The sequence below is a fragment of the Nomascus leucogenys genome, chromosome 4 (assembly GCF_006542625.1).
Source record: "Nomascus leucogenys isolate Asia chromosome 4, Asia_NLE_v1, whole genome shotgun sequence".
Lineage (NCBI taxonomy): Eukaryota > Metazoa > Chordata > Mammalia > Primates > Hylobatidae > Nomascus > Nomascus leucogenys.
Window position 1 is genome coordinate 5,786,432 of NC_044384.1, and position 71,738 is coordinate 5,858,169.

The following is a 71,738-nucleotide window of genomic DNA, read 5'->3' on the forward strand; positions in this document are numbered from 1 at the left end:
TCGCTCTCTTGCACGCTTAACCCGCAGGGACGCCCCCGACCTCCCACCTCCGCCCTAGCCACAGTGCGTCCCGCCCTTCTGCGCAGACTCCGTGGAGTCCTGTCCAGCCCTCCCCGCGCTGCCGCAGCCGAGAGATTGTGAAGGGCACCTCCAACAGCCAATTAACACCCGCACACTGGGCGGGACCACGCTTGGTCACGCGGTGGGGGTCGACCGAAGGCGGGGACTTTTGAGTGACAAGGATGATGGCCAACCGTCGGAGGTCCTTCTACTGCGTCCCGCCCCTGAGCCGGCGCCCAGCCCCCAGTGGGGTGTCCGGAGTGGGGAATGTCCCGGGTGGAGCTGACTGAGTCGCGCGCTCTGCTCCACCCGACGGGGCTGTGTGTGCTGGGCCTGGCTCGCGGCGAACCGAGATGGCAGAGCAGTCGGACGAGGCCGTGAAGTACTACACCCTAGAGGAGATTCAGAAGCACAACCACAGCAAGAGCACCTGGCTGATCCTGCACCACAAGGTGTACGATTTGACCAAATTTCTGGAAGAGGTGAGTTGGGGATAAGCGGGTTGGGGCGCAGGGAGCGTGGGCCGGGTTTGGGGGTTCACTGGGATGACCTGTCTTTCGCGGCCTCGAGTCCGCATACATACGCCTGGGCGCGCCCCCACCGAGTTCGCTCACTTGCGCGTGTACGCCTGGGCGCGCTTCCGAGTCCGCACACCTGCGCGTGCACGCCTGGGCGCCCCCCGACCGCCCGAAGCCCGCACACCTGCGCGCGCACACCTGGGAGCGCTCCCCGAGTCCGCACGCCTGCTAGTGTACACCTGGGAGCTCTCCTCGAGTCCGCACACCTGCGCGTGCTCACCTGCGCGTGCATACCTGGGAGCGCTCCCTGAGTCCGCACACCTGCGCGTGTACACCTGGGGGCGCTCCCCGAATCCGCACACCTGCGCGTGCACACCTGGGAGCGCCCGGGCGCGGCGGCATCCTCGCTACGTGGGCCGGGGGCGCACTAGGCAGGAGCTGGCAGTCGGGCCCTGCGGCGGTGCTGGAGCAGCCTTCCGGGGAGAGCGCGCGGCTATGCGGGGGATTTAAATGATCCCTTTCTCCCTTGAGTGTGAATAGAAGGGTGTCCTTCCAGGACCGGCGGCATCCCCGGAGTGGCAGGCTGGAGACCACCCACCCCGAGAGCCGCGGATCCCGCCGGAGGGACCCCGAGTGCGGAGGTCGGGTGTGGTCCGGGCCTGCGCTTCCCGTGGCATCCACTGGCCGACTTTGCGGTCCACACCCACTCGCGTTCGCGTTCACCTGGCAGAGGCCTGGTGTTAATTAACCTTTTGCAGTCACGCCTTGGCAACCAGGTGCCGTGCTTGACTCCTGAGACCGCGGTGTGTGGCTCGAGCAAGAATACAGAAAGAGGCCAGGCAGAGCAGCGGACGTTTTGCTGTGGGACTCGCCCCTAACAGCTTTGGAAGGTGTAATAGGAAACGTTGGTTAACTTGAAGACATTCCTTTGATAAGATTCTTTGCATTCGATTATAATTTTGGCCGCACACGCTAAGGGGCGCTTTTGGTGATTGTCTTAGATCCTCTGGAAGTGTTTTACCACTTTTGGGGAGTCTCAATCATAAATCGTAACGCACGCTCACGCCCCTCTCCCAATAATGAGGAGGTTTAGTGATGGGAATTTTTTACATAGTCGGGGAGCAGGGAGACAAAAATAGATGCCTGGTCTGGGCCGGATCACAGTTTACATCAGAGGACTTTGGTTTTGCAGAAAATGTTAAAATCAAAAGGCCTGTTTTAAAAAATGAGGCTGGGCCAAGCACGGTAGCTAACATATGTAATCCCAGCACTTTGGGAGGCTGAGGCGGGTGGATCACTTGAGTCTAGGAGTTCGAGACCAGCTTGACCAACATGGCGAAACCCCATCTCTAACCAAAATACCAAAATTAGCCATGCCTGGCGGCGCACGCCTTTAGTCCCAGCTACTTGGGAAGCTGAGACAGGAGAATCCCTTGAACCTGGGAGGCAGAGGTTGCAGTGAGCCGAAATCACACCACTTTACTCCAGCCTGGGGGACAGAGTGAGACTCTGTCTCTAAATGAATAAATAAAATTAAATAATAAGGCTGGAGTTGATGTTTATTGGTAAGGTATTTCACTCTGGAGCAGTGTCCGAAGATAAAGTCGTGTTACCATTTAGTAAGGAGGGGTTTATATTAGGGAATCAGAGCTGACCTGCCCTCTCCCTCCTGCCCGGCTGCAGATCTTGTCATATAACATCAATTCTCATTAACTCTAAATGTGGAATTTTAAGATACAGTGTGTGCTTTGTCTGTTTGTGTTTATAAAAAAAAGTAGCATAAGAAAATATTAGGATATTTTATATTATGAAGCATTTTCTTCTTTTCTTTTGTTTTCTCCTAAAGTGAGTTTTTTCAACCCTGACACTGTTGACATTTTGGGCCAGCCGATCTTTGTTGTGGCGTCTGTCCTGGGCATTGTAGGATGTTGAGCCACCTCCCTGAGTTCTACCCACTAGATGACCTATACCACCACCTCCCCTATTTTTTTTTTTTTTTTTTTGAGACAGAGTTTTGCTCTTGTGGCCCAGGCTGGAGTGCAATGGTGTGATCTCGGCTCACTGCAGCCTCTGCCTCCTGGGTTCAACCAATTCTCCTGCCTCAGCCTCCCAAGTAGCTGGGATTACAGGTGTACACCACCACGCCCAGCTAATTTTTGTATTTTTAGTAGAGACAGGGTTTCACCGTGTTGGCCAAGTTGGTCTTGAACTGCTGACCTCAGGTGATCCACCCACCTTGGCCTCCCAAAGTGCTGGGATTACAGGCGTGAGCCACTGCTCCCAGCCCTACCTCCCCTATTTATAGCAACCCAAAGTGTCTCCAGATATTGCCAGAGGTCCCCTAGGGCACATAATCTCTCCAACTTGAGAATTACTAAGGTTACTGTGCATGACTTTAGGGGTAGATTTTCAGAGACGATAATAAGGAAGTGAAGATTATTGTTAAAATGTACTGAAAACTATTTACTTTCACATTTCATTCCTGTGAGTCAGGAAAGGAGGGATTGTGCAAAAATTTTCTGAGAAAAACTGAGAGATGAGAGCAAGCTCTTGAGTGGGTAAATTAGCTGAAAACAAATTTCTTTATTTTTTCTCACTCAAAGTTTTTGTGGAGAATGCATCTCAAATAAAATGAACAAGAGGGTGGCTGACCCCGGGAAGGGCTAGGAGGATGGTGTGAGTGAGGAGGCTGGGGTCTGGGAGAAACACAAGGAGTTTGGTTTTGGTCCTGTTGACTTTAAGGGGTTGGAGGGATCTTCAGGCATCGGGAGAACTGCATGCGTTTCTGCCTCCACTGTCTGCCAACATGTGGTTCTGGGAACAAGCAAGGCCACTTAGCCTTTCACTGGATTGTGTCTGCCCTCTGGGCGCCTCCCGATTCGACCTTTTATGGACGTGTTTTTCCATTTGCCGTCTTTATTATTTGCTTTGACTTTCTGTGACCATCTCTCGCTTATTGCATGTCCTGGTCATTGGCTTCCCAGCCTCCGGTAAAGCCTTTGGGAGCCTCTCTCTGGGTTCTATCTGAGATTCTAGCCAGGATTCCTTGCAGGTGACATCCTGTCCTCCTGGGGTTACATCTCAAATAAGCTCGCTCGCTCAGAGCTCTTCAGCACACTGCCCTGCCAGGTAGTTTTTTATGAGGCTAGTCTGTTTGTCTCAAACCTACTTTTAAAACAGGAATCAGTGCAGAATGTCTCTCTCTCTTCCCCGCTTGCCCGGTCCTCTTTCCTGTCTTCTATTGTTGAAAGGCTCCAGAATTTCATGAAGCCTTTGTGTGTTAACTAAAAAATATTTTATCTCACCTAAGTTACCTAAATATGAAAGATTTATCTTCCCCTTCTAACTCTCAAATGAACTTTCAGTCATTATGGGCTAGACCTTTGTTTACTGTGAGATCCCCCATCCGTATGGACAAAATTTCTCATGGCTGAGTATTTCCCCTTCTTTCAGAATGTCCTAGATTTATGTGCATGTCCGTGTTCATGTTGAGAAGGTGTGTGGTGAGATGGTGGAGGGATCCTGCTCTGCTGGCAGGTACGAGCCAAGAACGCAGGTTGAAGCTCACAGGTGCAGCGTGTGCTCCGACCTCCTGAACTAATGGCCTCTAAAGCTGTTTTTGTTGTTTAGGAGGAGGGGTAGAAACCTAAGAGGGAAGACTGGCTTATTATTAATGGCAGTCTACATAGCAGCAGGTGCTTAGTTACTGTCTGAAACTTAAAAGATTTTGAGCTTTATTGCCTACATATTTTGAACTAGATTTTTTTTTCAATCCTGAGTTCTAGTTTTTGAGTTTATATTTGTGAAATTGAGTCTTTGCTTGATCATAGAACTTTAAGGGACAGTTCTTTGAAATGAAAACTTAGGCATTTAGGGCCAGGGGGAGAAATGTTTGCATTTCCCTTTCTGTGATTTGGGCAGCAGCTATTCAGTTTTTAAAAGATATGCAGAAGGGAGAGAGAAAGGTATCCTGTAATTAACAACAGTTCCATTGGCTGTTGCTTTTGATTCAAGTTAGTGGGTGTTTGATTTGTGAAATAGATATTGTCCCGGAAAATTTTATAAAGCAGAATGTCTTTTTGTGAAGTTGTCTCTTCTCCCTTTACATCATAAAAATGGAAACTTGTTTCTGTAGAACATTTTCTAGTGTTCCTGGGATTCTGATAGTCTTGGACCTGAGCCTTAAATGTTCTTTACAGCATTCTGCCTCATAGAAGCTATTGGCTCCTGACTCACTTTGATTTTTGGAGTCTTAAGAGTGTCCTTTCTAGCAGGTTTTGTTGTAGGGACTTGCTCTTTGTTATTTTCTGTTGAACATGGCTGCCTATGTTGCGTAGACCAGTGGTTCCAAGGCTTGGGGATCGAGGAAGAGAGTATGGGGGTTGAAATTCATTGCCCTTAATTTTGAAAAACATAGAACACATATCTTTACCCTTGTTAAAGCTACCATATTTAGGGCTAAAATACTAAATGCCTTTGCTTTTTGCAAGAAAATTTGATAGTATTCTGAATCTCATGCTACTAAAAGGCTGCAGTTGGCAAATATGCCTTTGATGCATGTAAAATGGGAACATTATTATTATTTAATATATACCGTTAGGTAAATAACCCTTAGAAATTACAGAGTCTGTAGAAGGGAAATATAAAGTTACTGTTGGTAGTGTTGGCGGCTTAGGCATCTTGGGTAAAGTGGTAGCAAAACCACATCTTAGAAGGCCACCTGGGGAATGTGAACCCGTGAGTCTTTTGTATATTTCTACATATATCTCTATATTTTTTGGTAACCTGTTGCTACTTTCGAAAAGACATTCCAAGAGGCAACTTTGTTTTGAAACAGTAAAGAAAACAGTAAAGAAACAGCAAATTAACTTTTGCTTTTGGATTATCTTAAAGGTTGATGAAAATTGTAAATAAGGAAGGGAAAACACATGCAAGCCAGCTTTGGTCAATCAATAAATAACATGCACAATTCTACTGAATGTGAATGTCTGGTATTCTGAAAAGTCCTCCTGGTGAAGATGGCTGATAAGTGCCTTTGTAGTTGAGTGGAGTCTGAACAACCCTGTCCCGCTGGGCATTCATGGGAAAGCATTGGGCTGGGGTTAGGAAAACTAGACCTGGTCTTAGACCTATCATGGAGGTGACCTTGGGCAAGTCAGGTATTTCTTTCAGTCACTTTCCTTGTTCTGAAGTGGGGAATATTCTGTCACTGGCATCTGCATTGGGAGAAATGATATGTGTGAGAACACTGGAAAAAATATGTAAAGAGAAGGCATTTAAGTGACTATATTTTGATTGAATTAAAATTTTAAAATAAATTGTTTTTATGTGGAAGGTCTATTTAGGAGGAACATGTCTCAGGAATTATAGTGTTAACTAGTAAACAAAATGACTCAAAATACAAATATTCACTTGAAATATAATTGTTCAGGAATGTGTGCTTTGCATGATTGGAAATCATCCCATTTCGGGAGGTTTTAAACGTACGACTTTATTGTGTAAGGGGAAAATAATACATGATCATGTTAAGGAAGTGGACAGTGTGGAAGACTGCAAAGAAGAAACTCAAAGCTACCTGGAGCTCTGCTCCCCGAAGGTGGCCAGCTTGAGCAGTTTGCACACTCGCTACTACAACACGTTGCTCGTGGATGTGCTTTACATCCATGGAAATGTGCTCTGCGTGCTGCTCTGTAATCTCCCTTTTTCTCCACTAAACTAGGTGTTGAGGGACCAGTCCTGAATTTCAGTAACTCCTGTTTCCAGGCTGCCTCCTTATCGTATAGAGGGATCCTAATGTACGGAATCCTCTTTCCTTCCATGTTTTTAGGTTCCCACCTGCAATTACCTCCTTATGGTAGATCTTTGTAAGTGGGATTCTTGGGTGAAAGGATGTACACTTCTACTTTTTGTTGTTGTTGAGATGGGGTCTTGCTCTGTTGCCCAGGCCGTGGTGTGATCTCAGCTCACTGCAGCCTCGACCTCCTGGGCTCAGGTGATCCTCCCTCTGGAATAGCTGGGACCACAGACATGAGCCACCATGCCCAGCTAATTTTTGTATTTTTTGTAGAGATGGAGTCTCTTGTTGCCCAGGCTGGTCTCGAACTCCTAGGCTCAAGTGATCTGCCCCCTTTGGCCTCCCAAAGTGCTGGGATTACAGGCGTGAGCCACTCTAAATTTTGATGGATGTTACCAGAGCCCTGGGGTGGCACACCAGTGTGTGCATTTCTCGGTTCTTAGGAGTGGAGGAACTTGGTTGCGCCTCATTCACCTCCCTTCCTGAATTATTTGGCTGTGTACTTCTGTTAAAAAGGGAAATGTATGGAATAATTTTTTATCCCCTTTAGCTCATAAATTCTCTTAAAAGTGCAGCTGTGGCAAGTAATACCTTGTCTATTCTATGAAAGAATTTCATTGTCTGAAGGCTCAAAGCATCAGAAAGGTGACCGGAGGCAGCAGCTGACTACATGGGAGGCTGAGTAGCGGGCTCAGAGCCATTTTTGGAGTCTCAAGAGTGTCCTGTCTAGCAGGTTTTGTTGTAGGGACTTGCTCTTTGTTATTTTGCATTGAACATGGCTGCCTACATTGCATAGACTAGTGCTTTCCAAGGCTTGGGGATAGAGAAAGAGAGTATGGATGTTGAAATTCATTGCCCTTAATTCTGAAAAACAGAACAGTTTAATCAAGTGTGCTTTCTTCCCTATTACCCTTGGACCTAGTTTTCTTGGGAACATAGTCTTGAGTGTATATAGTAACTGGGTATCTGTGCCTTTTACTGAGTTCCAACATGGGGACTGGGAGGGTGAGCTGAAGATTGGGTGGGGACAACTCAGTTCTTGCTGTTGAATAGAATCTGGCCTGTGCTGCCTGTTGGCTTAGAGCTGACGTCTCTGTGGATGATGGCAAGAAGTTACTTTCTTACATCCATAGAATTCTGTCTTTAGCAGGCCCATGACAAAATGATGGCATCTGAACCAGCACTGATGCTGAGGAGGCTCTAGAGGGGGCGAGGGATAAGGGTGTGGACTTAAGGGAAGGGGTGGGGTGATTAACAGCCTCTAGGCTCAGTTAAGGGTCCTCTCTGCCTGGCTGGTGGACACGGGAGCCTGTTTGAAATGGAATCACTTGAACTCTTCTGTAGTTGAGGGCCTCGGGAGTGTCAGTTTGTAGCTTGTTTCTTTCACTGCCTGCTATTGTTTGTTCTTGGCAGACCTATTCATCAAGCTTTGTGCAGCTGTGTCCAGAATTATCCAGGTCACAAAATACATCCAGACTTCTTTCCCTTGTCTGCCTCAGAAAGTGTTAAGTAAATGCCATTCATTAATCGTCCCCAAGTAAATGCTATTCTTTAATCCTCCCCTTCCCAACAGCCCCTAGTGAGCTAATAAGAAAAGTGATAGCAGTGGACATTGGCTGAATGTTTATGAACATTCAGTATGTGCTAGGGAGTATGCCAAGTGCTTTTTGCACATAAAACCTTATTTGCGTTTGTGCTTTTAATCTCTTTTTTTTTTTTTTTTGAGACGGAGTTTCACTCTTGTTGCCCAGGCTGGAGTGCAATGGTGCAATCTCGGCTCACTGAAACCTTCCACCTCCCAGGTTCAAGTGATTCTCTTGCCTCAGCCTCCCAAGTAGCTGGGATTACAGGCATGCACCACCGTGCTGACTAATTTTGTATTTTCAGTAGAGATGAGGTTTCACCCTGTTGGTCAGGTTGGTCTCAAACTCCTGACCTCAGGTGATCCACTCACCTCGGCCTCCCAAAGTGCTAAGATTACAGGTGTGAGCCACTGCACCCAGCCTGTGCTTTTAATCTTCAGAACAACCCTATGGGGTCAGTGGTGATGGTGTCCTCCCTTTCAAAGGTAAGACAGTGTGTCTTAGGGAGATTTTGCAACTTGCTCAGCAAGTCCCACAGATGATAAGGAGCAAAGCCAGGGTTTCAATCCAGGCTGCAGGCACTGCGGCCCAGTGTCTTCAGTGCTGAGTCTGCTGCTGAAGCTTGAGACCCAAGGAGTATTGAAGAGAACCTAGTGTAGCTTTAAAAACAAAAGTCCATCCCACTGATACAGAGTTGCTGTCATTTGCTGGAGACCCCAATCACTGGAGGAACCAGGGAGAAAGCAAAGGGAATTTGTGATGCAAAGATCTGAACAACGCCAAAACCCTTGGAAGGTTAATGGGCAAAAATATGCCTTTCTTTCCATCTGTTGTCAGTTTACTGTGTTGCCTTCTAGGAGGTGAAGGAAACAGCCGTTCTTGTTTCTTGTAGAGGAATTTTTAAATAGAGGGAGTCGGGGTGGAGTCTTTATGGCCTCAGTTTGTTCATGACCCAGATGCTGCTCTCACCTGGCAGGGGCTGAATCATCGGTGTGGTTTTGGTTTGGAAAGAGATCGTTTACGCGTGTGGTGGGTATGTGTGAGGAGGCATGTGTTGTTTGGTAAAAGGCCTCTTAAACGACTGCCCTGGGAAGGATTGTTTAAATGGAAATCCGAGGAGGTTCCTGCTCTGATAAATCCCTCAGTGGGTCCAGCTCATCTCTCACCCTCCCCTTCCACGTCCGTATCCCCTCTGCATCTGCCACGTGGTTGGTTGCAGGGTGGTTAGAACATCTTTCTCCTCTAAGCTGAGAGCAGATGCCCTGGCGTGGCCTCTCTTGTATCTTTGCCACCTCTCATGGTGGCCACTGGGCAGTCAGTTCTCAGGATTTCATTGGTTCCATCAAATGGGTGGTGGTTTTATGAGTTTTCAGCTTGAGTAATAAATGCTATTTATTGCATTAAAAAGTGTGATTTCTAGAAGAAGCACACAAAAAGACTTCATTTTTTGGAAACAGATTGGCATTTCTCTCTTCCGTTCCTTTCAATGGCCTCCTACTGCATTTAGAATAAAATCGTATCTCTTTGCCCTGGTTTGGAAAGCTCTGAGTGATCCGGCCCTTACCTACCTCCCCCACCTCAGCAAATAACACTGTGTCCTCCCTGCTAATGCCCACACCTAATCACATTGACCCTTTCTCTCTGTTTCTCAAACAAGCCAAACTTGTTTTTGCCTTAAAACCTTTGCCCTGGTTTCCCCTGTGTCAGCCTTGGCCCTGTTCAGGTCTCAGCATGGTGTCCCATCCCGTTTTGCGCCTCTGCTAGCAGTGAGACCCTCCCGGCTGTGATATGCTGCCTATCTGCTGCTTTCTCCACGCGATGAGGGCTCCTGCCTGCCTGGCTGCTGTGCACCTGACCCATGTCCAGTGCCAGGAAGTCACTCTTCCGGGGATGGAGGAAGAGAGCCTGGGGGAGGAACAGACACGAGCCCCTGCTCTGTGACTATCTTATTTTACCCCCTTTTTCCACACACGGCACGTACTAGTGTGATCTCTTTTTACTCTGTAGGCCTTGGCCTGGGATTTTGTCCCTGAGGATTGCGCAGTTAGAAACTAGTGGGACTCTATTGTGAAAGTCTGGATTGTGACATAGTCTCAGAGCATGGAACACAAGAATGGCATCGAGGGAGGCTCCCAGGCAGTCAGTAGAAAGGAAGAGGAGAATTAAAGGTGAGGGGAGCACTTTGGTCTGCATTTTCCAGTCTCTTCCTGCCCAGAGACCGGGCCTCCACCTATGCCTGAGATCCTGTTCCCCTTCGCACTCACAGATGGTCCCTAAGCCACCCTGTTCCCCAGTGTAAACCAGGCCCCTCTGGGCTGCACCCCGCTGGGTTATTCTCATCAGTGTTCCTGCTGTTTTTCCTCCTTTCCTGCAAAACACACACACACACACACACACACCCTCACCCTCCTCTCCTGCAAAAACACACATACTCCCTTCTCCCCTGAAACACACACACACACACACACACCCTCCTCTCCAGCAAAAACACACATACTCCCTTCTTCCCTGAAACACACACACACACGTGCGCGTGCACACACGTGCACACACACACGCACACACACACACAGCCTCCCTTGACTCTCCTGCCCCCTCCAGGATTTCCTCATTTTTCTGCTCCCCTGAATAGTAGAACCCTCTGAAAGGGTTGTTAAGCCTGGTCTCCAATCCACCTCCTCCATTCCCTTTTAAACCACACCCGTTCACCACAACTTCTCTTGCCAAGGTCTCCCAGGGTGCCTTGTGTCAGCTCTCCGTTCTCCAACACAGTGGCTCAGCAGACTCTGACATAGACGCTCACCCTCCTGGGTTGCCATCCTCTCCTGGTTCCCTCCTCCCTCCACCTCCTGTCTCCTTTTCCCACTTCTCTTCTGTCTGACCTCCTTATTGGAGCGCCCCCCTGGGGCCTGGGCTTTTCCCCTTTGGCAGGCTCACACAGTAGCATGGCTTTAATGTGCTAATGAATCCTGGATTGTCACATCCTGGCCAGAAAGACCTCTGTCCTGAACTGGCTCTTGTATCCCTGAGGCTACATCACAGTTAGATGTCCAGTAGGCATCTCACCCTAACGTGGGAAACACACCTGCTCCCTCTGCATGTCCCCATCTCAGCAGATGGCAGTTCCATTCTCCCAGCTGCTCAGGCCAAAAGCCTGGGGGTCATACTCCTTTCTTCTCTTGCTCTCATACCCACATCCAGTCCACCAGGACATTCTGTGGGCTTAACTTTCATAATGTCAGAATCTCACCAATTTTTTACTATCTCTACAGCTGTTCCTCGGGTTGGAGCCTCCGTCTTCTCTCGCCTAGTCCCCTCCTGCCCCCGACAGCGTATTCTCACCATAATACAGTGACATTTTAAAGTCAGATTGGGTCAGCCCATATACTCTGTTTAAACCCTTCAAGGGCTGATTACACTGCCCAATTTTAAGACTTAGGATATGGCTGCAGTTGTCAGGAAAGTGTAGTTCTGACAGAGGGACACATACATATGTCCTCGTAGCAGAATAGAGAGGCCAGAGATAGACTCACACAAAGATTTCCACCTCATTGTTGACAAAGATGGAAAAGCAATTCGATAGAGGAAGGATAGCCTTTTCAGCACATAATTCTGGAACAATTGGACATCAATAACCAAAAATATAAACCTTGACTTAAACCTCACACCTTATGCCAAAATTAACTCCGAATGGATCTTAGATATAAAAATAAAATGTAAAACTTTTTTTTTTTTTTTTGAGACAGGGTCTTACTCTGTCACTCAGGCTGGAGTGCAATGGCATGATCATGGTTCACTGCAGCCTCCACCACCTGGACTCAGGTGATTCTCCAACCTCAGCCTCTCAAGTAGCGAGGACTACAGGTGTGCACCACCACGCCCGGCTAATTTTCCTTTTTTTTTTTTTATTGGTAGAGACAGGGTTTTGCCATGTTGCCCAGCTGCCAGCTGGTCTCAAACTTCTGAGGTTCAAGTGTTCTACCTGCCTTGGCCTCCCAAAGTGCTGGGATTACAGGCATGAGCCACTGTACCTGGCCGACATGTAAAACTTTTTAAAGTGACTTAGGATTAGGCAAAGAATTCTTAGACATAGTAGAAATGTGGTCCATTTTCAGTTCTTTGCACTGGAAGGTTATTCCCCCCAAATAACATATGGTTCCCTGCCTCACCTCCTTTGAGTACTCACTCACTGTCACCTCAACGAGGCGTATCCTGACCACCGTATTTAAGCCTGGATATTACCCCAGTCCCCTGCACTCCTCAGCCCAGTTATGCTGCTGAGTTTTTCCCCTGTAGCATGTATCACCTTGTAACATACGGTATAATTTACTCATTTATTAGTTTTTGCTTCTCTGTGTCCTTCCACTAGAAATGTATGCTCTGTGAATGCAGGACTTTTTCTCTTGTATTCACTGATAAATCCAGTTCTTAGAACAATGCTGGCGCATAGAAAGGACTAAATAATTATTTATTGATTGAATAAGAATTAAAAGTTTATAAAATACTAGAAAGCTGATGTGGAATGGCTGTTGGGTGACATTGAATAATTTTCTGATTATTTATTTCTCCTCTGTCTCACCTGCATATTTCAACTGAGTTTATTTTGATTAAACATGAAAGAGAGGCCTAGTTATGTGGTATTGAGAGAAAAAAAAGAGAGAGATGGGCACATGCCACTGTCAATCCTGCTTTCTTTCCACCTCTGGGCTCAGCGTAGGCTATTCTATTATCTCTTCTTTTGTTTTTATTCATTATTTATTATTTATTTTTGAGACGGAGTCTCACTCTGTCACCCAGGCTGGAGTGCAGTGGCACGATCTCGGCTCACTGCAACCTCTGCCTCCCGAGTTCAAGCAGTTCTCCCTGCCTCAGCCTCCTGAGTAGCTGGGATTACAGGTGACTGACACCATGCCCGGCTAATTTTTGTATTTTTTAGTAGAGACGGCGTTTTGCCTTGTTGGCCAGGCTGATCTCAAACTCCTGACCTCAGGTGATCTGCCTGCCTTGGCCTCACAAAGTGCTGGGGTTATAGCGTGAACCACCGCGCCCGGCCTTGTCTCATCTTTTGGCCATTCCAGCTTAAGATAGATCATAGTTAGAGTAACAGTCTCTCTTAGGTCATCAATCATCTACCACTGGGCCCCCAGTTTTGGTGGCTCGCGTATTCCTCTGAGGACATTGGGTTGCATTGAGTTACAAAGCAGGAGGTAAGCTGTGGCAGCTCTGGGCCTGGCAGGACTGGTGCCACAGTGCCTTCCTGCTCTTGTCCCTCAGAAGCAGGCCTGTCCCTGGTCCTTCTCTGTATCCCAAGGTCGTCATGTCAGAATTCGTGGCTTATGTACTCTTCAGAGATTAGAGGAAGAGTTAGCACACCTGCTTTATTTTATCCAATTAGACAAGTGTAGTAATGGTAGAAGTTGAAATATTGGTCAGGGCATAGTGACCAAAATTTGGTTCCCAGTATGTTTTAGACCAAACATTTACTAATTCAGTTCTAAAAGTAATTAAGAAGAATTTTGTTTCTCTTTTTCAAGAAGAGGAAATTCTAACAGCATTCTGCAGGATGATTGCCGGCTCACAGGCTGTGTATAAGACCTGTCTTCCCTTAGCCTAACTAACCTTTAAGAACCATCTCATGTAGAAATGTCTATTATTTTTATCATAGGATGTTTCTATGAATGTGTGCCATTTGGGTCTGTGGTTCAGTAGAATCCAGCCAGTTGATTAAATCCAGAGAAAACTTTTGAAGATGAAGGAGATGTGGTGAGAAGGGGGTCCCTTGGGTTTGGTGCTGGAATTGGCCTTCAGCAATTTACAAAGGCCAGGAACTGTGCCAGGGACTATACACAGTCTCTGTGGCAATATAAAATGGGGATGGGGAAGAAGGGAAAGTGAATTGATCTTTCTCGAACATCTCTTACTTGCCAAGGAGTCTATTAATTAATTCACTTAATCTTGCAGATGGGTAGCTGCTAGATAGACTGTGCCTGAGGGACTCAGGAATCATCTGAACTTAGACCCCTGTTAGCAGATCTCAGGAAAGTGGCTCTCCTCTCAGTACACACAGTGGTCAGGAGACCTGGTGTGGAGTCAGGCGGCCTGCGTTCAATTCCCAGGGCCTCCCCTAACTGGCTCCGTCACCTCTGTTTGTAAAGTGGGGATGGTAATGGTAATGCCTGCCTCTTGGGCTTCTGAGCTTTGGAAGGGTCCACACAAGTGCTCAGAACACTTCCCTATACACAGTGAGCATTTGTTAAATGTTACCCACTGATATTCATCATTATTTGTCACTAGACTTTTTCCCTGGCTGCTAGAGTGGAAAGGAGAGAAATTGAAGGCATTTGTTGAGGCTGTGAAATGCGGAGATCTTCGGCAGAAACTCCAGGTGCTCTCTTCCGGTCTGGGCTTTCTGGGTTAATTTCTCACTGGAGACCCAAGCCCTCACCTGAGCCATATAAAGTTACCCCTGTATCCTCCATGACACCATTGTGTTCTGCCTCAGGGCCTCTATGTGTCTATGTCCTGGGCTTGGGATGCCTCCCCTTGCTCACCTGGTGAGCTCCTGCTGAACTGTTCACACAGAGTCTAAGTGTTGCCTCCTGAGTGACCCCTCCTGGGCCCTTTCTCTGCCTCACACTCCTGAGAGAGTTAATCCCGCCATCTTTTGTGCCATGACTCCTGCACCTGATGCTCGCCACATTTAGCTATTTGTTTACATGTCAGTTTCCTTACTAGACTCTAACTTCTTGAGGGTGGGGCCATGACTTTGCCATTTTGCTAGCAACAGAGCATGGCTTGGCATTCATCAGATGTTTGAATGAGTTTGTGGGTCCCATAGGCAAGCTGGGTGACTGCCAGAGGGGCCTCTTTAGTTTCATGCCATGACCTTCAAGGTGAAATGGGAAGTAATTCCAACAAGGCTTGTGGGGATTCAGCGAGAGGGTGGATATGAAGCTGCGAGTTGTGCCCCATGCAGATGCTGGCCCCTCCACAGAGTCCACAGTGGAGCAGGACAGAAGTCTGATTAACTCAAACCAACTTTGAGGCCATCATCCTTTCCCATCTTAGAAAAACAGCATCCAGAAATGATGGGAAACGTTTGGTCAGGGCGTCTTGTTATCTTATTCTAAATCTTGCATCAATTGTTCATTCTCCAAACTCTTTTGAATTGTTTCCATTTTTGGCTTAACTATTGCAGATAAGCTCTTTAAATAAGGTTGTTTTTGCCTAGTCGTTGTTTATGGACAATCTCTGTACTCCACCTTTTTTGGTAGTGTTAAGCATTTGGAATGAAAGATCCTGTTTAAAACTCCAGAATGGATGGACTTTAGTCACTTAGCATTGCATTTAGGTGAAAAGGGTTTTTTGTCATGGTTGTCTTTCTGAACATCTCTTACTTGGCAACGAGTCTACTAATTAATTCTATGACTTAATCCTGCAGATGGGTAGCTGCCAGATAGACTGTGCCTGAGGGACACAGGAGTCATCTGGACTTAGACCCCTCTTAGCAGATCTCAGGAAAGTGGCTCTCCTCTCAGTACATACAGTGGTTAGGAGACCTGGTGTGGAGTCAAGTGGCCTGGGTTCATTCCCCTGGGTTCAGTTCATTTTTGCTTGGTTATGCAAACCCTCTGAAGGCATGACTTTAACTGCTGCAGATTGTCATATTGTAGTGTTGTTTTGCATATGCTTTTGACTGTTTAATAGGGACAACCTTATAGTCAGGTGGAACCCTGACAGAAGGGTGTGTGTGTGTGTGTGTGTGTGTGTGTGTGTGTGTGTTCTGAATATTTTGTACTTGGTAAGGCCCAGAAATGCAGGGCAGATGACAAAATTTCTTGAGGTTTAGAAGTCTGTGAAATTTTCTCCCAAATTCTCAAAAGGGAAATTTATGAAGAAACTTTATTTTTAAGACATCTTTTTATATTTAAAGATACTTTGTTCAGAAATGTAAAAATAGTCATTTTATTTGCATGTTCAGAAAGGTGGGGGGAACTGAACTCTCAAAGTCAGAAAGCAGGGTTCCCGCCCCAGCTCCCTCGTGAACTATCAGTGTGGTACTGGGCTTCATTCCTCAGCGTCCCATTTTCTCTGTCTGAAAATTTAGGATGTCGAGTCTCTGAAGATCCTTTGCACCTCTAAGCCTCTGGGATTTTTCACCTTCACCCCACCGTTTTGAGTCAAGATCTCCAGCTCAGTTGCCTGGTTTTTATGCCGGGCTCACAGAGGAGGTGGAGGATAGTGGGCTGTGCAGGAAGCTGAGGGACTTAAGTATTAAGGCTAGTGATGGGTTGAGAGGGAAAGATGGGGTTGGAGAAGCCTCCGGGCTGGGTCACGTCCTGGTGCCACGCTGGTGTTGGCGTATCTGGTCTGCGCACCACCGGGTCCTCCCCTGCCACCCTGATCTGTGGCGATGGCTCCTCCAGCATGTTCTTCAAGCCTCTCCTTTTCAGCTTCTTCATCTTTATTTATCTGCTCTATTGATCCACATCCTAACTATTCTAAAGGGGCTGAGGTTATTTTTTAATAGCTCCTGCTTTTCCAGACTCTGCTGTGTTCAGGCAACAATTCGGATGCCCCTTCATGTTCCTCTTGTTGCTTGGTGCATGTCCAACCCTGATTGGTAGGAAGCATCTCGAGGCTCAGGACTGTGTATTTGTGAGTTTCAGATGCTTCTGCATGTTTACACAGGTTGCTTTTCTTGACTAAATGATTGATGTAGTAAGAAAGATGTTAGAGATATTTCCCAGCTCGGGAGGATTAGGCTCAGGAGATCCTCTAATAACTGGCTTAAGCAGGGCAGTATATTTGCCCCAAAGAAGTGATCTTTGCCACCAGAGCTGTGTGATAGCTGCATCCCGCTCCCTTCTCGACCATTCCTGGGGACTGCTTCATCCTGGTGCTCAGAGGCGGTATCTCCACTCCAGGCAACAGGATGAAGGAAGACAGGGCACAGAGAATCCACCACTCCAGAAGGAAGACTTCTGGAAGGTTCTTCCATTCCATGAGCCAGAGTTTAACCACATGAGATATGTGGGTGCAAGGAGGCTGGGAAATACCTCTAACATCTTTCTTTGGCCATTCCCAGCTCAGAGTTTTAAGTATTAGGGAGGAAAGGAGAAACAGATGTTGGAGCAATGAACAATTCCGCCCCCCTCCCCCTCACCTGATTTGTTCAGCTAAGGGTACTTCCTGTGCTGCATAGGTGTTGACGCTCTCTTTGAGAAGTTCCAGAGGCATTTGATTTAACTGCAGAAATTCACCACCGTAGGTTTTTGAGGAGGGTACAAGAAATGGTCAAAACAATATTTGAGGATGAGATCCCAGCAGCAATATATGCAAGGGACAAAAGTGGGGTAAGGATTGGAGTGAGGAAGACCAGCTGGTGGCTGCAGCAGGAGGCCCTCCCTGGTTTCCTTTATAGGAATGGAAGGCTCTGCTGTCAAGTGAGCCAGACTGTTAACCTTTGACTTTGAGATTTTATCACTTGTTTCTCCAAGGCCACTAAAATGTAGCAAATTTAGGAGTTAAGGGCAACATTAAACAAAAATATTATTCTGTATCCAGCTTAGGACAATCTCATTTGACCTAGTTATTTGAGGAATATAGCTGGCAAAGATAATTCCAAAAATATAGTTAATACCCATTTTTACTTTCTGGGTAGAGTATCTAAGGAACTATAAAATGACCCTAGAAACAACAGGAATGAAGAATGGGCCTGGTAATTGTTTTCACCCAGTGACCAGCTTCTGAATAAGTAACAGTTATAGACTGCATATTTAAACCTAGAGTGACTGATTTTACCCACAGTATTTTCTTTCTCCTTACGATTATTGCCTTCACACTAAGAATTTTTTATTGAAATCATCTGTATCAAGTAGCATCAAATTTATTTTATCTTGCCAGTTTTTATAGATCCACTTTCAGTGTATACTCTTAAGTGGAAAATAGAATTTTCTTGAAGTTTTAAAAATCCTTTATACTGTGGAATTTCTAATGATACATTTATTTAGCATTTCTCTTTGGCCTCATTCTAAAAAGAAGTAGAAACATCACTCGTTGTGTATATTTTCTCATATAAACTCATCCCAAGATCATGTCTTTATTGATTATACTTATTTTACAGCTGACTGTGACATATTCGCACTATTGGTGCTATTATAAATCACCTTCTGCTATTTTACTCTGCTATTCACTTTTTCCTGTATGCGAAATTGGACTCCTTATTTTCATTTCAGCCACATGTGCGCTCTCTCACTGTTACTTATTACTGAAGTAGGGAGCATTTGGGAACTGGAGAATGGTGTGCAAATGAAGAAGGCCTTCTAGGGACTGGCTGTGCCATGTGAACAGTCCTGGGCATGCCATTCATGGAGCATGCCAATATTGCCCAGAAGGTTTGGGTCAGCTTCTTTTTTGTGTGACCTTGGTGGAAACCACTGAGCTCCATGGCATTAAGTGGGCCACGTGTCTTCTCAGCGAGGTTCTTATGTAGGTATGAAGGAAGGAAGCCCGTTGTGATCCCCGGGGGAGCTGTGAGTGTAGAGCTGACCCTGAAAGCCTTGGCATCTCTCCTGCAGGAAGAATCCCAGGAGCAGGTGAATCTCACCTGCAATGAGCATTTTTCAGTTTAAAGCAAATCCTTACTGCTAGGGTATACTTAGAAAGAGGCAGGGCCGGGGCCATGGCTAGGCCAGCTTCATAGGTGATGAGCTCTATGTTGGCCATCAGCCTTAAGTGTGTTGATTTTTCACAGCAGGTCACTCAGCAGTGTTTATCTGAAAATACTGGCTTGGTGCTATTAATTAAGGATGAAATGAAAAGCTTGTTTCTGTGTGTTAGCATTGTCTAAAGGACTGTAAATAGTACTTAATTCATTATGGATATTTGGTGCCCAGTGAAGAATAATTTACCAAGTTTGTAAGAACAGTATTTTCTTCCTTTTTAAACTCTTTTATTTCTTAGGAAACCAGGGCTGTACTTCTTAGATCATTGAATAGTGCAGAGGTGCAGGAAGTGCCGTTTATTGGGATGACTGGTGTTGGGCAGAGGGGTGACCTTACTTACCCTCCAGTTGGTCACTCAGCACACAGGGGCTTCTTCCCTTGACTGTCTTCCTAGCTGAGATGACCTAGTCTTTCCTTGAAGTTATTGATACCATTCAGCTATCAGTTCATTTTCTGCCATATTTGCATTCCTTTCGTTTTTGTGTGTATGTATTTGGTGGACCGTTGACCTTGATAAATCCTCAGCTTTACAAGTACAATTACAACTGTGTTTCTCACATTACATGAAGTATAACTGAAAAGGTTAAGACCCCAGATTTTTAGTGATAGTAAAAACAAGGACTAAAGCCATAAAACACTCTTTTTTTTATTTTTTGGTTTTGTTTTTGAGATGGAGTCTCGCTTTTGTCGCCCAGGCTGGAGTGCAGTGGCGCGATCTCAGCTCACTGCAACCTCTGCCTCCCGGGTTCAAGCAATTCTCCTGCCTCAGCTTCCCAAGTAGCTGAGATTACAGGCGCCCACCACTACACCTGGCTAATATTTTTGTATTTTTAGTAGAGACGGGGTTTCACCATGTTGGCCAGGCTGGTCTTGAACTCCTGACCTCAGGTGATCTGCCCACCTCGGCCTCCCAAAGTACTGGGATTACAGGCGTGAGGCACTGTGCCCGGCCACCATAAAACTCCTAATTTATATTAAATTAGTGTAAATAAGAGAAACTCTGCTTGCAGGTGTTCTTTGCCTTGTCATTATCCAGATAGGAACTTCTTCACTTTACCTCTTGTTAGAAATACCAGAATTGTTAGAAATAGATAATTGGTACCATGAGGAAACGTCAGCGTGGAGACAAAAGATCTCTCAGCAAAGCAATCTTTACTTTCTGCAGAAAGGGCGCTCGACGGCAGATGGAACAATGGCGAGAGCACACCTGAACAAAGGAAAAGCAGACATATTTATCCCTTACACATTTGGGTCGTCCTTACTGCTGTGTCCTGCATCCATTGGCTAGAGCAGGACTTCACACTCTTAAACTGATACCCGATTTGCTAATAGCCTAAAACTTTCCTAGATACGTAAGTGCAAAGAAGAACAAAGAAGTTGCTTAGGAAAGGTTTAAGGAAGCAATAACAATTCCAAATGAGAAAGGGGCATAGGCTGTGAGCTGGAACATGTCTGTGAGCATGTCCAACAGTTACATAGGATAGGGCTTAACAAAGAGTTATTAGCACAAAGCAAGGAGGCTTGAAGAAAGTTAGTCTTTAAAATAATCTATTATTTCTAACACTTATTATTTATTCTTTAACAAGAAGGGGAGCTTTAAAGAGGAAACTTTTTACTTTCTACGTCTCTTTATGCCTTAGGGTTGGCAAGATGGTGAAACAGGTCAGGCTTGATCCTAAAACCTGCCACAGAGTCTTAGGAGACTCATTTGGTCCTTGGCCATCTTCAGCTTTTATGTTGGCCTCTCCTTGCATGAGTCAGTTGACAGCAGCGTATTCTGCCAGAGTAGTTCAGTTTGTGGCAAACTCTTGTTCTATAGTTTGCACACAAGGTAACTACAGTTAATGTATTGTGTAGTTGAAGATTGCTGGGAAAATTCATCTTAAGTGATCTCACCACACACCACACACACACACACACACACACACACACACACACACACATGATGTGATGGATATGGTGATTAGCTTGATTGAATCATTTCACAATGTATATGTATATCAAAGCATCATACTGTATTCCTTACATATATACAATTTTTATTTCTTAAGTATACCTTGATAAATCTGGGGGAACATTTTTAAAAATTAAAAAAGATAAGGTGAGAATCATCAAACTGCACTGTGGGATGAAGTCTGGAGAGTCAGAGAGGTACCCGTGGTAGCTATGGGGCTCGTTCATTCCTCCCCTCAGGGAAAGTCACTCAAATCCACACTTCAGTGATATCTCAGCTACTGCGAGTTTAGGACCCATTGGGTCGTCTGTAGACAGTCAGAAGTATGAGGCTGTCTCGGGGAAGGCCAGAAGTCTCTTCTGTGCTATTTCTTTGTCCTCAAATGAGCTGCGTACTTCTTCAAGATTGGATCGCGTTGATTTTTCATGTACTTTTTTCTGTCCCACACAACGCCTTGCATATAGTAGACGGTAAAATATTTTGATGACTGAGTCAGACAGCAGTTAAGTACGAAATCATATGATTTGAATGGGAAGAACTGTTAGAGCTCAGGAAAAGTAAAGTGCTATGAACTGGAGGAGTTGGAATGAGAGGGAAAGTTCCCATCAGCCACTGAACTGGTTATATATAATAGTTACAAAACCAGTGTGTAAGAATGATCTGTGCTTATCTCATTTATTTATCTAATGAATAATTATGGGTATTGAACTAAGAGTTAGAGAAACAGTGAAGAACAAGACAGATCCATGAATCTTAGAAACAAATTGATATGAAATGTCGCTGTCACTAGATGTGCTCCAGGGAGTAGCTCTGGGACTTCCCTTGATACCAAACACCGAAGGTGCTCAAGTCCCTGATACAGAAGGATGTAGTATTTGCATATAAGCTATACGCATCCTCCTGAATATTTTAAATCTAGATTACTTATAATACCTAATGTAATGTAATGTTAGATAAGCAGTTATACTGTACAGTTTAGAAAATATTGACAAGAAAAAAACCCTGTTCATGTTCAGTACTGAAGCAGTTTTTTTTCCTGGATATTTTCCATCCATGGTTGGTTGAATCTATGGGTAAGGAACCCATGGATGTGAGAGCTGACAATAATTGTAGGTAGTGACAAGTACTGAGAGGGAAATACAGCAGTAAAGGATAAAGGCAATAGTGTGGGGACACAGGCAGGCTGCTTTAATTAATTATTTAACTTAATGAATGATGGGGTCTTGCTCTGTTGCCTAGGCTGGAGTGCAATGATGCAGTCATAGCTCACTGCAACCTTGAACTTCTTGCCTCAAGCAATCCTCCCACATTGGTCTCCCAAAGTGTTGGGATTACAGGCGTGAGCCACCACACTCAGGCAGGCTGCTTTAGATGCGGAAATCAGGGGAGGGCTCTGGGGTGTCGACGTTTGAGCAGAGCATAAGTGAGGTGATGGATGGAATCTTGTAAAGGTCTGGGACACCAGCATTCCAAGCAGAAGGCAGATGTTGGGTTCTGAGATGGGGACCGAGTGTAGCCAGCTTGAGGGCCTGCCAGAGGCCGTGTGGCCATGCCCATGAGCAAGGACCTTGTAGGACATGGCAAATACTGGATGTTTGTTAACAGCAGTGGGAACCTGTTACCTTAGAATATCACTAAAGGCATCTGTGTCATCTCTGAAACTCCCCTACTTTATCTTCTACCTCTGTATCACCATTACTGCCACCCCTTTAGACTACGCCAGCATGATCCTTTCCCAGGGTACCATAATCAGCTTCTAAAAGTCTTCATGGCATGGCGATCTCGGGGAAACTGATGCTAGGGAGGATGGGAGACCAGCTCAGTGACAATTGCTGTTGTCCCTGGGTGGTAGCAGGGGAAGTGGTGAGAGGTGGTTAGATTCTCAGTCTGTTTTGAAGGTTGCCAACTGGATTGGCTGATGGAATAGATGAAGAAAGAAAGAGGAACAAAGCTTGACTCCTAGGCTTTTGGCTGCAGCAACTGGGTGTGTGGTGGCAGCATTTCCCGTGAATGAAAGACTGGAAGGAGTGTATTTTGGGGGGGAAAGTGAGACATGCCGTTTGGTCCTGTTATGCTGGGGTGTGCGTTAGCTATGGAGTGGAAGTGCTGAGTAGCTGCTGTGTGTGGGAGGGACCTGGGGCTCTTCCACTGCTTTCCTTGGCTGACAGATGATACTCTAAGTGGGGAGACTTGATAAGATCCTCAGGAGAGCCAACGCAGATGGAGGAAGGGTGAGGGCCAGGGACTGAGCCCCAGGGTGCTCCTGTGTTTAGACACGTAGACGATCAAGAGACTGTGGTGGCCGAGAAGGTTGGAAGAACACGAGCAGAGCCTGTTCCCCTGGAAGTCAAATAAAGAAGGCAATTCAAGGAGAAGAGAACCACTGTGCAAAATTCTGCTGTGAACTTTTATGTGTGAACTGTATAAAGCCATGGAGTGACAGGAGCTGGGAGCCGACATTATTGTTTACAATGCAGGGGTGTACTGTGTCTTCCTGAAAGTCACTTAGTATTGGGTAGGGGTGTGGCAGTTAATGTCTTCTGAATTTAGACTGTGCCGATCTTCAATCTTTTAAAGCACATTTCCTGTTTATTTTCCCATAGCTAACCTTTATAGATGCAAAAAACAAAAGCCATTTCCAGTTATTGTATTGGTATTCCCTGGATTATACTGGGGATTCTCATATGCTGTCGAGAACAAGGTATATTTGGGTAACTTACAAAGTGGAGATTTCACAAAAGCATGTGGGAGGCATTAGGAGCTACAAGATATGTGGGCACGATGAGTGAGTTCCAGTAAGTGGTTTAGCCCTAAACCTGGTCTCTCTGCCTGACACCTGTTCTCAGCATTTGGCCCCATCTTCCATTCAGTTGTGCAAACCGAGCATTGGCTCCAGTGGCGCTTCCTGTCTCCCCCGCCATCCTTACTATCCGGAAGCCCTCTCGTCCACTCTGCCTCACACTGTGCACACCCTTGCACCTGCAGCTGCCCCCACCCTACCCTCTGGAATGGCTGCAGAGAGCAGCCTTCCCTCACCCTCTCTTGCCCTTTTGTCTGCTGTCCACTCTGAAGCCTGGGTTATATTTTAAAATTAAATCTGATTGCATTACCTCCCCCACTTAGATCCTTACCATGGCCTCTCATTGCTCACAGGACAAAGATTAGAATCCTTGGAGAGGCCCAAAAGCAGCACACGGCCTGGCCCTTTCTCCTACCCTGGGGCCCTGTGAGGCCTTCTCTCCCAGGTCCTGAACTTGCTGCTCCCCACCCCTGCAACACCTTCCCCGGACACCTTCCTCTTGGCCCTCGTTGACTACAGCTCCCACCTTGTGGTACAGCTCAGCAGGGCCTGTCCTGACCCCTTTGTGTGGGTGACATTCCTCTGTCATATTCTTCATGGCACTAAACTCTTTCATTTGAGGACATTTCCTTTCACTTGCAGTGGCATGGTCATAGTTATTCACGTTTCATCTCTCCGGCTGTGAACTCCCCGAGGCGGGAGCCGTCGCTATCTTGGCTCCGACTGTGGCTGCCACATGGAGACCTTCATGTGTGTTTGTTGGGTGAATTAACTCAAGTGCATAATAACAAAAACAAATGGAAATCTTCCTCTGGAAAGACGGAAGACTGTTAGGGGGCAGCTCACGTGGAAACGGCTTTGCATCTCCATGCCCATCCCCACTTCTGGGTCCTCCTTACCATCCCGTGACATCCTCTCCGCACCTTTCTCCCTCTCTCTGGGCTCTACAGCTGGTCACTTCCCACACATGGTCGCATGAGTAGAGGCTTAGCAAGGAGTGCATTATGGAGGACAGATTTCTGCTACCGACTGCACCAAAGTGGAACCACAGCTTCCATCTGGCTCCGGCTCTTTGGAAGAATTTCACTTCTTTTGTTACCTCTCATCTTACCTATGTGTAACCACACGTTTTGGTCTTTTTCTTAAATCTTTTAGATAATCATCAGATAAGTTAACTTACCTGTTACTCTACCACTTTCTGCCTTGCCTTTTCTTTTTTTTTTTTTTTTTTTTTTTTGAGACGGAGTCTTGCTCTGTCACCCAGGCTGGAGTGCAGTGGCGCGATCTTGGCTCACTGCAAGCTCCACCTCCCGGGTTCATGCCATTCTCCTGCCTCAGCCTCTCCGAGTAGCTGGGACTACAGGCGCCCACCACCACGCCCGGCTAATTTTTTGTATTTTTAGTAGAGACGGGGTTTCACCGTGGTCTCGATCTCCTGACCTCGTGATCCGCCCGCCTCGGCCTCCCAAAGTGCTGGGATTACAAGCGTGAGCCACCACACCCGGCCTGCCTTGCCTTTTCTTCAGGCCACCCCCAAGTGCTATAACCTGCCCAAAGGTTAGGACATACACGCTGCCACACGTTGATCTCTGGGCATAACCAAGATGGCATAAACACCAGCATTCCCAATTTTTCTTTGTCTCTTCAGAATGCTGACAGGCAAAGAAGAGCATTTTCTTTAGTCTCCAAATGTGTGGCTCACGCCTGTAATCCCAACACTTTGTGAGGCCGAGGCAGGTGGATTACCTGAGGTCCGGAGTTCAAGACCAGCCTGACCAATCTGGTGAAATCCCGTCTCTACTAAAAGTACAAAAATTAGCCAGGCGTGGTGACGGGCGCCTGTAGTCCCAGCTACTCTGGAGACTGAGACAGGAGAATTGCTTGAACCTGGGAGATGGAGGTTGCACTGAGCTGAAATTGTGCCACTGCACTCCAGCCTGGGTGACACAGCGAGACTCCGTCTCAAAAAAAAAAAAAAAAGTGATGTGTGCTTATTAAAATTGCTGCATATATTTGCTAACAAGAGTGAGAAGATTGACAAGTTTCAAAACATGATTTAGATTCAGTTTACTTGGCAAAGTGTCTCTCTCTCTCTCCATAATACATATATTTCAAGGAAAATATTAGATATTACAAAAAGCCACCCTCATCTTTTACTGTCTTATCAAGATGAGTTATTTTTTCCAAAATATCAATTTTTAGCATTTGATTTTCCTACCAATTATTAAGATAGACCTTTAGGATGGAGTGAAAATATTTTAGTGTCAGTTAGTTTATTCTAAGCTATGTTTTTTTTTTTCGTTTTTTAAATCTTTAAAATTTTACGTGAGTTATCAGTGAAACCAATATAATCCAAGATGTTTCTCTCTCTCTCTTTTTTTTTGTTAGAAAATTGCCCCACAAATGGTTTAGGCAAGGTAAAAACCAGAGGTCGATAGGTAGATTCATATGTACCTATCCCTTGTTGCTGTTCTTGGTCAAAAATTAAGGTGAGAAGTTGCCCTGTTGTACTTCTGTTTCAGATTAAGACTGTCGAATTACCCCATGATATCGAATGTGTATTTTCTCCATTTTAGCACTTTAAAGATCAGAATTCTGTATCTAAAAACTTGTCTAAGTCTGCGATTCTTTATAAAGGGCCAAATCCATGTTTTTAACCTCACTTGAAGTCGTCCTTTGAACATCGGCTGTCCCTGGCAAATAATGATTGACTCTGGGAGATTGGTCTCCACTGACATATCCTTAACAGGAATCGAAAGTTATGGCAGCTCCTGAGTTCAGCGGTCCCCACGTGCGTAACAGCAGTCCGTGAGTTTACATAATTGTGGGCCCTGGCTGAGTCATTTTATATCTCGCCATGTGGCTTCTCCGTACTCAGCAGGTGAGTGGAAGCGCCCAGCCATAAGCAGACTTTTCTGGAATCAACAAAACCGTGTTTTTATTGCGGCAGCCTTGGCGAGGAATCCAGAAGTTTCGGGTTGGCTTTGAGGTAGCCATTCTGTTGTCTGCACATCTAACGTGCATTCCCATGCCTGTTTAAGGTGGACTTTTAATAATCTAAATGGCCCCAGTAGAAGACATTTCAGTAAATCGGGGAATGCGTATACAATGTAACAGCATGTAGCCATGTCAAAGTCCCGTTGAGGAATAATACTTAGTGACTGCCATGGTTTGCACCTGTTCGCTCCAAACCTCCTGTTGAAATGTGGCCTCCCGTGTTGGAGGTGGGCCTAGCAGGAATGTTTGGGTCATGGGGGCAGATCCCTTATGAATGGCTTTGTGCTGTCCTCACAGTAGTGAGTGATTTCTCACTTTGTTAGTTCAGGCAGAGTTGGTTGTTTGAAAGAGGCTGGGACCACCTCTTCTCTCGCCATGAGATGCGTGGGCTCCCCCGGGCCTTCCACTGTGCGTAGAAGCTTCCCGAGGCCTCACCAGAGGCTGAGCAGATGATGGTGCCGTGCTTGTACAGGCTGCAGAACTGAGAGCCAGAGTAACCCGTTTTTTCTTTGTAAATGATCCAGTCTCGGGTATTTCTTCATAGCAGTACAAAACAGACTAACATAGTGACACTGGAAAGTGTTTAATAAAAATGCTGGGTAATAGTTATTGAGCATAAATGATGTGCCAGACACATATGTTAATACATTTCATCCTCAAAAACTATATACGTATCTTCCCAAGTTCACAGAGTGAGTGGGAACCACTAGGCACCCCTGCCTCTGTACCATGTATCACCTCCTTTTTATTTTCTAAAACAATGCATAGGATAACGATCACAGTTTCTATCCAACATTACATACACATACGTGTGTGTATGTCCGGCTCTCTGGAGGCAAGATGATCGGCAATTTTAATTTTTTTCTTTGTGCTTCCCAATTTTTCTGCAGCATGGATGGATAAATGTTATAAGAAGAAAAAAAAAGAGTGGATTTCCTTAGCACTAGGTATGTTTAGACAAAGTAGGAAGAGAAACAGTTTCAAAACAGAATAATGATCCACCTTCCTACAATGTTATGTGCCCTGATGTCTTCATTACTGGGAGAAATTAAGGACTGACCACAGTCGACTCTGCGAGGGAGACCGGTTTCTGTCCAGTTGTTGGACATTTGCAGGTGACTTGGTCAAGGTCAGGATGAATCTAAGATAACGTTCAAGCTCAGCTAAAGAAGTTTTTTTTTCCTACAAAAGTACGTATTTAGGATGCTTTGCCCAAGCTCCACTTTTTTATTACTCTGAGAGCTGCTTCCCTTGCCTGAGAATCCCCAGACCTCCTTACCTCTATGCTGTGACTAAGCCCCACTCGTCAATCATCTTGGAGAAAAAATTTCCCTCCCTGCATCATGACCATCCTTGTTTCACGCATTAAAGCAGCTGAAAGCACTAAAACTCCTTTATTCCACAAGAGGCTCTTCCCGCCTCTCCCCAGCGTGGAGCCGAGCCCCTGCCTCCGTGCCTCCATTGTGTCCTGGCAGCACTGTGTCCTGCTGGCAGCATCTTCAGCAAGTTACTTGTTTTGTTTTGTTTTGTTTTCGTTTCTTTTTTCCTACCAGAAAGTGAGTTCTGCAAAGGCAGGGACTTATCTGTCTGACAGTCTGTGCTGCCTGTGCATTGCCGGCATGCAGGGTGCTTTCCAGAGGGAAGTGACACACACGTGCCTCTTGTGAATCGTCATCTCAGGCATGCCAGCTCTTGAGGCCACACTTAGACTAAGACGCCAGAGTAGTCAGTCTCGGGTGCAGGAGTCAAGAAAAATAGATTGGGTAGAGAATAAGAGCAATTTTGAGAGCCTTATGGAAAAACAAAACAGACATTACCAAAGGATGAAGGACACGAGCCTCATGCTTTTACTAAGCTGTATGAATGACATGGGGAAGCAACTTATGTTATTAGTGAAAGGTTCTTTCTTTCTCTCTCTCTTTTTTTTTTGAGACAGAGTCTCGCTTTGTCGCCTAGGCTGGAGTGCGGTGGTGCAATCTCGGCTCACTACAACCTCCACCTCCTGGATTCAAGCGATTCTCAAGACTCAGCCTCCTGAATAGCTGGGACTACAGGTGCCCGCCACCACGGCTGGCTAATTTTTGTATTTTTTGTAGAAATGGAGTTTCGCCATGTTGGCCAGGTTGGTCTCGAACTCCTGAACTTAAGTGATCTGCCTGGGATTACAGGCGTGAGCTACCGTGCCCGGCTGGGAAAGGTTGTTTTTAAATTTTTTTTTTTTTTTACTTTTATCTTTTTGAGGGTCTCCCTCTGTTACCCAGGCTGGAGTACAGTGGTGCAGTCACTGCTCACTGAAGCCTCAGCCCCTTGAGCTTATGCCACCCTCCCACCTCAGCCTCTCATGTAGCTGGGACTGCAGGGGTGTGCCACCATGCCCAGCTAATTTTTTAAAATTGTATTTTATAGTTATGGGGGTCTCACAATGTTGCCCAGGTTGGCTTTGAACTTGGGCCCAAGTGATTCTGCTGCCTAGGCCTATTGTACTTGCATGATGGAAATTGAATATAAAGGCCTGTGTTGTTTTAATCCATGTTTATGGACAAGTTACAGTCTCCTGTTGTCATCTGTGTCTTCTGAAGGAGTCACCTGTTTGGTTAAATAAATTCTGGCCATTTTCTCTTAATTCATTTGCCTGAAAAAAAAAAATTTTATTCTACCTCTCCTTTGAACAGCATCCTGGTGGGGAAGAAGTTTTAAGGGAACAAGCTGGAGGTGACGCTACTGAGAACTTTGAGGATGTTGGGCACTCTACAGATGCCAGGGAAATGTCCAAAACATACATCATTGGGGAGCTCCATCCAGTAAGTACATTTTGGGGGCCCTTTCTTATTTGTATTTAAGGCTATCAGATGACCTTACCCAAGTCTGTAAGCTTGCATGTATACACATTTTAAAAGGAGTAAAGCAAAAACAACTCCTGATTTTAGGACACCATTTTTGTCATAAATAAATTGACCAAAAATATCTTTGCATTTCACTGTTGCTTTTTTTTTTTTTTTTTTTTTTTTTTTTTGAGACAGGTCTTACTCTGTCACCCAGGCTGGAGTGCAGTGGCACGATCATGGCTCACTGCAGCCTCAACCTCCTGGGCTCAAGTCATCCTCCCGCCTCAGCCTCTTGGTAGCTGGGACTATAGGCACACACCTCCACGCCTGATAAATTTCATAGTTTTTGTAGAGACGAGGTTTCATGGTGTTGCCCAGGCTGGTCTCAAACTCCTGGACTCAAGCAATCCACCCACCTCGGCCTCTCAAAGTGTTGGGTTTACAGGCATGAGCCCCCGCACCTGGCCTGGTTGCATTTTTTTACTGGCACTTCCTTTTAGTCAGCATGCTCCACCCCACAGCCACGCACTGGGGAGTCTGCTCAGTCCTAGAAATTCCATGGGGCAAAACGTTTTACAAGGTGGGGAGAATCAACCCAGCATTGCTTTCCTTCCTTTTCTGACCAAAATATTTTTATTAAGAATCCCACTTCTACTTTCATCAGACCAAGGATATTTTAGTTCTCAAAAATGATTTAAAAGATATAAAAACAGAGCTATGTGAAATGAATAAGCTCTGCCTTCTGTAGAGCTAGCACATTGTCTGTATTCTGCTCACTGTACCCCAGACCTTCGAGAATATCAGCTCTGGACCAATCCATTGACCAACTTTTGGAAAACACTGGCCTAATTTGGCTTTTCTTTTCTTTTTCCTTTTTTTTTTTTTGAGACAGAATCTCGCTGTGTTGCCCAGGCTGGAGTGCAATGGCGCGATCTTGGCCCACTGCAACCTCCACCTCCTGGGTTCAAGCAATTCTCCTGCCTCAGCCTGGGATTACAGGCACCCACCACCATGCCTGGCCAATTGTTTTGTATTTTTAGTAGAGAGGGGGTTTCGCCATGTTGGCCAGGTCGGCCTCGAACTCCTGACCTCAGGTAATCCACCTACCTCGGCCTCCCAGAGTGCTAGAATTACAGGTGTGAGTCACTGCGCCTAGCCCTAATTTGGCTTTTCTATAAACACTGGGCTGTGTTATGGTTTTAGACCCCTCTATGGCAGTTGTAAATGACCATGTTAAATGTCACTAGTCTATCAACCTAAGTTATCAGGAAAATCGCTGAAAACTTGGAAAGAAGTTGCCGAGCGCTCTGAGCTTCTGGATTGGATCCCGGGGCTGCACACTCAGCTGCCGTGTCCACTTCTGGGAGTGCCTGGCTCCGTCCTGCCTTCCCACTTGTGGTGCATGGTGAGCAGCCCACCAGAAGGGGACAGAGGCCTGCTAGGAGCCCGCTCTGCTCTCATAAGAAAAAAATGGAGAGGCAAATAGCCTCATTCCAAGTGAGCAAACTGAGAGACTCTTAAAGAGTATAGGAAAAGTCTTATCATATACCACTGATGCTTCCTGCAATGACTGTGAATGAAGGAGAGGTTACTTTAGGTTCTTTGTAGAAGGCTCGAAAGTAGGAAATCCATTTGAGAACAACTTCATTGAGTGGGGAGGTTTGTTTGATTTTGTTTTGGTGGTAGTAGATATGTACTTTGAGGGAGTAAGCTTCATTTATCTGACAAGTTTATTTGCCCCTATATTTTCATCCCATACTTCATAAAGGCAAAGTTGTTTCAGGGTCTTCAGGGAGGCCTGCCCTTACACATGCCTGATCCCATCCTTGTTTCCAGCTATGGGTCAGGTTTCAGGCCCTGACTGTGGCACTTCTGCTTCACCTGCCTGCTGGGCTTCCCCCTGGCCAGGCTTTAAACACACTGTATTTTTGACAGCTTCAGCCTGAAGTTGAAATAGTTTATGACTCCAAAACTGGGAGATTGCAGGGCTGAACTGAAGATATCACACACGTAAGAGATACATGCACAATCTCAAATGGAATTTGAGAGGACAGAAGGGAAGGATTAGTCTTCAGCTCCTCCCTGAATTACGTATCGCAATCTGAGTCTAATAAATGTGTGTGCACATCAACATGTACAGAGGGCTGTCGTGGGTGCTGTTCTAAACTTTGGAACTCTAAATAGAAAATATCTCTTGGCACTTAATCTGCTACTAATTTTTGCTGTTAAATCAGATGGATCAGACTTTGTGTTTAATAGCTAAATGTTGAATCTGAAATGGGAATTACTGAATTGTAATTAAAAAAATCTCAAAGTCAGCATTTTGGAAGTGGTACTTTTGTAGATTTTCAAATTCCATAATGTGCCTTATTTTTTCATTGCAGGATGACAGACCAAAGTTAAACAAGCCTCCGGTAAGTGTGACCATCGCAAGTGTCTCTGGAGTTTTCATTGTCTTTAATACTTGTCAAACTGCAGCCAGAGGGTTTTTATTTACCTGACTGAGGCCAGCACAGGTCTTTCTAGATAAATGAATATGTAACCTACTGGCTCAGCAAATATTTTTTATTTACGGAAACCTGTCAGTATGATTTGTTAGGATGGCTTGTGTGTAATTTTTTTAAGGTCGTCAATAAACTACTTTTTTCATCATAATTATCAATATGTACCCTTTGAAGAGCTACTTTTTATAGTGGCACTGTGCTTCTGATCTAAAAGATTTGACACAAGCCTTATTTTCAGAGAACTTAAAATCTGAATGGATAGTGGTTTTATTACTTAAATCTTTAAGGGTGTGTCTCATGTCTTCTTCATCTTTAAGTCTCTTGGGCATAGTAGGTGTTCAATAAATATTTGTCAGATGAATTTAATGAAATTAAATAATACCCTTTTGACTTACTTTTCCTTGGGAAAGGAAAATAACTCTGGCAATACTAGTTTTATGTTCTGATTCACTAGCCTTTCTCTCTGAACTGACCATCTCACTTATATTTGAAGATAAATGTAGGGTGAGAATGGAAGAGCACAGCCTAAGTTCCTGAAAAGTACAAGTAGGCAAAATAGTTTCTAGTGTCTAATTAAAGGACTATGGGGGAAAGTTTTGCTTAGAACAAATAACAAAAAAGAAAGTATAATTGTTCGTTTTGGTGTAAATTCTTGGTTTTATTAGAGAAAGTGCAATAGCAAGACCCAGCTGAGCTTGTGTTGGGAACTGGTGAGCTGATTTTTTGAGCTGTTGCTGCCAAGACATCATCTTTAATCTACAAAAGGATCAAAGCAGTTAATCCAATAACATAAGCATAAAGGCCACATTTCCCTCAACACCCCTGATAGTACAATAAAAGTCTTGTGTAATACTGTTTAGTACAAAGCAATTTTATTTATATTCTCTCCTTATTCAAGAAAGACTTAAGTTCAATGTTAATGATAGGAGTACTTCCACAAGATAAAAAATTGACTTCAGAATCTGAATGGCCTCTGTGACAATTGCTTAGAATCCTTGCTGTGAGATCATTGGACTTTAGCGTCTTTTTTGAGGCTACTTTTTGGACAGCTGAAATTCTGTGATGCATAAAGTTTTTCCTTTTTCTCTGAAGTCTCTTAAGGGAAGAATATATATATATATATATATATATATATATATATATATATATATATTTAATCATGTGTTCAACATGTTAATCATTTTGGTATAAGTCATTTAGCTATAGCAAAACAAAGGTTTAAGATTCATTAGATGAACTTAGATGACTGCAGGGCCAGCCGTTTCCCTAACCATAAAGACTACAAGCAGAAAACACTTGTAGGTGTAAGATTGTACACGTGTCTCCTGCCATAACTACTTTCAGTTTGAAGGACAAAGACTTTCCTCCTTTATTTGCTTTTAGAACACGTGTATTACAACCTATACTCTGTTGGATTAATTGCCCGTTACTATTTATTGTTCCTATTGGATTAATTGCCCGTTGGATTAATTGCCTGTTACTATTTATTGTTCTTATTTTTTATTTATTGTTCTTATTTTCTATTTTAAAGTGGCAGTTGCTTTGATACTGAGAATATTTTGGGAACAGAGCAAGTTTATGTGGTAAATTCCGGAACTTTAGCTTTTAGTTTCAAAGAAAGCTTTCCTGACAACATTGAGTGACAGCCCTTTGTGTGTTAAGACATGGCTTACTTCATTCCAGCATTAGCAGTTGATATTTGATCAGCTTGTTAGATGTAGAAGGTCTCACTGAAGTTTGAGAATCCTAGTAACTTTTTAAAGTAGATTTTTGTTTGTTTGTTTGCTTGCTTGTTTTTGAGACGAAGTTTTGCTCTTGTCACCCAGGCTGGAGTGCAATGGCGTGATCTGGGCTCACTGCAACCTCCATCTGCTGGGTTCAAGCGATTCTCCTGCCTCAGCCTCCCGAGCAGCTGGGATTACAGGTGCCTGCCACCATGGCCAGCTAATTTTTGTATTTTTAGTAGAGATGGGGTTTCACCATGTTGGCCAGGCTTGTCTTGAACTCCTGACCTCAGGCATTCGTCCGCCTCAGCCTCCCAAAGTGCCGAGATTACAGGCGTGAGCCACGGCACCCAGCCTAAAGTAGATGTTTTTACTCTCTTCAGAGATTTTACAGATTAACTAACGTCTGAGTATTTTTTAAACAACTCTTCTTTATTGTGACTTTGCTTCAGTGAAAGCAGAACCGGAAGAATGTGGGACAAGAATTTGCTGGCCTTTTTGAGGGGCCATAAGCAGATGAAATGAAATACATGAGCACTTTTCTGGATGTATCTTTCTTGTGCTTTTGGTTTAGCAGAAGTAAAGAGTGTCCTTAGGGATTTCTTTTGTCATGTGTCTGTATAACCATCCACCCATCTCCAGGTTGAAGAATGTACACTGTGGTCTGAAGTTTTGAAATGTTGCCTCCTTAAAGTATCTAGGTGAATAGTGAAATAAAATGCAGTAAAGATTATTAGCTTGAACCTGCCCTAAGGAAAGCACAGTGTTAAGTTACCAAATTATTTGTAGACTTAGAAATCATGCATTTTAATCGAACATAAATGTTTCTATCACATTTGCTTACATAGAGCGTATTAGTCGTAGCAATAGGCCTTCTTGGTTATAGTTTTTAAAGCATTCTTGTAGAAATTATTTGGTCCTCACAGTATCTCCATGTTAGACCTGCCAAGGGAGGTAAGTACATTGCAGCTGGGAAGTGTTAAGCACCCGGCTCACAGACACGCTCCAGAACCATCTAGCACCCATCTCAGGCTGGTCAGTTACAGTCCCTTAAGCTTCTCCTCTAGGTTCTGGGCTTGCCGTGTTAGACGTCACTCTGTCAGTATTTTAAGGGAGATAGGCTTCCCACTAAAGTTTACATTAGATGAACTTACAAATGAGATGACTCTGATTCACAAAAGCTTGTTGGGCTTTGCATGCTTTTCATAATTTATGGAGCTTACTGTAATTTACACTGATTCACATGACTTTTATAAGTCATTATGCATGCCATACTTATTTTACTTTTTTGAGACGGGGTCTCACTCTGTTGCCCAGGCTGGAGTGCAGTGGCATGGACCTCGACTCACTGCAACATCCACCTCCCGGGGTCAAGCAATCCTCCCACCTCAGCCTCCCGAGTAGCTGGACCATAGGCACACAGCACTGTGCCCAGCTGATTTTTGTATTTTTCTGTAGAGACAGGGTTTCACCATGTTGCCCAGACTGGTCTCGAACTGCTGGACTCAAGCAACCCACCAGTCTCAGCCTCCCAAAGTGCTGGGATTACAGGCATGAGCCACCATGCCCAGATTTTGACACACTGATTTAATTGTTAACCTCTTTTTACTGAAGTTGAACCCTCAAAGTCATGGAGTGAACAGGTGGCAGAGCCAATCATAAAAACCATATTCTTTCTCCTTGTTCATTGCTGACATACTTTGATAGTTACGTCCCTAAACCCAAGTGAGGCCCTCAGGGCATTGACCACTAAAGACCAATTACTTTTTCATCAAAGTGCAAAGTGGTATTTCAAACTTCCTTTAACTGTCAAGCATCCTGGGCTACAGAGCCAAGAAGATAATCAACAATCAAAAGGTGATGTGATTATTTCAAGTTCCCCTCTTTAGAGTTCATGCCTGTTGCTGGTGATGCTGGTGCCAGAGTAGTGTTTTAACCTTAGCGCTCACCCATGGTAACCACGAAGGCAGCAGGAGGGCAGGTGGGAGGTTCCAGAGTTGTCAGCACGTTGGTGAAATGCCTGCACTCATTTTAACGATGCCGTGGATGTTTGTGTTTGCCTTCCGTTGGCTGTTTCAAGCTTAACTTTCTAGTTTGACAATCATATTCTACCTTCAGTGATTCTTTTGTTTCAGAACTGATCGTGTCCTCTAATAGCTGACTAATATTTTTGTATGTTTTGATTATTTCTAGTAATCTTTGTTAATTTTATTCATATATACACAGTTTGGAAAATCCTCTTGCTGTAGTTATGAATACTTTTTATAGATGCTAAGATTTTAAAATTGCTGGAATAGATAATAAATTTGCAATTTTCTTTTTAAATGACTTACCTTTTTTCCCCTACTGTGTCAGGAACCTTAAAGGCGATGTTTCAAGGTTGGTGGGTCTCATAACTGCTTTGCTTGCTTTTCCCTGAAAGGGGTGTGTCTTTTCACGGGAGTTTCTCTAACATGCTTTGCAGAGTGATGCTTGCCTTACTGCAGGCCACTGATTGTTTTGCTAATGCTTTTTATCTGTGCTTTGGGAAACTGCAGATCTAAAGCTGTCTTATTTATGGCAACTTCTGTTTGAGGCCCTAATGCTTATGTTGGTGTGGAACATCAAAAGAATGCTTCTTAACCCATTTTCAAGCCCCAAAAAGTTTATATTTCACTAGACCTTAGCTTTTCAGCTGTTTGGAGAAGTATGCGTTTTTTCCAGAATGGTTGTCCATTCACTTTAGTGCTACTCAAAAGAGCTGCTCCCAGAAAGCCCTGGAGGATAAAAACAGGGCTTCCTTATTTGGGGATTTGCTGTTAGGCTGACAGTGACCAGCTGGTGACAAATGTGACACCAGGCACAGCAGTCCTGTGAGGCTGGTCTGGTGTCTTGCTGGTACCGTCTGGTCAGAATTAAAGCAGCCCCCCGGGAAAGTTGGCCTAGAATGGGGAACTTAAAATGGCAGTCTTTTTTTTCTTTTTGGTTCACATGTATTTAATGTAATTTAGGTACACTTTTTTGCATCTGTCAGATTTGAATGAAATAACTGATTTTTTTATTGAACATTGTGTTCATGCTTTTGAAGAATTAAACTGCTTTTTCTAAAGGTGACGTGGGATTATGTGTATGTGAACATGAATGTCTGTTTTCAGTTTCTGCATTAAAGTATTTAGATGCCTAGCGTGTGCAAGATATTTTATGTAGCATATTAATTTTGAATGTTTTTAAATTATTGAGGTTATGTCCTTAAGTAAATATAGATAATGATTAAAATGTTTTATTCTGGAAAAAAACAAAGTTAGGCATTTTAGTGAAAAGAAGTTTATAATTTTCCCTTTCGACATCTTCTGAAGAATGCATTATATAAAATATTGTGTTCTTATTTTCAAACAGGATTTTAGTCAATGGAATAAGTTCAGCATTCCCCTGAACTTACTTTACTTTTTCCTCTCGTGTTTCAGGAAACTCTTATCACTACTGTTGATTCTAGTTCCAGGTATGTGGTAGCTTTCTTTTAAAGCAGTGGTGGCTGGGAGGGCTCATGGGTCCAGGTTGGACAAGGTGCGTCCCCCACCTTCTGGGTTCCTGGGCCTGACACTGTGCTGTCTCAGCAACTTTCCACTGAAGGCCAGACTGTTCAGAGCACTCAGCCTCAAACTTTCAGGTAGCCGACTGTGAACACCGTCCACAGCCACGTGATCTAGCTGGCTGGCTGCATCCACCCCAAGGAACAAACAGAACAATTGCATTTCCTTTTCCCCCAGGGCAGCATCTTAGGCGGCCAGTCCCACAGCGCCTGCCTGGCTCATCCAGGCAGACATTCCATTTCCTTCCTTTCAATCCATGTCTGTTTCTTAAACTCTAGTGATTACATTTCCCTAAGCATGGGTTGGTTTTCCTTTGTCATTTTTATTAGCTTTAAAGTTGAAGCTGGTAATCTATGTGTAGCACGACTCAATTGTTCTAGGCACCAGATTTGTTTATGATAGTCCAAGTGCATATTAACATCTTTGGCAGCTCTACCGTATTGACTTCTGTAGTAGCCACTTTTTTGGACCCAAGCTCAAAACCACACATTTGTATTTCATCCTGTCAAATTTAACTGCCTCAGTATGTTGGTGTTCTGGAATATTCCCTGCCTGCAGGCAGTATTTCACCTTACTCTTCATTAACAAGCCAGTTTCTTTCTAAGTGAAATTGAAAAACCCCACCAAACCCCACTAAGACAAAAGTTACACTTGGGATTCTTATGAAAGTTACACTTGTAATCCTTACGAAAGGATTACACTTATAGTCCCTATGAAACAGATATGTACACCAAGTCTATTTCTAAAGCCTACACATTAATTTCCATTTTTCTAAGAAATTAAAGATCGAAATCTAAAGATTCAAATCTAATTTAAAGATTCAAATAGAAATTATAGCTCATCCCTCCTTTATCCCTGATTTGATTTGTAATCTGTAATTTATAGATCACAATTCTATGCATCAGGACTGTAAACTTAGGCTTTTTTTTTTTTTTTTTTTTTGGTGAATTTAGGCCTGTGGACCACACATAAGTAGTCTGGCCATTCTGTTTCTTAACCCTTTGAATCCACTTCAGCACAGATTGTAAAGATTAGCTTTTCCAAACCTAAGCTTACAGCTGTGGTGTTAATGGCAGCCTTAGTAATCACAGGGCCCATAACTTTACAGCTGGTGGGGCATTCGTTTTTTGTTTGTTTATTTTTGTTAGTTTGTTTTGATAGTCTCGCTCTATTGCACTGGCTGGAGTGCAGTGGCATGATCTCGGCTCACTGCAACCTCCGCCTCCCAGGTTCAAGCGATTCTCCTGCCCCAGCCTCCCCAGTAGCTGGGATTACAATTAGCTACTGCCACCATGCCCAGCTAATTTTTGTATTTTTTGGTAGAAGGTTTTTACCATGTTGGCCAGGCTGGTCTCAAACTCCTGACCTCAAGTGATCCGTCCACCTTGGCCTCCCAAAGTGCTGGGATTACAGGCGTGAGCCACTGCGCCCAGCCAAGTGGGGCATGAGTTTTTTCGTAAAGCCAGCAGGGCAGAGTGATTCCTAGTATAGCAGGGCATGTGTTACACTCATGTCACTTTTAGCAAATCCAGGTTGCCTTTTCAGCAAAATTCATTACAGAGTTAAGAAAAACATGCCCTGGTAATTTTCTGTTAGAAGGGGAAAAGAGTTTGAGTTCACCACAGTGCACATCATGTCAGCATCATTGCTTTTTGTGTCTTTCTAGTTGGTGGACCAACTGGGTGATCCCTGCCATCTCTGCAGTGGCCGTCGCCTTGATGTATCGCCTGTACATGGAGCAAGACTGAACACCTCCTCAGAAGTCAGCGCAGGAAAAGGCTGCTTTGGACACAGGAGAAAAGAAGCCATTGCTAACTACTTCAACTGACAGAAAACTTCACTTGAAAACAATGATTTTAATATGTCTCTTTCTCTTTCTTCCGACATTAGAAACAAAACAAAAAGAAGTGTCCTTTCTGCGCTCAAATTTTTCGAGTGTGCCTTTTTATTCATCTACTTTATTTTGATGTTTCCTTAATGTGTAATTTACTTATAATAAGCATGATCTTTTAAAAATATATTTGGCTTTTAAAGTATGCACCATGTTTGCCTGTTTGGTGTATAATTGTCTTTAATGTTTAGAATCTGATTATTTAGAGGAATCCTTCAATGTGTTACTCATTGAGACCCAGGGAAGCCATATGACTGGAGGTGGGGGAAATAGGTTTGAGTGTCTCCTTTCACATCGTCACATCTCATTGAGTAACCATGTATCGTATGCTTCCGATGTAGTTTCTTTTTTTCAAGGAAATTAAGAAAGGCCAGAAATTATAGTTTAAGGATTTCTAATAATTGTTCTACTTGAAATAGATCTTAAAAAGAAAGTAGCGGCTGGGCATCGTGGCTCACACCTGTAATCCCAGCACTTCGGGAGGCTGAGGTGGGTGGATCACTTGAGGTCAGGAGTTCAAGACCAGCCTGACCAACATGGTGAAACCCTGTCTCTACTAAAAATACAAAATTAGCAGGGCATAGTGGTGCATGCCGTAATCCCGGCTACTTGGGAGGCTGAGGCAGGAGAATTGCTTGAACCCAGGAGGCAGAGGTTGTAGTGAGCTGAGATTGCGCCATTGAACTCCAGCTGGGCAACAAGAGCGAAACTCTGTCTCAAAAAAAAAGAAAGTAGCCTACAGGGCCTATAAGAGAGACTTCTTATCTTCACTGATTGAAAAACATCAGCAACTTAAAAACACCTGACCCATGAGAGGGCGTCGCAACTGTCCATTCTCTCAGCTTACACGTATCATTGCAGACACTCTCAGCTTCATAGGCCCTAAAGTTTAAGAATTCCTCATTCAGGGGGTAGAATTGTTTATAAACTCTTCTAAGGAAAGGCTGGTTTTCTAATTTGTAAGGAGATTGTGGGACATTGGAATCTGATCTTTGAAGAAATTTAGCGGCTAGTGTCGAGCTCTGAAGAGTTCTGGTGTGGCTCTGTCTCCTCCTGGGGGCTCTAAGGGGCTGATTCAGTCATCTTACTTCCCATTTATTATTCTCTGCCTTATGTGTTATTGTTTTAAATGTGGAAACTTGAAAGCTGAATTTGTTAGACCCCAGTACATGTGTCATTGGCTGTGACTGCATTTGCACTGGCATGAGCTGACAAACCACGAGGTTCTTCAGAAGTGACCGCGTGCAGTGGAAAGGAATTGTGTTGTTCTTACAGAGTACGACCTTTATAATCAAATAGCATGCACCGCCTTTGCCTTCTTTAGTCACTGAAAGTTGACAAGTAGTTTCTATTTCAAAATAAATTACAACACTTGTTAAGGGACCTGTGTAAACATTTCAATATTTTTGGTTGTGATTTTTAGGTATAAAGCTTCACATTTTAGTACTTTTTAAAACATTGCTCCTAAATCAACTATGAAGTGAATCGAAGTGGGTCTGTCATACCTTAGATGACATTAAAGGGTTAACTTGTAAATCATTTTTAAGATGTTGAGTAATAGCATCTGTGTATCATTAAGAAACATAACAGTTGAACTTTGACATTTTTATCAGTGACTCAGCAATTTGCTGCTGTGGCTGGCAATTTTTCTTCATGTGTTTTGGGAACAACGTGGAGTAAAGGAGAGTTTACTTCCTAATTTTAACATTTACAGTTTGTGCAGCCAGACTCTCAAGGAAAGATATTTGACACTTTTTTCTCTATTGCTTTCCCTTCAGAGAGGTGAGACTTCAGAGGCTGCCCTTTCTCTTCATCTGCTGGTTGTGAAAGGAAAACATCTTGGGCCCCCAGAATCACTAAGGAAAACTCAAGCTGGAAACTGCTTAGGGCCAGCCTGCCTCCCATTCTACTCAGCCACCCCTCTGCTCACTGAGAGAGAGCCATATCTGATTGCTTCCTTTGGAAAGGCTAATCAGAAACTCAACGCAACCCTTTGTGTCTCACCTGTCTGTGATCTGGAAGCTCCCTCCCGCTTTGAGTCTCCCTGCCTTTGCTTCAAGACGTCCCGCCTTTCCAAACAGAACCAATGTACTTCTTACATATATTGATGTCTCATGTCTCCCTAAAATGCATAAAACCAAGCTGTGCCCCGACCACCTTGGGCACATGTCATTAGGACCTCCTGATGCTTTGTCACCGGCATGTCCTCAACCTTGGCAAAATAAACTTTCTTTTTTTTTTTGAGACGGAGTCTTGCTCTGTTGCCCAGGCTGGAGTGCAGTGGTGCGATCTTGGCTCATTGCAACCTCCAACTCCAGGGTTCAAGTGGTTCTCCTGCCCCAGCCTCCTGAGTAGCTGGGACTACAGGCGTGCACCACCACGCCCAGCTAATTTTTTTGTATTTTTAGTAGAGACGGGGTTTCATCATGTTAGCCAGGCTGATCTCGAACTCCTGACCTCAGGCAATCCATCCGCCTGGGGCTCCCAAAGTGCTGGAATTACAGGCACGAGCCACTGTGCTGGGCCTATTCCTTGACTTTCTTAATAAAGTTGTTTTCACCTTGCACTGCGGACTTGCCCTGAATTCTTTCATGTGCGAGATCCAAGAAGCCTCTCCTGGGGTCTGGATTGGGACCCCTTTCCTGTAACACAGGGACAGTGTTGGGTGCACGTGTGTCAGTGGCTCACCTCCTGGGTTTGAGTTGATGATTAGGGCTCTGGTTGGAACAGGCATCTCCCTTCCTCTGGAGGTGTCTAGATGAAGGCAAGTGGAAGTTCTGGAAGCAGATTTCTCCTTTGCAGGGTAGCTTTTCTAAGGGGTGTGCAGACACAGAGGGCGTCCGGATCCTCAGCTTCTACCTAGATTGTGGGAGTTTCCCTAGGCTGCTGTAACCAAGTACACCACAACTGGGTGGCTTAGAATAACAGAAATGTGTTCTCATAATTTAGAGGCCAGACGTTGTAAATGAAGGTTTCAGCCGGGCCACTCGCCCTCTGACACTCTGGGTGGAATCCTTCCTCACCTCTTCCAGCTGCCACTGGTGGCCGGCAGTCCTCAGCTGGCGGTCCTCACTTCACAGTCCTCGCCTTACAGTCCTCGCCTGGTGGTCCTTGATGTGGTCCTCACCTGGCAGTCCCCACCTTGTAGTCCTCACCTCGCAGTCCTTGGCTTGCGGCTGCATCGCCCAGGGCTCTGCCTCTATTGTCACTGACATTTTTCTCCCCTTGTGTCTCTGTCATAAGGACACATTGGATTACCTACCCCAGCACGACTTCATCTTAACTAATTACATCTTCATGATCCTGTTTCCACATAGTCACACTCTGAGGTGCTGGGGTTAGGACTTCAACATATGTTTTTGGGGGGACGCAGGTCAACCCATAGCACATTCTTTTCTAAAAGTGACCTGATGTTTATGCCTGCGCTGCTTCTTTTACTCTCTTTCAACTCAATTCCTCTTCTCCCACTTTTCAGGAAAGAGGCAATCTCAGCTCAGGCCACTCCAACAAAATACCTTGGACTGGGTGGCTTAAAAAGCAAACACTTGTTTCTCACAGTTCTAGAGGCTGGAAGTCCAAGATCAAGGTGCCAGCAGATTCGGCGTACTCGCATGGTAGGGAGAGGAAGCAAGCTGTCTCAGGACTCTTATGATGACATGATACTACCCTACCTCCTCATACCCACACGTTAGGGGACAGGGTTTCCATATGGGAATCTGGGGGAGACATTCCATCCGTGACAGAGACCTATTTCTCACCCATCCTGAATTGTAATATTGGATGTGAAAGCTACTGTCAAATGTGGTACATAGTGGGGTCTGTGAGTCTGTAATCGAGACACTTCTTTAATCAAGGTACCCCACCCAAGCCAGGCTTTGTGCTTTCCTTGTCTGGCATGTGCTCTGCTGACGGTGAATCATAGAGTAGGAACGGGGCGGTTTAACCTTCTGGAGGGTGGCTGGAGTTGACATGGACAGTCAGCAGCAGGGATGATGACATTGCATCGAGCAACATCTGTTCCGCCATGCCTTCGCTGTCTTCAATGAAGGCCTCCCTCCCTCAGGAGTGCCGTGGGAGACTGGTCAGATACATGAAATCATCTTGTGATATGGGTCCACAGAAAATCAAAATCAAATGTTTAATTTCACTGGTATGTGTACATTTCTATTATAGACAATGTGATTAGGAGGCAAAAGACTGTCATAATAATATTTTTCATTAGGATAAAACTGGGGAGAAGAAATAGACCTATGAGGTCAAGGAGAAAGAGGAACAATGTACAATTTCTTTCTACTAAGAGTGTTTCTGCATCTTTTACAAAAGGGTAATGGCAAATTGCGTTGATATTTAAATTCCACTTAGCAAATTTTAAAGAGTGATATTTCAGCTCTATTTTAAAATGTCAATATTTCAAATGTTGCATAACGATGCCCTTTGTAAATATTTAAACTCATTATGAAAATTTTAAAGGGCAACCGAAGGTGTTTTTCAACATTCTTGTAAGGGTAATTTAAGTAGAATGTGTGAAGAGCACTGGCTCGTGGCAGGAGCTCGTTCTCACTCGCTGCCTCTCCCCACCACCGCCTCACGCACCTGCCCCCACAGCCTTTCTCCATGGCCTGGCCACACTGTGAAATCAAAACTTAAGTTTCAAGCATTGATAGTGTATGTTGAGTGAGGTTATGCACTACATACTTAATTTTGACATCAGTCTGCCTTGATGTTTTACTTGCAAAATATTTTAAAAATTGCTTTTTATTTGTTAGCTCGTCAGTCCAAGGCCTCAGCACATAGCCTGGCTCACAGAAACATTCAAGGTTTTGAGTTGAAACTAAATTGTCAATTGTTTTAATATTTTCCATGGCTTAGAAGTCTTTGATTTGATTTTTTAAGACTCTCTACTCCTAACTGTAAGTTGGAATCACTAAATCTGAAAGTATTGTTTTAAAATAAAGGTAAGGCACTTTTGACACTATAAGGCAGGGACAGAGTGAAAAACACCTTCTCTTTCAGGAAGACATCTGTTGTACTGAAAATCTGAAGTCGCTTTTGGGCAGAAAGGAAGGCTTGGGAGGCTTGGAGACCGCGGTTGGAAACCTGGCCCTCCTGCTTGCTAGCTGCATCGCTTTGAGTAAATTACTTATCCTTGTGGAATCTTACTTTCCTATTGATATAATTCATGAGTAATGCTTCCCTTAGGCCTCGACTAGAGGTCCTGCCCACTCAGAGGACCCCATCTGGTCCACTGGCTGTGGGCTTCCCCAGGGGCCAAGGATGTGCCCACCTGGAGCCTGTACCCCTCCAAACCCTAGTACCCCCCACACACAGCCGAATCCTGCCTGTAGGTCTGGGTCTCCCCAGCTCATCCTCCTGAGGGTCACCAGGCTGTGGGGGGTGCACATCAGGGCCGAAAGAGTAGCCGAGGGCTGGTGGTCTTCAGAGAGGATGGACACCCTGGATGAGCAGGTGGGGTCTGCAGGTAGGGTCTTCATGAGTGCACTTGGACTCTGCATGTGGGTGGACTGGTGCTGAGAAGGAAAGCGGGGAGCTGGGAGCTGACTCTTCCAATGCCACCACCATCTGGCACAGGACTTTGATGAATCTGAAAATCCTAACTTCAAACGTGACCTTTCTGGCCATTTACCAAGGCAGGCGGATGGGGTGTATTTTAAGACTTGTCAGTGGCTGCACAACATTAAAACACTCGGACCCACAGTGTGTGCTCCTCCTGCCCCACAGATGTGAGGGGATGTGGCTCCTCAGCGGGTGAGGATTGAAATGACCACCGAGCAGCCGTCCACTGCTGGCCCATGCGTCTAATTTGGTGTTTGCACTTTCCCATCCGGACCTCTTAAAGATTGCTTTATGTTAAGATGAGGTGTTTGGTGTATAAAATTTGAGCAAAACAAAGCTGATTGCAGTAATTGCAGCCAATAATTACATCCATGTATAGAAATCCCTAGAAGGCCAGGCTGGCCCAGTGTATAAAGCTCCCCTTTCTCTCTCCTGTGATCACTGTTGTCCACTCTGTCACCTTATCTGAAGGCACCATTTGGTTTGGCTCCACATCAGGGTGGGGAGCACTGGCATTTGGGGTCGTGCTGTCACCCTGGAAGGTGAGTGTCACTCCTTGGTCATCAGCATTACCAAGGGCAAGGGAAGAGGAATGGCAGGGCCCCTGCTGAGAGCTCTGCCATCTCCTGGGAGGAGTGGACACAAGCCAAGAGACAATGGGGAGACAATGGGAGGATGGGGAGATAGGGGTTGGGGAGACAATGGGGAGGTGAGGAGATAGCGGGGGGTGGGGAGATGACAATGGGGGGATGGGGAGATAGCAGGGATGTGGACATGGGGGTGGGGAGATAGTGGGGGATGGGGAGATAGCAGGGGATGGGGAGATAGTGGGGTGGTGGGGAGATGGGGGATGGGGAGATAGTGGGGGATGGGGAGATAACAGGGGGACAGGGAGATGGCAGGAGGATGGGGTGATAGGATGGGGAGATGGGGGTTGGGAGATAGTGGGGGATGGGGAGATAGTGGGAGGACAGGGAGACTATGGGGGGACATGGAGATAGTCGGGGTATGGGGAGACTATGGGGAGGTGGGAAGGCAATGGGGACACGGATTGATGTCAAGTCTGATGCTCAGCTGCTTAGTGGAGGCATGGCCAGCAGAGGCCAGCAGGAAGAAGGGTGCTGGGCACTCAGCACCTGCCAGGGAAGCTCAGAAGCAATAGAAAAGGGCACGAGGTTGTCCAATAGGGATGGGGGTGTCGAAGGGGTTCTGTGAGGAGTCATATTTTGTAATCAATCAATAATGTCTGAATATTAAGAGATCACTAAATCATTATGTAAATCCTGAAACATAAATGACAGTCTTCCTTGATTTTTGACTGAAATGCGAATATTTTCATCAAGATGGAAAACACAACCCAAGTTGTGGGTGGGAAGGAGACATCTGTCAGGAAAAGTCCTCAAAAATGAAAAAACAGGCTTCTTTCTCTGCTCTTCTCTCTAGCCCCGGTTTCTGGTCACTCCTCCTTCCTACTGAAGGCACAGAGTCCAATAAGCCATGAAGTTGGACATGGACCACAGCCTCCATGAAGACCAGGAGTATAATTTCTAGCTTGAGGGTGGGTGGGTGGTCCTGGCATGGTCTCCGTTGCCAGGCAGCCAGCTCTGTGTCTGGTTGTATTTGGAATCTGTAGGACCAGGCTGAAGTTGACCAAGGGCTTCAGGATTGACCTAGAAACAAACATACAACCAGAGGTGGGATGCCGTGGGCTCCACCATCTCCACTCCTTTTGAAGAAGAAAGAAGCGAGTGAAACAAATTTGCTTTTTGAAAACCTTAAGTCTCCCCCCCAAAAAAAAATGCAAAATGTGCAATTGCAAGAATTTTACTTTTAGTCCAGATAATTTAAGAAACCATTAAAATGCCATGTTGTCATTTTTAGATTAGAAAGTTTGACTTGTTTTAATATTCTTGTAGCCACGCAGAATTCTGGAAATAAAGGAACACTGAAGTTGTAGTAGAAAGAATTTGAATTCACATGATAATTTTAAGTAACATCATACGGAGAACCTTCACCAACTTTGAGAATTATTGTTTCATTATCTTAATATGCTATGGCGAAACTGAATTTATTTTACCATTATGATTATGCTTGTCATTTTTATAAGTCAATAGCTGTTTAAGGAGAGATCGTTTGAGAATTGTCACGTGGAAACATTTAACATCGGCCAGGACAGTGGCTCACGCCTGTAATCCCAGCACTTTGGGAGGCCAAGGCAGGTGGATCACCTGAGGTCAAGAGTTCAAGACCAGCCTGACCAGCATGGTGAAACCCCATCTTTACTAAAAATACAAAAATTAGCCGGGTGTGGTGGTGCGTGCTGAGAATCACTTGAACCTGGGAGGCGGAGGTTGCAGTGAGCCAAGGTTGGGTAACTGCACTCCAATCTGGGCAACAGGTGAGATCCATCTCAAAAAAAAGAAAAAGAAAAATGTAACCTTGTTATAAGTAATGGTAGCATTACTTCACATTTCTTTTCTTAGTTCACCAGTTCATGAACATGCACACAAAAATCCATATTTGTCTTGGAAGAAAACATAGGCATAAATCTTAATGACTTTGGATTAGGAAATGGTTTCTTAGATAAGAAAAGCACACACAGCAAACGAAGAAATAAATGAACTGAACTTCATCACAATTAAAAACTTTTGTTTCAAAGGACACCATCAAGTAACCGAAAAGATGACACGGGATGTGAGAAAATACTTACAAATCATGTATCTGAGGGACCTGTATCTAGAATATATAAGGAACCCTGACAACTCAACAAAAGACAACAAGTAAAAAGTGGACAAAAGATCTGAATGGATAGTTCTCCAGATGAAAATGCATGAATGGCCGATAAGCATGATTAGCATGCTCAGTATCACTAGTCATTAGGGAAATGCAAATCAAAACCACAAGATGCCACTTCACACCCATGGGGAAGGTTATAATCAAAAAGTCAGACACTAACAAGTTCTGACAAAGGTAGAGAAATTGTAACCCTTGTGCATTGCTGGTGAGAATGTAAAATGGTTCAACCTCTGTGGAAAAGAGTATAGCAGTTCCTCAAAAAGTTAAACAGAATTACTACATGACTTAACAATTCCACTGCTAGGTACATATCGAAAAGAAGGAAAAACATGTGTTTAGACAAAAACCTGTTATGTGAATGCTCATAGCATTATTTACAATAGCCCCAAGCTGGAAACAACCCAAAAGTTCATCAGTAGATGAGTGGATAAACAAGTCGCATTATGCCTATACAGTGGAATATTACTCTCCAGTAAAATGTACTATACATGCTAGAACATGGCTGAATCTTTGAAAACATTTGCTAAATGAAAGAAGCCATTCATAACATATGATTCAATTGATTTCAAATGTTCAGAATAGGCAAATCCATAGAGACAGAAAGTGGTTACCTAGGGCTGGGAAGAAGGCTGAAGAAAACTGGGGAGTGGCTGATAACGGGTGCAGGATTTCTTTGGGGATTGATAAACATGTTCTGAAATGAATTATGGTGATGGTTGCATAACTCTAAATGTACTAAAAGCCATCGAACTGTACACTTTCAATGGGTGAACTGTGTGTTATGGGAATTATATTTCAACAGAGCTATTGTATAAAAAATTCAACATAGTCAAGGTGAACTCATTCTCTATGCCCAAGAAATTGTCTCATCCAGCATTTCTTTCTTTCTTTTCTTTTCTTTTTTTTTTTTTTTTTTGAGATGGAATTTCACTCTTGTTGCCCAGGCTGGAGTGCAGTGGTGCTATCTCGGCTCACTGAAACCTCTGCCTCCTGGGTTCAAGCAATTCTCCTGCCTCAGCCTCCCGAGTAGCTGGGATTACAGGTGCATGCCACCTGATCTGTCCGCCTCAGCCTCCCAAAGTACTGGGATTACAGGTGTGAGCCACCGCGCCCAGCCTCAGCTTTCTTATCTCAGGAGCCTCCACCCAGGTCATGCCAGAAACATGGTTTCTCCTTCACACCCCTCACCTTTGGCATTGCTTCCTACAATCACCACTCGGTTAAGAGTGGCCTCCTGTAAAGGGTGAGATGTGAAGCCAGGGGAGGGGCTTTTACTGTTTCATTCCATACTTTGTTCACTTACATATCGTTGGAATTAAATATATACTTTTGCAGCTGAGGAGAAACTGATCGCTGATGTGTACTGTTTGTTTCTAGATAGCCTCGGCGGCCGCTCTGTCTCCTCTCTTGCTAGCGTCCATCCCTCCTCTCCACCTCCAGTGCCACGGCCCTCGTCTAGGCTGCAGCTCGGCTGCTCTGAGTTACTGCTGCAAAAGCTCACTTCCTACTCTCATCTGGATCTGCCCAGGCCATTATTTCTGTCCTGCACTGTATTCTCTGAGCCTCATCCAGTTCTTGAGACAAAGGAGGTGTTTGTTAACTGAAGTCCCCTAACTGGTCTCCCACTTCCAGTCTCTATTTTCAATCTCTTGTGCCCATCATGATGAGATTCTTCTCACTAAAACACCACTTTGATACCACTCTTGCCCCCCAGCCCCAGGCAGCTCTGAAGCACCCTACAAACTCAGCCTTTAGAGGCAGGGGGTTTTGAGAACCGCAGGATGTCCAGGCTGTGCATACTGGAGCACAGGAATGTTCAGACTCCAACAGTTTGTCAGCGTGGCAAGAGGCAGAGACAGATGTTATCTGACAAAGTTCGTCATATTCTTAGTACACCAGATCCTGGAAGCTTGTGAAACACTCTGGAAGGTCAAGCTAGTGCCTAGATCTTGGTGTCAGCCCAAAAGACTGAGGGCGAGGGAGGGCGGATGATTATCAACAGCAAACATGTAGGAGGGCAGGGCCGGCTCATTCTCGGAGGTCAGGGGAGTTCTGTGCTCTTGGACCTGAGTATGATAAATTCAGTTCCTCTTTATCTCTGCTGAGCTGCGGTATCTCATAACTTCAGCATGCTCGCCTCTACCCTGAGTCTGTAGACTTCGGTGCTGATGAAGTTCACGTTCTTGGCACTATGGCCAGTGCCTAACAGCCTTTCCTTTTAACTAAGAATCTATTGGCTTTAGGTGCCCCCAAGTGACACTCTCCTCCTGGGAAAATACTGATGATTTCAGCATCCAAGACTTACTACTGAGACCTAGCAATAACTAAAGAAAGCACTTTTCTCTCTCCTCTTTGTGCCGGCTTGGTTACTGATTTACTCCTAGACTCGCAGTAACTTGCAGAATTCACAGATGTGATTTAGAGCAGCTAAATGTTTCTGGTTGAAGTTTTCATGTGTTAGAGAAAACAAAATCCTTATAGGGAAACCATGGAGTAGATTTTTGCCCTTTTTCTCCAATGGTTCTTCATGTTTCCTTTAATATTTTTTCAGAGTTCTCTCTCCTGAGAATCATACCCACTTGTGGCTGGTTCCCTGTACGTTTCCAGTTCAAACTGGATTCCATAACTTATATTTCTGTCCTCATGAAACCCTTCTCACCCAAGCAAACCTGTAGCACGTGCCTCTCTCCCTGTGTTTCTCTACACCTTTAAAGCTCTCTTCTCTTTGGGATTACAGAGGATCTAGTATTTGTCAGTTTCCTGAGCCATGACTTTGCAAAGAAAAAACTATACAGGTCTGATGGCATTACAACTTCATAAAAAATTAATTTAACGGTGCTCATAGATTGCCTTAATTTCTTTCATGACTTCGTGTTGGCTGTCTCCTCTCCCTATTTTTAGAATGTAGTAGATAGAATGCCCTTAACTATATGGGTGGATGGCTGATTACTCAAAGTCAGGTAAAGTGGAAAATGATTATATTTTAACTCATTTTAAGTGCATTTGCTAAGAGCTTTTTGGATTTATCTTTTGGGTCTGGATCCTCTGATAGGAGTTCTGTAACCACGATGCATCTAAAATGTCCCTTTCTCTTACTTTAATGTGGAATGAGAACATAAAGAAGCTTCCAAAGCTGTCTCCATACTGTAGAATTCCTAGCGCTTTAGAATTTTTCTTCCTGGTCTTTGACAGCTGCGTTGCACATGCCTAGTCATTTTAACAATCCCTTTATCAAAGCTTTTAATAGCATCCAACATAGTCTTTATGGGGATACCTCTCCTTCTGAACTTGTATTTTTCCTCAGGTTACATCATATTCAATTAGTGTAATTGTAATTACATTTAAAGCTAGTATAATGCCGGGCACGGTGCCTCACACCTGTAATCCCAGCACTTTGGGAGGCCGAGGCGGGCGGATCACCTGAGGTCAGGAGTTCGAGAGCAGCCTGGCCAACATGGCAAAACCCCATCTCTACTAAAAATACAAAAATTAACTGGCCATAGTGGCGGGTGCCTGTAATCCCAGCTACGTGGGAGGCTAAGGCAGGAGAATTGTTTGAACTCAGGAGGTGGAGGTTGCAGTGAGCCGAGATCGTGCCACTGCCCTCCAGCCTGGGTGACAGAGTGAGACTCCATCTCTAAAAAAATAAAATAAGAAATAAAGCTAATATAAACAGAGTGGGAACAAGTACACTGATAAGTGAGTTGGAGCAGGAATATGCAGGTAGTGAAGAAGGCAGGCAAGTGTGCAGGTCAGTACGCCATGGGCATTGATTATTTGCGTTTCAGAGGACGTGGAGAGAGACAGGTAAGCTGGCAAGTAAGCTGAGCTGAACTGATGGAGCTTCTCCTAAAGCTTATACTGCTGTATCTGGACTATTGCTTTGTTCTCCCCTATCTCGAGCTCACATTATAAATTTCCATTTATAATTCTTGGCTCTCTGTGTATTCTCTCAGAAACAACTGCCATTGTATGAGTAGGAGTTACCTGTCTCTCAGTGAGAGAAACCCAAAGCAAAGGTCTTTCTAGTAGCTTCTGGCCCAGCCAAATAACAATTAGGCTTAAATGAGCAGCACCTGAAATTCAGAGTGGCTGCGCTCTGCTTCAAAAAGCAGCTCCAGGGAGTCCTTAGACCTCCAGAAATTACACGAAGCATTCTGTTCATACGTGCATCTTTCTGAGAAGAAATAACTTTTCCAGAATCCTTAAGGGGTCTGTGATCCCCTAAAGATCAAGAATCACTACTTACACGTGGCTTTGTCCACTCAGGGGAAGAAAAGTACTTGGTGATCTCAGCGAATGATGTCTTTAACTGCTAAGCTGCTTTTTCCAACTGGCAGAAGCCCTTGAGAAGAGTTTATTAAGAATGAAGAAAAAAATAATCCCTGTGTAGTTTACACAACTGTTCCTAAAATTCATCCCCCACCCATACATTGAGCAGTACCACGTGCCGAGAGCCGTTCTCGGCCTGGGCGTACAGCCCTGAAGAAGTACCCACCATCCTGGCCCTTGGGAAGCTGCGTTCCACGGGGACATCTGCAAACCACAGGTAAGTAAAGAGACACGTGTGGAATGCCAGTCAGTGAAAAAGTGTTATGGAAAGAGGAAAGTGGAGAGGCTTGGAAAGCCATGTGATTTTAATTAGGGTGATTAGCAGCTCATCTGTGAATTGGGAACATCTGGGTGGCAACCTGCATGAAGTGTAGGAATGAGCCTGAAAATATTTGATGAAAGCATCCCCGAGAGAGGGAAATAAGTGTGCAAAGGCTCTGAGGCAGCAGTGTGCCTGGCATATTTGAAGAAGAAGAGGCCAGCATGGCTGCAACAGACAGGATCTGATTTACATTTGGAGAGATGCATCAGAGACTATAGACTGCGTGTGGCCAAGAGCAGGTGCAGGGAGGCCTCTGGGTCTCTTTATAAATATGTGAATTTATTGATAGGTTTAGGGAGGCCACTTTCTAAGCCTATCAAAATGCATGTATTTATAAAGAAGTTTGTTTTTCAGGCATTTAAATTATTTAAATGGAATTTCCATTTAATTAATAATTAATAATTATTAGTTATATATATTCATTTAAAAAAACAAAAGAGGACATACAAATCAGAAATGTGTAAAAATAAATTTAAATCATAACAATCGCTCGGTCGCCACCTAAAAATAATGACAATAGCATTTTATTTTTTTAATTTTTTATTTCAATAGTTTTTGCGGTACAGGTGGTTTTTGGTTACATGGATAAGTTCTTTAGTGGTAATTTCTGCGATTTTGGTGCACCTTTCACTCAAACAGTGTACACTATACCCAATGTGTAGTCTTTTATCCCTCACCCCCCTCCCACCCTTCCCCCGGAGTCTCCAAAGTTCATTATTTCATTCTTATGCCTTTGCATCCTCATAGCTTAGCTCCCACTTATAAGTGAGAATATACAATGTTTGCTTTTCTGTTCCAGAGTTACTTCACTTAGAATAAGGGCCTCCAGCTCCATCCAAGCAGCTGTAAAGGCCATTGTTTTGTTCCATTTTACGGCTGAGTAGTATTTCATGGTGTATATAGACCACATTTTCTTTATCTACTCATTGGTTGACGGGCACGTAGGTTGGTTCCATATCTTTGCAATTGTGAATTGTGGGGCTGTAAACATGCGTGTGCAAGTGTCTTTTTCATATAATGCCTTCTTTTCCTCTGGGTAGATACCCAGCAGTGGGATTGCTGGATCAAATGGTAGTTCTACGTGCAGTTCTTTAAGGAATCTCCACGCTGTTTCCCACAGTTGTTGTACTAGTTTGCATTCCCACCAGTGGCGTAAAAGTGTTCCCTTTTCACCACATCCATGCCAACAGCTATTATTTTTTGACTTTTTAATTATGGTCATTCTTACAGGAGTAAGGTGGTGTTTCACTGTGGCCTTAATTTGCAATTTTCTCATGATTAGTGCTGTTGAGCATTTTTTCATGCGTTTGTTGGATGTCTGTATATCTTCTTTTGAGAACTGTCTATTCATGTCCTTTGCCCACTTTTTGATGGGGTTGTTTTTTTCTTGCTGATTTGTTTGAGTTCCTTGTAGATTCCGGATATTAGTCCTTTGTCAGATGCATGGTTTGCAAATATTTTCTCCCAGGTTGTCTGTTTACTCTGCTGATTCTTTCTTTGGCTATGCAGAAGCTTTTTCGTTTAAATAGGTCCCATTTATTTGTTTTTGTTTGGGGGCAACTAGCATTTTAATGTATATCCTTTCAGAATTATTTCTCGTATTCCCTTATAAAAATGGAATCCTCTTGGAAAGACTTTTTCACTTAACAGTTTATTGAAGAAATCCATCCATATCAACAAGCAAAGGGTTACATTATTATTAAAGGTAATCCATATGTACCATTTTTTTTATTGTGATAAAATATACATGCATTTATTTTTAAGGGGAATTAGCGACCTCTAAACCCTGGCTCCTCAGTGTGTCCTGGAGACCCACAGCAGTGAGATCTCCAGCAGCTTTTGAGGGATGGAGAATCGTGGGCCCTGCCCTGAAGGAGGAGGAACCCTGCCCCACCCAGAGTTTTCAGGAGGCCTGCGAGGTGGGAGGGCTGTTCCTTCCACCCCTGTGCTCGGGCTGCTCCTCAAGCCTCTGTCTTGTCTTGTGCCATCTGCTTTTCTCCATTCACATTCCTTGGCCAAAACCGACTCCCGTTACAACTTCAAGCATGATAGTGTGACGCTCTGCTTTCATTCCGAATCTCTTATCCATCCAGTCACTCAGGAGTGGGAAACACTTTCCTATGTCAGTTTCTGTAGAAAGCACTGTGGATACATGATGATCAAGGTGCTGTGTCTTCCAGAGAGAACGTTCTGGAAGGGGACGAGGACATCTGGGTGGGAGATATGGCTGGAGAGTCATCAGCTCATGGAAGTCACTGAGGCCACTTGGGTGCTGCAGTCCTTGGGAAGAGTATGTGGGATGAGATCAGAGAGCCGGGGATGGGAGCCCATGGGAGACACAGCCACAGATGGCAGCAGCGTGCTGGGCAGTGCCCTGGGCTGCAGGGCCAGGGAGGGCAAGGCCACCATGACAGCATGTGTGCAGGGCTCACCAGGGCCCAGGCACCCTCAGAGGGTGTGATGCGGATGACCTTATCTCATCCTCATGGCACACAGAGGAGTAGAAAGTGATCAGTATCTCCATATTAAAAATGCAGCAGCCAAGGCCCCAGAAAAGTGGGTGCCGGAGCGAGATACAGCTCCTGTTGTTGGTCTCTAAGGCCCCTGTGCTCACCCAGTTATGCTGAGATTAGGACAGAACATGACTTCTGGGGCAGCAACAGCAGCCACCACCCATGGGCAGATCCAGGGCAGCCCCCAGGGCAGAGGAAGGCCAGGAGGTGCACAGTGGACGAGAAGAGCGGGGAATGCCATTTCAGGAACCCTGGCTGTGATCTGGGGGAAAGAGGTGGGCAGGTGGTGGTGGCTCTTAATTTCATTTTTGTTTTAAAGGTGGAAGGTACTAATAGGTGTTTCAGTGCTGCAAGAGCTGTGTATGGGCAAAGGCTGTGGGGGACGGGGCTAACAGACAGCCAAGGTCCTGGGAGGCTCGGAAGGAGACTTCCTAGAAGGACCAAGGAGGCAAGAATGTCCCTGACATTGAGAGTAGGGGAAGGGGAGGAAAAAGGGAAATTTAAATTTCATGCCTATTGTCCCCTATTCCTGAAGCCACCCACTGAGAGGGAGAGGGAGGTGGTGGAGAGAAAGAAGAGGTTTGCAACAAGTGACGTAAGAACAAAATAGGGAGTGACCAGGCCTATGGAAGGATATGGAATAGCACTGCGAGGCTGGCTGGCTCTGAGACCACTGTGTGGGCATGTGCTTGGCCTCTGAAGCTTGGGCACAAACACCCTTATCCAGTGTCCATTCAAAGACCAGCTCGAGGCCCTGCATGCCCCATCAGTAGGAGGTTAGGTCCTTTGGTCCCTGAAAGGTTCCTCCTTGAGGAAATCTAGCCCTGGGGGGCTTACTAAGTTTAAATGCTTGTTCAATTGACACCTGTCTCTGTACTTGGAGTGAGCAGTAGGCATTTTTTTTTTTTTTTTTTTTTTTTTGCCACTGAATATCCACTCCCCTTCTGGTAACGGCACCCAGATTTAACTCTGGGGAGATCTGCTTCCCTCGTTTTCAGCTATGGGACATAGATGGGATTGACCCCTCACCTAACTCCAGGCTGAGTTAGGATTCACTTGAGCTTAAAGAACATCCTATCCCTGGCCTAGTGGGAAATGATTCCACTCTGTCAGAACCAGGGAGGCAGAAGGAATTTCACCAGTGTTCCTCAGAACGTGGACCCGCTTCCCTGCTGTGTGTGTGTTCAGGAGAGACTTCTTTCCTCCCCTGGTGGTGGGATGTCTGGAGCTGCCATGGCCACATTGACATCATGAGGTATCTTGGGTCCTTCTGGGGTGGGGACTCACAGAGATTGAGGCTGAGCCTGTCAACACGGAAGGTGGGTTAGAAAGACTGGGAAACTCTGAGTCCTTGGACATGCTGGCTTAGCTGCTGGATCAGGCCTCTCTTGAAGCCACACCTATTGCGGACTTCTAATAAGAAGGTTGGAAGCATAAGATATTGCTGATAATTTGGCAAGTGCTGACCTACAAGAATGGAAATCTCTTTTGGTTCAACTTGAAACTCATAAATTCCCTTGATTTTCTAAGACAATTTTAGGTGGGTGGGTTTTTCATCAACTCAAAGACTTCTAGCAAATATAACACAGAACTTAGAATCCTGTCCCTGAGGAAGGAATGCTGCCCCCCTAGGTCCCGGGAACTGGTTGCTCCAGAACCTGTCTCTGCACAGCTGCTGCCGCCCCTCACTCCTGCTGCAAAGCTTGGGTAATGCACAGAGATGCAAAAGTTTGCTGCTGCTGAGACCACTGCTGGCTCCTATGGCCCTGCCAGAGAGGTCAGATCAACTGGCCTCAGGTTTCCAAAAGAACTGGTCCCAACAGTCCCTGGGGATTCTGCCCCAGCCTGAATAATTTATAATTCTGAGCAAAATCCAGCTGAGTTCGGCAAATGGAAGTGGGTTAGCCTTCAGAGCCCCACTTCATGTGGGGTATGACAGCAGCCTCAGCTGTCAGCTGCATCCAAGGTGGACATTCTCTCACCTTAAACATCGGCATGGCCTAAAATTGATGCCTTCCCATACATTTGTTAGAGAATAGATTGAAGGGACTTCAAGTTGCAAAGAGATATTTGAATCTTTTAAAAACCTCAAGCTAGTATTTGGAAACGGCCAGCAAGGGTTTCGATATGGTGAGGTAAGTCAGACCAGTGCCAATTTCATAGGCTGAAGGGAGGTTTTCTCGGTTAGAATGCACAAGATGTAAACAGTTGATTTTTCTGCTCATGTTGTTCAACTGGTTTCTTTTTCTGTAAAGCAACTATGGCCTGAACTTGAAGCCATATCTTTTTTTTTCTTTTGAAATGGAGTCTCACTCTGTCGCTCAGACTGGAGTGCATTGGCACCATCTTGGCTCACTGCAACCTCTGCCTCTCCAGTCCAAGAGATTCTCCTACCTCAGCCTCCTGAGTAGCTGGGATTACAAGTGTGTGCCATGACACCGAGCTCATTTTTGTATTTTTAGTTGAGACAGGGTTTCACCATGTTGGCCAGGCTGGTCTAGAACTCCTGACCTCAAGTGATCCACCTGCCTTGGCCTCCCGTGGCTTACAGGTGTGAACCACTGCGCCCGGCCTTGAAGTCATAATTAAGTAGTATTAACACATCACGTCTCATCAGGTAATAGCCTTTTGCTTTTTTTTGGAGGAGTCATACCAGAGTTTGCATACAAACTCTTCCTGTGTGTAATGTATCTGTTTATTCATTCATATTGACTGAGAGTCTCCGACGTGTCACTGCATAGCCAGCATGACTTCCCCAGTCAGATGACTTCCCCTATGCTTGTGTCTTTACCTCCTCCCTGTACCCCTCGCCAGCCCCTGCTGGAACAGGCACTAATCCCCAGGCTGAACAAGGACTTGCTTCATAAGCCATCAAAGAAGAAACTCTGGCTTTTCTCAGTCTGACAAAAGTCAGTGGAGGCCTCCAAGCATTTTTTGTTTTCCCAGTCACTGAATAATAACTTCAACACGATGATATGGCGCAACCCATTGCTGACAAATGCTCGGAGCCCAAGCCTTTCAAAGTGAAGGACCTTGCATGGTTCCCCTGTCAAGGCAGGAGATTGAGTTCAGCTCAGTTTATTGGTTAAACATTGTCACCCTCTGTTCCTCCCACTGGTTTGTCTGTTCCAAATGCTGACCCCAGAAAAAAGTTCACATGCTCTTTCCTGAGCCAAAACATATAAAGAACAGCCTCACTTGTTGATACGTAACCTGTTATGCAATCACTTTCCTTGCAAGGGCCGAAGTTCAAGGAGCTGTTAAAGTTGATGCACCTTTTTTTTCTCAAGGGTGAAACATAAAGAGTTGCATGGGATTTTACTGTGAGAGTCAGATGGTGAGAATTCCTCAGCATTTGCCGTTCTGAAGTGGAAATAGGGTTCCCCAGAATTGTGACTGTTTGATACTCAGGTGAAGAAATTATTTTTATTGTAACCTCTTCCCCTTGGAGATTAAAGGCTGGATGAACACTTTGTCTGGCACTGCTTTTGATTCTTGTGTGGGTGTGAAAGAAAGATGATCTGTTTAATGCCATGTGGCCCCCAGTGTGCCTGCCTCAAGAGCTGTCCTTAAGTATAGCCAAAGGATTATGTAATAAGCAAGACTTATATAATAATTTTGTACATGTTGCCACCAGAATATCACTATGATTTCCTATGACATAAAGCTTTCATCTGTTGCTATCAGGAAAGAATCGACTAAGCTTTTCCTGGGGGGAGATATGTGCTAGAGAGCCCTTCTGGAAACCATTCCTCAAAATCATGCCAGCTGGAATGGCAACCTAGAACTCATGCTGTAACAACCACCAGTCATCAGTAAAATAAAACCTACAATACTCAAATAGCTAATAAACAATGAAGGCTACATGCCAAATGAATACAGTAAGATATTTGGGGAACTGATGTGAGACAGACCCATGTCATCGTCAACTTTCTCTGGAAAGTCCAGGAGCAGAGGACAAGAGAAGAAATCTTCTGATATCATATTCATTGATGTGGACACCATGGAGTTAAATGGCAATTATTGTAGTCCACTGTCTATATTGGGCCACAGTCAGGGGGTTATTTCTTATAGCGGAAGTGAAGCTGGGTGGCCTTTCCGTTGTATCTGTTTAAAACCCACTGAATGGGCATATTCGGGATGCCAGGGAAATGACTAGAAAAGAATCAGGTTGTGATGAGCAGGCATATAGTGGAGTTTCTGGTAGACAATACTTTCCTCTTCCTCTTAAATACAAACTATAAGCATTGTGACGAGAACGGACCCTCATTATGAGTTGTATGTATTAAATACTAAGAGTTTGTTACAGTTTATTACATGATCAATGTTTAAATTAAAAGCTCTATTCAAATGAATGTATTAGTTTGCTAGAACTGCCTTAATAAAGTAGCACAAACTGGGTGGCTTAAACAACAGAGATTTATTTTCTCACAATTCTGGAGAGAGCTGGCTGGGATCAAGGTGCAGTCAGGGTTGTCTCCTCCTGAGGGCAGTAAGGGAGCAGCAACCCAGACCTTGCTCCCAGCGTCTGGGGGTTGCTGGTGATCTGTGGTGTTCCATAGCTTGTAGCAGCACCCTGATCTCTGCCTTCATCTACACAGGGTGTGCCTGTGTCCAAATGCCCCTTTTTAATTTTTATTTATTTATTTGCTTTTTGAGACAGAGTTTCACTCTTGCCGCCCAGGCCAGAGTTCAGTGGCACGATCTCAGCTCACTGCAACCTCCGCCTCCCAGGCTCAAGCAGTTTTTCTGCCTCAGCCCCGCAAGTAGCTGGGATTACAGGCGCACACCACCACGCCCAGCTAATTTTTGTATTTTTAGTAGATACGGGGTTTCACCATGTTGGCCAGGCTGGTCTGGAACTCCTGACCTCAAATGATCTGCCTGCCTTGGCCTCCCAAAATGTTTGGATTACAGGCATGAGCCACCGCGCTTGGCCACCTCTTTTTTTTATAGGGACACCAGCCATATTGAATTAGGGCCTATCCTACTCCAGTATGACCTCATCTTAACTAATAACATCTGCAAGGACCCTATTTCTTTATTCTTTTTCTCTTTCTTGCTTTCTTTCTTTTTTTTTTTTTGACAGGGTCTTGGTCTGTCACCCAGGCTGGAGTGCAGTGGCACGATAACAGCTCACTGCAGCCTTGACCTCTCAACCTCAAGTGATCCTCCTGCTTCGGCCTCCCAAGTAGTTGGGATTACAATCATGCACCATCAGACCTAGCTAACACCTGGCTAAGTTTTGTATTTTTTGTAGAAATTAGGTCTCGTGACGTTGCCCAGGCTGGTCTTGAATTCCAGGGCTTATGTGATCCTCCCACCTCGGCCTCCCAAAGTGCTGGGATTACAGGCATAAGCACCTGTGCCTGGCTGAGGACCCTATTTCTAAATCAGGTCACCTTCTGATATACTAAGGGTTAAGACTTCAACGTATGAATTGGTTGGGCACAGTTCAAGCCATAACAATAAGTAAACCTAATGTTGGACCAGATATTCAGGGGCAATGTATGTGTCCTGGGCCCATTTTTAAATTAATCAATTGTTTAAAGCAGAAAGGCGCTGCACCAGAAATTGGTTCTACCACTCATAGTGGGGGGAAGCAAAACAGTGAGAAGGAAACATGCCCAAATCCAGACTGTGGCTTCTGTTCTGGCGAAGTTGCATCTTGATGACGATCTGGATCTGCTCGCTGCAGAAGGTCAGAGGGTGCGGCCCGAGTGGCACCCACATCCTGGTTGCCTTGGAGGATGCAGGATGGAGCTGCTCAAGGGCAGGACACTCTGGAACCCCGCAGCTCCTTGAGCTCTGTCTGGCCCTACAATGTTGTCCTCACAAAAAACAAAAACAAACAAACAAAAAAACCCAGGAAAACAGAGAGGGAGCAGGTATAAAGGTGAAGCGAGTGAACGGCAACCTCAGCAGCATTGCAAGAGTGGGTGCCCTGTTCCACAGGTTGAAGAGCACTAGAACTTGGCAGAATGACGCCCAGAACAGGACCCCATTCCTCCACATTGTTAAACCTTGCACCATGGTTCAGGCCAGAGGTGGCTTCACCCGGCTCTGCCGTTTCTAAATTGAAAACTCCATACCTACTTGGCAGTCCCATGCAGGTGACTCAGCAGTTAGCTGGGAGCAGAGCATTGCCAGAAATGTACCACGTGGCTAACAGGCAAAAAGCAAGCCAGGCCTGTGGGAGGCACTTTCTCTGTGCAGGTGGGCATGTATATTGGGGTTAAGTAGGTCCTATCCCTGGGGTCACTAGCTGTCACCTGAATTCAGACTTTCAGTCTTTAACTGGGGGAAGGGACATTTGCAGTGGATGGAATGTTACATACGTTTGCCTGTATTGAGTTTGTGACAGGCAAAGAATTAAAAATGACAGCTCTGGGATGGTTGTGGTGGCTCACACCTGTAATCCCAGCATTTTGGGAGGCCAAGGTGGGAGGATCACTTGAGCCCAGGAGTTCGAGACTAGCCTGGGCAACACAGCAAGACCCCATCTCTACAAAAGATTTAAAAATTAGCCCTATGTGGTGGTGCATGACTGTAGTCCCAGATAGGAGGCTGAGGCAGGAGGATTGCTCGAGTCCAGGAGTTCAAGGCTGCAGTGAGCCATGATTGCACACTGTACTCCAGCCTGGGCAATAGAGCAAGACCCTGTCTCTAAAAAAAGAAAAAGAAAATTACAACCCTCCACAACTAGTGCTCACTTCCCCCAAGACAGTGATGGGGTGAGCTTTCTAACGGTTTAAAGAGAAACTCTTCAAAAATTCCTTTTCACTCCAATATTTTCATTTTTATGGGTTTTTTTGTTTGTTTGTTTGTTTGTTTGTTTTGAGGTGGAGTCTCGCTTTGTCGCCCAGGCTGGAGTGCAGTGGCGCAATCTCAGCTCACTGCAACATATGCTTCCTGGGTTCAAGTGATTCTCCTGCCTGAGCCTCCTGAGTGGCTGGGATTATAGGCACGCGCCACCACGCCTGGCTAATTTTTGCATTTTTAGTAGAGATGGGTTTCACCATGTTGGTCAGGCTGGTCTCGAACTCCTGACCTCGTGATCCTCCCTCCTTGGCCTCCCAAAGTGCTAGGATTACAGTGTGAGCCACTGCACCCAGCCTATTTTTATGTTTTTAAAGAGCCTGGATCTCACTATATTGCCCAGGCTGGTCTTGAACTCCTGGGGTCAAGGGATCCTCCCGATTTGGCCTTCCACATTGCTGGGATTACAAGTGTGAGTCATTGTGCCCAACCTCACTCCAAAATTTTGACCATGTTGATTTTAAGGCATAGAACTGGACTCGGTACATCTTAAAAGGCAGAGAAGCGGACAGTGCATGGGGTTGGAGCTGGAAGCCGGCAGGAGCAGAGCCATCTCCAGGCACGGGGTCTCCCTATTTCTCTACTGTGCTCTGCCTCCTGTACTTCCTCAGTGAGGTGGCTTTTCCCTTCCTTCCTTCTGACTGGCCAGTAGGCTTGGCATTGTCCAGCACAGATGTCGGCAGAGCTGGTCTTTTCGGCTTGGCGAATTAGCCGCTGGAGACTTCGTGCCTCCGAGATGTGCCGCCCTGGTCTTGTGATCTCTGAAGGTGCAGTCAGCAGGCCCGTCACAGAGCCAGCCCAGTGAGGGTGACACCGTCTTCCAAAAACAGGGCTGATTTGGAAATGTGTGGCAACCCTTTGTCTTCTGGTGTAATTCTACCCAAGCATTTACAGATGGAAACAAAGAGTGTTAGTTAATTATAAATTGCTTTCACTTTATTTTCTCCTTATATAGGTTTAGTCGTTATGATGATTCTTTTGATAATCTATATCATCTATGAACCTTATTTCCGATTAAGATGGTATTAGTCTTTTTTTGAGACAGGGTTTCATTCTGTTGCCTGGCTGGAATGCAGTGGCCCCTAGATTTTTCTTTTTTCTTTCTTTTTTTTTTTTTTTTTTGAGACGGAATTTTGCTCTTGTTGCCCAGGCTGGAGTGTGACGGCACGATCTTGGCTCACTGCAACCTCCACCTCCCAGGTTCAAGTGATTCTCCTGCCTCAGCCTCCCGAGTAGCTGGGATTACAGGCGTGCGCCACCATGCTCAGCTAATTTTTTACATTTTTAGTAGAGATGGGGTCTCACCATGTTGGTCAAGCTGATCTCTAACTCCTGACCTCAGGTGATCCACCCGCCTCAGCCTCCCAAAGTGCTGGGATTATAGGCGTGAGCCACTGTGCCCAGCCGGTCCCTAACTTTTCAAAAATGTACAACATTTGGAGGAGACTCTTCCACTAGAACTTATGAGAAGCCTAAAGGTCACAGGTGCTGAATGCAAGGTGAAGCCCATTAAACCGCTGAGCAAAAACCTAGCTAGGGAAGTCGCATGTGTCTAAGTGTGTGTTACAGTGAGTCAGGCACGGCTGGCGGGAAGCATCTGGCCATGACTGTTTTCTTGTTGTTTCTTATCTGTGTCCTGGTTATTTACTTGCTCATGATTCTTGCACTGTAATTTAGAACTTTGATACAACGGTTGGCCACACTTTGTCACAAACTCTAGTTCAGAGTGAGTCCAATATTTTGGGTGGGGAAATAGACTGTGAAATAGTTGCATGCATGCTTTGTTTTTTTTTTTTTTTTTTTTTTTTTTTTTTTTTTGAGACGGAGTCTCTCACTTTCACTCTTGTCTCCCAGGCTGGAGTGCAGTGGCACGATCTTGGCTCATTGCAACTTCCGCCTCCTGGGTTCAAGTGATTCTCCTGCCTCAGCCTCCTGAGTAGCTGGGATTACAGGCACCCACCACCACACCCAGCTAATTTTGGTATTTTTAGTAGAGGCAGGGTTTCACCGTGTTGGTCATGCTGGTCTCGAACTCCTGACCTCAGGTGATCCACCCGCCTCAGCCTCCCAAAGTGCTGGGATTACAGGCGTGAGCCGCTGCACTGCACCCGGCTGCTTGCTCAGTTTTGCATGCATTTAGGGCAATTGCTGTATGGGTTAACATGCTTTTGTGCCCCAATATATTCAGAAAGCTCTCCCCTTTTAACATCCTTTATGCTGCACTCATGGCCAACCATCTTGTGTCTATGTGCTCATACACGGGAAGTATTAGTAGAGTCTTCTAGACTTTCTTATTGCAGGTGACGAGGCACTTCACCTTTCACAGACATCTTACACACACATTGGCTGATGATCTCACCCTGGCTGTGAATGCCACAGGTACGTCCTCTGGTCGTTGCTCCCGTAGCTATCCAGCAGAGCAGAGTTTACATCCACAGCTGGCTCCATGGGCCTCTGACAGAGGCAGAGTTTAAATCCACGGGATGGAGGCGATTAGGTCCACCAAGACTCTCATATGCTTGTCTTCAGTTCACACAAACCACATGAGGATTGCTTGTCTGTGCTACCTGTGACCCACCTGCTGCTGGGCTGAATGAGGCTGCTCTCCTGCTCATCCGGTCTGCCCATGAACAGGAACAGCATCCCTGCTAAGCTCGTCTCTAGTGTGCACTCACCACCTCAGTGCACCCCAAAAAGCCTGGCAGGAAGTGGGGGAGCAGACATTTCCCCAGGGAATGCATCCCCTGTGGATCGGGTTCCAACCATCCCTATGTGCCTGTCTGGGATGGACCCAAGGTGGGTAACAAGCCTTGCCATTTCCTGAGCACTACATGCTAAGTAAACATCATTCATTCATCACGTCACTTAATCCTGACAGCAGCCCTGCCAGGCTCCTGTGGTTGCCTCATTGTTACAGATAAGGAAATGGAACCTCTGAAGAGTTAAGTAACTCGGTGAAGGTTACTCAGCAAGACATGTTAGCGTGTTGGCCCAGGTATTTCTAATTCTTACCTCTTCGCTCTTGTCACCTTGCTGCCGCCGCCGCCGCTGCTGCCGCCACTGTCACATCTTCTTTTTTCTTTTGGAGACAGGATCTCATTATCTTGCCCAGGCTGGAGTGCATTGGCTAGTCATAGATGCAATCCCGTTACTGATCAGCATGGGAGTTTTGACCTGCTCTGTTTCTGACCTGCTCCGATTCACCCCTCCTTAGGCAACCTGGTGGTCCCCTGCTCCTGGGAGGTCACCATGTTGATGCTGAATATAGTGCAGACACCCCAGCTGCATAGTGCATGACAGCCCAGGACTCCTGGGCTCAATTGTCCTCCCACCACAGCCTCCTAGTAGCTGGGACTATTGGAACGGGCCCGCATGCCTGGCCTCCTTGCTTCTCAAAGGTGCAGGTTTCAAGGAGCCTGGCTTTGCTTTCTGGGTTCATTTTTTTTTCCCTCCAGCACCAAGCAGCTTTATACTCTCTCCTTGACCACTTCTCCTAGAGCCTTTTAAACCTGGCATATAGGAAGGGAGCTCAGATGTTCACACTGTGCAGGTGGATGGCTTAACGTTGACATGCTGCTTTCCACGAGGGTGGCATCGTACAACACCTCAAAACATTGGTAGCCTGTAGAATTGCATATGTGAGTCTGGACAAGGCAGATACATTACTGTAAGGGGAGAGGGAGTTTGATGGTCTACATTTTATTTGGAGCTACAGCTGCATGCTTAAGTCATATTAAGCTCACTTATGAAAGGGGGATGATGTGGGTGGAATTACGTCTACATTGAAGTCCTAACCCCTAGTACCTGGCAATGTGACTTTACTTGGAACTAGGATCACTGCAGGTGAAATTCATAAGGTGAGGCTATACTAGGGTAGGGTGGGCCCCTCATCCAATATGACTGGTGCCCTTATAAGAAGACAGAGACATACAGAGAATTCCAAATGCCAAGGCAGAAATTGGAGTGACCTGCAAGCTGAGGAATGCCAAGGATTGACTGCAAATGCCGGAAGCCGGGAGGCAAGAAGGATTCTCCCCTATAGGCTTCAGAGGGAGCGCGGCCCCACGACACCTGGATTTCAGACTTTGGGCTTCTGAACTATGAGAGAACCCATGTCTATGGTTTCAAGCCACCCTGTTTGTGGTATTTTCTAATGGCAGCCCCAGGACATGAATCCAGAAAAGAGATGGGCGTGTCCACTTTGGGACACCTGGTCTGGGAGGGTCGGAATTGTCCTTATTGTCCTGCATGGTCACTGGGTCTTTAGCCACATTGTGCCTGTTCTCGTGGATCTTGGCCTTGTACCATATCCAGATACTGAAAACGAGATTAAGGTAAAGGTGTAAATTAAATAAAAATGAACACAAAAAGACAAGTGGTTTTAAGATGGGTTTTATTTGTTTGAAAGCCTGTAAAGGTAAGCTGAGGAATTTTCTTTCCATGGTAAGAATGATTCCAATACAGATACTTCCTGGTAACATGAGCCACGTCAGAGAGAACGATGACCAGACTGAATGCTGGCCAAGATCCACCATGGAAGCCTGTAGAAAGCCTGACCTCCTTCCACAACCTTCACAGGAAGGACTTCAATTTTCTTTCTTTTTCTTTTTTTTTTTAGGACTTTGATTTTCTTGTAATCAATGTGCGCCGGCCCATTTGTGCCCAGCCATCAGCTACCAGCTTTCTTTCAGCAGACCCTTGTGTCATGGTTCCTACAGGCTTTTCCTTGGTCAGAAATACAGTCTGCCTCTCCCCTTCCTTTCTTCCCATTCCCATGGATTTTTATCACCATGCTTCTTGTCACTGCATCACCCACCAGGTTCACCATTCATTTATTCAGGTTCGCCACTGGCCAATTTTTCCTGACCTAAACATCCCTCATATATGAAGAGCTACTTGACAACCAGCCATGTCAAGGCTGTGGGAAATTTGATAAGGCCCCCCCAGTTTCTTCAACAAATAAATGGCTCTACATAAAAGGGGAACTATCATGGGTTGAAATACTCAAGCTGTGTATCCATCCAGTGTTATGTATATGTCTTGTTTGTTTAGATCCCAATTTAAACAAAGTGTGAAAAGACATTTTTTGAGATAATTGAAGAACGTTAAACATGGGCTGGACACTACAAACTAAAAATAAAATCCTAACTCACTTAACTGAATGGACCCCCTCTTGGCCAAACATGTCCAGCCATGACTACAGGACAAGGCAGATATGCCTTGTTACAACCCCTTTCTTTTGCAGTTTAGACACAACAGCCAATCAGCATTAATGCTAAAATGGAGATCAGAAAGACTGACAGGACACCATGCAGTAAAATAACAAATTAGAAACAGGACCTAGGGCCCTGCCAGGCAAGGGTTAATTTGCACTCCTTACACTGAAAGAATAAACTATGTTCTCACTGCCACAAGGTTTTTCTCTTTCTCTAGCAGCCAAACAAGCACTGGCCTTGAGATAAGCACTGTTCAATCAGTTGCACCAGATGCTGGCTAATTGACCCCTGTTCCACCAGTCACAGCTACAGCTCCGATTGGACAAGAGACTGATTTCAGTAACTTTCTCCTGCTAAGTTTACAGAGGCTGCGCACCTGAGAACCTTTGGTCCTGAACAGCCCTTTTCACACATACGGCCTAATTGTAATAAATGTGAATGTTAATCTCCAGCCCAAAGTGAACATGGGTCATATGTTGATACATGTTACATATGCATGTGTCAGGACCGCCTTCATGAGTATTCATAGCACTTCCTATATCCTGCGGAATATGTATGTCTAGTTCACCCTAAACATAAAGCTGCCACCCCAAACCCTCCTGGAAGTGCCTGTCTCTGGTCTTGGCTGGAGGCATCTTCCCAGCCAGAAGAATGGCCACCTTGCAGGCTGAAACCCTTTATAAAAAAAAAAAAAAAGTCTCCTTTTCAAAATGTATGTATTATAGGTTTTCTTTTAAAGTTAGCAGTACTATAATTAGATAATTATATTAGATAATTAGACTATTACTTTACATTCTGTGGGCTATAAGGACAGTATTGTCCTTAATGTTAGATGCAAATGGATGTGTGTTTACAATTTTCATTAACGTTTTCTTGACGAAAGCATGGGTGGGGATGGGGTGGTAGATGAAATAAGAATGGCAGGTGAGGCTACACGTTCTTCCATGTTCTTCCATGATGTAAATTGTTCACAATAAAATGTTTTTTAAAAAGGATAAACAGACTGTGTGCTCTTTGGTGCCAGTGCAGGTCCAGATTCGTGCCTGGGAATACACGTGGGGCATGGGGCATCCTGGAGTGTCACTGAATTCTTGTACTTGTCACAACAGCAAATGGAGAATTCATGTGGATCCCCTGATTCCACTAGTGTCCCAGAAAGTGTGCACTGCTCTGTTTTCTAGTTAAAGCAACCTGGTGGCTTGCTGTCCAAAACCACGACAAAGATGAAAGCCAAGTGGGCAGAGCTAGGGAACAGTCCTTGAAGCCTCTGTCCTGAGTGGAGCCCTTCTCATTGGCTTGTCCATGGAGGCCATGCGCACCAGCGCCTGGATTAGAAGTTGGGGGGCAGGTTTTAAATTTCGATTTTGCCTTTAACTTACTGTGTGACCTTGGACAACAAGTCATGTAACTTCTTTAGGCCCCAGTGTATTCAACAGTAAAATATTGAACCGGTAACAAGCAACGTTTTGTTGCACAAGAGCCAGTTTTAAGAAAAACAATGTTGACAGATAACCCTTAAGAAAGGAAAGAAATAGTAACTTGAAATCAGGGACATTTGTGACCTCTGCATCCTGAAATTAGATAGTGGGTTGGAGTCAGATGGCTCATTAACAGGCAAGTTTATCTCTAAGACCCCTTACAACTTTATAACTTTGGTTTGCACTATTTTAGCCTCATGCAGTAGTGAGGGTTGAATTTGACATCTCTTGGGATACTGCGTGGTTGCAGAGTTGTGTTAAATCTGTGATCCGTGCTTACCTTTGTGTGGTTCTCAGTACACCTGCTGGCACTTAGAGGGTTCTCAGGGATGGTTGGTGTGAGGGTGGTGGTGAGACTCTCAGCCCCCATTTCAAGTTTAAACCCAGCCACTCCACATCCATCTATTTTGTATATTAAAGGGACCCACTGTGTCCAGAACATCACACTGGGGGTGATGAACTTCTTATCTGACATAAATATTTGCTTGTTTGATTTTTCTGACATCACAGTTTTCTTTCTGCCTGTTGTTGACTCACATTCAGTACTTCTATTTACAAGTCACGGGAGTTTATTCCAACCATCACTCAAAGTCAAAAGAATCCACGCAGGCCATAGCTAATTTTTTTGAGTGAAACTTACTTTATGCATGTTGACTCTGGTTATGCTAACCCCACCATGCAGGCTGCTGGTCCTTGGAATTTTCTGCTATCAGATCTATTCCTCACTTGTCCCCTGCTCAGCTCTGTATCACCCGGGCTTCTTTGCAGCCTTCAATGCAGGCTTAATTTCCTAGACTCTCAGACAGTTGGTTTGGCCATTGAGAAAATGGCAGGAGATTGGAGAGATGGGGAAGGGAGGAGCCAGGAGTTTCCCTCTGTTTTGTGTGGGGTCCAGGCAGGGGCTGCATCTTCTCTGTGGTAGTAGCTTCTATCTGCCAGGCCTGGTCTGGTTCCTACCTTGACCAGATGACCCTGCATCCTGGGCCAGGAACCCCTTTTTCCCTCTAGCCCAGGATGGCAGTACCTTCTTGTGTTGCTTATCCCTGTTGGTGTCCTTGATTTGGTTTCTCTGCACTTCTGCCACCAGTATAACCAATTCCTTTGCATTAGATTTCCTCTGCTTTAAATACTGGAATGATCTTTTCAAGCTGGACTCCAAATAATAAAGTTCTTGGTACCAGAATTAGTGCCAAAATCAGATCTTTAAGATAAGATCATGGAACAGGATTGCTCATCTGTTTGAGCACACAGTGATGATGTTCTGGCAGAGGGAAGATGGGGCACTAGTCACCTGTGGCATGGAGTTGCATTATCATTGCCTAAATCATCACCTGTTGCTGCTGGAGGTGAGGTGTTGGTTGGGTTCAAGGCTTAGGGAGATTACATAGAGGCTGAATTTGAATGATGTGCCAGTGATGATGATCACAAGGATTGGGGGGTATCTGATGGTACTGGAGACTTTTCAGAAAAACAGTAGCAAGTTCAGAGCTGGAAATCTTGGGTTCAAGGCACAAATGTATCCAGAGATCAGCCTTAAAACAATAACTTATCTGTTGTAGGGACAAGGCAGGCATGGCTGGAGGTCAGGTCCAATGTCTAGCTGTGTCTAGCTGTGTGGATTACAGAAATGACAATGCTTCTAAATCCATACATTAAATCCATGGCATTAGTGGGGAAGAGGTGGGGCCCGGGGACTTGGGAAAGAGACATCTGGGTAGACTCAAGAAATCCAAGAACCTTGGCTTTCCCACCCCTGATTCCTGGGAGTCTGTCTTGCTAGATTTGTTAGGTTGAGGAAAGCAGGCTTTTCTTGTGTGAAGACTGCTGGTTGCCCTCAAGACCCATTCTCACCATCTGTGGGAACTGCAACCTTTGCCTCCAGACCTATTACCAGAGTCAATTGTCATCATTCTCTGAGGAGGATGGGGCAGGGTGAGGAACTTCAAGTTTTGCTTCCTGAGCAGGCAGCTTCTACAACAAACTAGTTTGCTAATTTCTAATCTTGGGGAATATGTGAGGAAATAGATTATATGGATCTTACACATAGTAGGGTAAAATATAAATTTGAATTGGACCAAAAAGTATATTGGTTTGGGTGCACTTATTCAAGACTCAAGATTTAATGGGCTAGCTGTAGCAGCTGGAGGTGGCTCTAACTCCTTTCTTGGTTGGATGACCAAACCTCAGGTGTTGTGGTGGCCGACATTTTTTTTTAGCTCAGCTGGGACTGCTGTGCCATTATAGCCCTATACAGAGAAGTCACTGAAAGTTAAAGGTAAAAGAAAATCCTCTGTGGGCAGAACTCCCAGTGGAAGGGTATCTGGTTGTTCACTTTGCATGGGAGGAGAAATCCTCGGAGGTGTGGATTTTCGCTGATTCATGGGCAGTGGCTCAAGGCTCTGCAGTTTTTATGGAGTTTGAAAGAAAAAAAATAGAAGATGGGTGACTTGGTGATCAGAAGAGGAGATATATGGATGCTGCTCCTGGAATGGGCACAGGAGAGTGTTTCATGTGAGTGAGCTCCAAAGAATATTTACCATAGAGGATATAACCAGTAGACAAGATGCCCCATTCTCTGGAGAACCGTGTCTTCTACCAGCTACTGCAGTGTCTGTTCAATGGGCTCATGGTGGCAGGGATAGAGCTGTCTACAGGCTCAGCAGCATGGACATCCTCCTTCTCAAGCCAATGTTGGTACCACCACTGCTGAGGACCCAATCTGTCTACAGCTAGGCTGAGACTGAGCCCAGGATAGGATGCTATGGCCCAGTGGCCTGAGGCTGGGCAGTGCTGCCAGAAGCCAGTGGTAAGTTGATTACATCACACTCATCTCATGAGGGCTTATGTGTCCTGAGCTGAAAGGCTTTGTTCTGGGTATGGATTTGCCTTCCCTGACTGAGATATGTCTGTGGGCTTCAGGCATGAGTTACCCATGGTCATGCGACCCTACGTGAGGGACCTGTTCTCTGCACAAATAAAGAAGTGTGGTGTTGGGCTGGTCATATCCCACCACACCCCACCAGGTAGCCTGAAAGAACAGGAGCAGCTTGTGTTGGCTGGGAGGCAGCACGCCGAGAAGGTGGGATGCTGGCCTGCGGGATCTACGTCTTAGACCACGGACAATCGGTGGTGTCCCTTCTCCCACAGCCAGCATGCGTGGGTCTAGAAACCATGGGGTGGGACCTAAGAACTCATCTGAAGAGATTTTGCTTTCTATTTTTACAGCCTTGAGGGCTGCTGGTGTAGATGTCTCAGTTCTCGTTTCAAGAGAGGAATGTGTCCATTACAATGATGGTTCCGTGGATTGGAGGTTAAGATTGCCACCAGACTGCCTTGAATTCCTCATGCCACTGAACTCACAGGCTAAGATGGGGAGGTTCTGATGTGGTTGGGTTGATTAATCTCATTTTCAAGAAGAAATCAGATTGTTTCTCCCCAGTGGGGACAGAGAGCAGTAAGACCAGGACCTGGGAATTACAAGGATGCATTGTAGTACTTCTGTGTCTAGCAACCCAATAAATACAGGATTGCAAAGAGCTCAGAAAGCTCAGGTCTGAAGGTGTAGTTCACCCCACCAGGTAAAGAACCCTGAAGGCTGCAGATGCTGGCTAAGGCAAGAGGGAAAGGAAAAAGGGGGAAAAAAGAGAAAGTGATACGTACAACTGACATTTATTACTCACGGCAGTTATGTTCTATAAAGTCACCGGGAACACTGAGTTAGCAGATAATGAACATTGCTCAT

At 45.0% G+C, this 71,738-nt stretch overlaps 1 protein-coding gene across 2 annotated transcripts; it reads left to right on the forward strand.

Moving 5' to 3' along the window:
- Positions 1 to 273: 273 nt before the first annotated feature.
- On the forward strand, positions 274 to 39,091 carry LOC100582484 (cytochrome b5). Of its 2 annotated transcripts, XR_004029609.1 has the most exons (6): positions 304 to 542; positions 29,106 to 29,234; positions 31,643 to 31,672; positions 35,842 to 35,865; positions 36,930 to 36,964; positions 38,722 to 39,091. XR_004029609.1 is itself a non-coding variant. In XM_030810268.1 (5 exons), exons 1-5 carry the CDS (start codon positions 414 to 416, stop codon positions 38,801 to 38,803), a joined length of 405 nt encoding a protein of 134 aa, XP_030666128.1. In that variant the 5' UTR covers positions 274 to 413; the 3' UTR covers positions 38,804 to 39,091. The 2 variants fall into 2 exon arrangements, 1 of the variants encoding a protein (XP_030666128.1); XM_030810268.1 differs by lacking the exon at positions 35,842 to 35,865 and having other exon boundaries at positions 274 to 542.
- The last annotated feature ends 32,647 nt before the right edge of the window (positions 39,092 to 71,738 follow it).

Excerpts from the sequence above, each read along its gene's own strand:
- LOC100582484 (XM_030810268.1), top strand. The coding sequence starts at position 414 with ATGGCAGAGCAGTCGGACGAGGCCGTGAAGTACTACACCCTAGAGGAG. Across the intron at positions 543-29,105 it reads TGACCAAATTTCTGGAAGAG|CATCCTGGTGGGGAAGAAGT; the intron begins GTGAGTTGGGGA and ends TCCTTTGAACAG. Across the intron at positions 31,673-36,929 it reads CAAAGTTAAACAAGCCTCCG|GAAACTCTTATCACTACTGT; the intron begins GTAAGTGTGACC and ends CTCGTGTTTCAG.